This window comes from Nicotiana tabacum, chromosome 9 (genome assembly GCF_000715075.1).
Source record: "Nicotiana tabacum cultivar K326 chromosome 9, ASM71507v2, whole genome shotgun sequence".
NCBI lineage: Eukaryota > Viridiplantae > Streptophyta > Magnoliopsida > Solanales > Solanaceae > Nicotiana > Nicotiana tabacum.
In genome coordinates, this window is record NC_134088.1 from 4,523,802 (window position 1) to 4,586,265 (window position 62,464).

At 37.0% G+C, this 62,464-nt stretch overlaps 3 protein-coding genes across 3 annotated transcripts; all 3 read left to right on the forward strand.

The window, feature by feature from the left end:
- Positions 1-7,204: 7,204 nt before the first annotated feature.
- On the forward strand, positions 7,205-11,679 carry LOC142164155 (large ribosomal subunit protein bL35c-like). The gene is made up of 3 exons (XM_075221370.1): positions 7,205-7,553; positions 8,299-8,415; positions 11,319-11,679. Exons 1-3 carry the CDS (start codon positions 7,278-7,280, stop codon positions 11,391-11,393), a joined length of 468 nt encoding a protein of 155 aa, XP_075077471.1. The 5' UTR covers positions 7,205-7,277; the 3' UTR covers positions 11,394-11,679.
- A 14,515-nt stretch (positions 11,680-26,194) lies between these two features.
- On the forward strand, positions 26,195-32,538 carry LOC107811876 (uncharacterized). Its single transcript, XM_016636868.2, has 6 exons — positions 26,195-26,567; positions 28,459-28,740; positions 28,826-28,999; positions 29,335-29,441; positions 30,369-30,703; positions 31,673-32,538. The coding sequence occupies exons 1-6, from the start codon at positions 26,442-26,444 to the stop codon at positions 32,245-32,247; spliced, it is 1,599 nt and encodes a 532-aa protein (XP_016492354.1). The 5' UTR covers positions 26,195-26,441; the 3' UTR covers positions 32,248-32,538.
- A 3,842-nt stretch (positions 32,539-36,380) lies between these two features.
- Positions 36,381-36,920, forward strand: LOC142164354 (uncharacterized). Its single transcript, XM_075222334.1, has one exon. The coding sequence runs from the start codon at positions 36,381-36,383 to the stop codon at positions 36,918-36,920; it is 540 nt and encodes a 179-aa protein (XP_075078435.1).
- Positions 36,921-62,464: the final 25,544 nt, after the last annotated feature.

Below are 62,464 nucleotides of genomic sequence, written 5' to 3' on the forward strand. Positions count from 1 at the left end.
GTTTTCAATTTCAACTTGATGAATTACCATGCATACATGCAATTGCAGCTATCGAGAAGAGAAACATCAAGAAGTCTGACTTTTGTTCGTACTGGTACTTAAAGGAATCTTGGCTGAAAACATATGAAACACAAATACATCTTGTAGGACATACTGATTCTTGGATTGTACCAGAGAGTGTTAAGTCACAAATTGTTAAACCTCCAGATTTCAAAGTGCCACCAGGTAGAAGGCAAAAGAAAAGGCATATTCCTGCTACCGAGCCATCAAAAATAACATTCAAATGTGGTCGTTGCAGAAGAATTGGTCATAATAGAACAGCTTGTATATATTCTCCGACACTCCATCCATTTTCAAGAAAGCATAGAGAAGAGTAGAAATATACACTTATGTTTATCGACTCTTTTAAGTTTTTGCTATAGATTGTATTCATTATTATTCTAATTTGAGCGGATGCCTAGATTTTCAATATATATATCTTGTTACGTTCTTTTAATTTCTTTTGAGTTCAACAATTAAAAGTTATTAACAGGAGTCAGTAAGTTCAACTTGCAATTTTGAAAACTTAAGGACTGTTTGTCCTTAACATTGAATTTCAAGTTCAAAAGTTAAGGACATGAGGTCCTTAAGTTATAGTCTCATGTTAAAAACTTAAGGACTGTCTGTCCTTAACTTTGAATTTTAAGTTCAAACGTTAAGGACATGAGGTCCTTAAGTTATAGTCCCATGTTAAAAACGTAAGGACTGTCTGTCCTTAACTTTGAATTTCAAGTTCAAAAGTTAAGGAGATAAGGTCCTTAAGTTATAGTCCCATGTTAAAAACTTAAGGACTGTCTATCCTTAACTTTGAATTTCAAGTTCAAAAGTTAAGGACATGAGGTCCTTAAGTTATAGTCCCATGTTAAAAACTTGAGGACTGTTTGTCATTAACTACAGGAGTCCTTAAGTTTGAAATACAAGTTCAAAAGTAAAGGACATGATGTCCTTAAGTTATAGTCCCATGTTCAAAACTTAAGGACTGTCGGTCCTTAACTTTGAATTTCAAGTTCAAAAGTTAAGGATATTTGGTCCTTAACTTTGAATTTGAAGTTCACTTATACTTAGTCATGAACAAATACTAACAAACTCAATGGACAAATCAACAGTTGAGAGAAACAACGAAATAAATAACAAAATGCCTTGCCATAACTTTTGAAATTGTAATTTTGCATAGCTGTTACAAAAAATTACGCTATGCCAACAAAACAAAATATAAGTGCCTTTTCACAAATTTACAGAATATTTCAGAACTATCCTAAACTGGCATAATTCAGATGTCACCTTTACAGCAATTTTATACAAAATAACACCACAATTTCTTTACAACTCCTTTGGACAGAATGTTTCATTTTCACTCTCATAATCATCACCAACATTTTCTGGTGGAGTATCATAACCAGAATTTCTTTTCCATTCACCATGTGCCCAAAGATTTGCAGCAAGTTCTTTTCGAAAGTCTTTTATGTCTTCGGGTTGGAATTGCTGCACGTCCTTTCCAATCATCAGCAACTCAGCAAATTTGACCAGGAATGCACCACAATCAGTCCTAAGAGAAATGTAAGATATGTAATGAATTAAACAATAAATCTTAAGTACATATAAATAATATAACAAATAACAACACGTCTGATCCAGTTTGGTGTGGTGATCTTTGCCACTGTATATCAAATTTGTTGAAGACATTCCCAAAAGACTTGTGATTTTTGTCAAACTGTGAGAACTTTAGCAAATGGGGGATCATGTGTGCATACATTTGCATGTAGTTCATTCCTGCTTCATATGGCTCACTGTATATGGAATCGTATACATCAATCTTTTTCTGATTCAAGTCCAATACTCCCAACAGAAAGTGTGTCACAACTTTATCATCTTCTGAAGGAAGCCGACATGGAAAAAAGATTTTGTCAACCTCAGTCCATGCAATTCCACATCTACGGCTGTCCCCCCTCACATATGGTGTCAGAAATAACTGATTATCACCAGCACACCAAAACTCATCACTAGCATCTTCACTGAAATCTTTATACACAAGTGCCATATAATTATCAAAAAGAACATCAGTAGTTGTGCATCGAAAAGGATGATCGCGAGGGTGGTAGCATTCCTTCTTTCTTAGTTAATAGAGAGCAATGTCAATATGCTTCATAAAAAGGCAAAAAATAAAACAAATCAATAACAAATCAGTCATAAAATAATGAAAAAATGATAAATTAATAATAGAAAAAATAAATGCCTTGTGAATTATCTAACCTTATCATCAAGAACAAATTTGCTATTTGAAAGCTCAAGGAAAAACATTTTGCTATTGATTTTTTGATGATACAATTTGTATGGTTTTTTCCTCACACTATTATCATCAACATATAAATTAATTTGTCCCCTGAAAATTTTGAAAATGTCAAGTTAGAATTTAATCCTGAACTTAGCCTTTCATGCTGAAAAATTAATGACAGGCAGTCCTTAAATTTGAATTAGAAGTTCAAAAGCTAAGGACAATTGGTCCTTAACTTATAGATTCAAGTTTAAAACTTAAGGACTGTGAATTCAAAATTCATAAGCTAAGGACATGCAGTCCTTAAGTTTGAGTATTAAATTCAAAAGCTAAGGACACTTGGTCCTTAACTTATAGATTAAAGTTTAGAACTTAAGGACTTTCTGTCCTTAACTTTGAATTCCAGGTTCAAATTTTAAGAACAAGAAGTCCTTAAGTTTTAAACTTGAATCTATAAGTTAAAGACAGTTAGTCCTAAAATTAGTCTTACAATCACAGAAGTTAAGGATGTAGTGAAACACATTAAGAGACTTACTCTTTTTTGTGACCTCTCTTTTTCTCCTTGCCCAACCACACAATGAATTTCTTCACTAATTTTTCATCTTCTGTGGCATAATGAAAAATACACCTACGAGTATAGGTTGATTTTATCCAACCTGAACTCTTCGGAGTATTTTGATTGTCTGCCTTGGAACTTACTGCTTTTCCTTCCTTATCAAAAGGAGATTTCAACTGCCAGCTTAACTTCTTGTTCCTTTTACCTCGACCAAGTTCTTCTTCAACATTTCCTTCACCCTCCATAGTCAAAGTCGTATCAATGTCCATTTGTGTACTTGGAGGAGTAGGAGTAAGAAGAGAAAATGACGGACCATCATCACCAATACTGTCTCTCTTTCTTTTCCTTGTATATTGGTTAAGATTGTCATCATTGGTGTCCTCTTTATTTTCCTCTGCTGGCGACACTATATATATATATATATATATATATATACATATTCATATTAGTTTTCTGCAACAGGTCAAATGAAGAGACAAAATTTCAACTGTACATATAATAATTAGGGCACAATCAGTACATGTCTTCTCCGCAGTACCTTCTTATGTTTTTTCAAGAGACAACTCAGCTAAGATATTGCGTGCAACATTTTCTTTTTCTTGCAATTCCACATTTTCTTTATCTTGCAGTTGTTCACCATGATCTTTAGATGCTTGTTGACAAGATTCTGCAAAAATATTTACAAGAGCTAACATGTTAATAATCTTTAATTAAAACAAACATATATAAAATTAAAAAAGCACTGCCTAACCATTTGCAATATCCAAGATCATTCCAGCTACATCATCATCATCACATGTTGCATCTATAGATTTGGAACCAATCTCACTTCTGCCTATGTCTTGAGATTGTAGTCCAGTTTTCTCTTGATACTGCACTCCAGCTTCTTCGCTTGCTGCTTCAAAAGATACTGTAACATTTGCAATTAATACCCATTCTAATAATTTACTAAAATAAAGATACAATATATAATGAAAATTTTATCTAACCTTGACTGGCACAAGTTTGAACTCCAAATTTTTCTTTGTATGACAGCGGTGTAGAGATATCATACGTTCCTTCTAAGCATTTGCATACAATCTCGCTGACACTTGTCCCCAATGGACTTGTTAAATCCTCCTGTGATTGCAATCCACAAACTCTACAAATTTTCTCTGGCACTCCTTTCTCTTGTTGATTCTCCTGCTCTTGACAATCTCCTAAATCTTCAACTTCTGCATGCACATGCATAGTTTATATGTATTAATCTATTGAATATACATTTCAACGAAGAAAAAAATCAAAATCTATATCTAACCTTTCCCAATATCAGTAACATTTTCAGTTTCATCATCTAGATGTGCATCTCTAAATTCTCTTTCATACTGACCCTCTGCATGCACATCCATCATCACGTTCAACACCACCTGCATCTTGGTTGAATATGCCAGTAGGCTCAGTAGCACGACAATGATCATCAACTCCATATTTTCTAATTGGAACACTAGATTCTCTATCTGTGTTCATCTGATCAGCTTTCCCAAACATGTTCATCAAAGTATCAAGCTTTGATCCTAGAGTTTTCTTTAAATCCTGAGAAAGCAACTAAGTTACAAAGAGAAGGACATGTTTAAAACTTAAGGACAGACAGTCCTTAAGTTTGAACTCAAAGTTCAAAACTTAAGGACATGCAATCCTTAAGTTTGAACTCCAAGTTCAAAAGTTAAGGACAAGAAGTCCTTAACTTTGAATTCCAAGTTCAAAACTTAAGGACATGATGTCCTTAAGTTTCATTTCAAAGTTCAAAAGTTAAGGACACAAAATCCTAAAGTTGAACTAACTGAAATTACCTTGATTTCGTTCTCAATCGTTTATTCTGATACAGCAATTTTCTGATTAACTCTGGTAACTTCTGCTTGCAAATCCTTCTTAAAACTCTCTGATAATCTCTGAATCAAAAAACATAATATAAAAAAAGGTGTTCGTAAGCAAGAAATAATCAAATAAAAAACTAATACTATTCAAAGGCAGAAACACATACTCTAACAATTTCCTTAAGTACGCCTTCGTCAAATTGTGTGGAAGAAGACCTTGGGCCTCGATCTTGTGAAACTGGCTCCTCCACACAAAGAGGCTCTGTATCTTCTTCTTCCACGGGAATAAAGGGTGACACCTCAATCAACTTAAACACCTATTATATAAGAAAAACTAAACATAAGTATACATAACTAAAACAAATAAACAAAAAAAGAGATAGTAATTACATTAACTTACTTTTTCATTATGGAAATATTTTCTACAAAGAGCATCAAATTGTGGAGACTTCATTTCAGAATAACATAACATTCGAGGATAACCAGCTTCTTTGAAGTTCACAAATTGTTTCTCTTGGAAAATAGGAAGTACTTCCATAATCCAGACACAAAACGCAAAAGGAAAGCCAACTAAAGTGTAGCTATCAATATCTTTTTCTTTTTCTTTCTCCTTCTCAACATCATTCTTATTTGATTTCAAGCAACTCTTCAATGATTTTAATAGCGTCTCATAAGCAAGAGAGCCCCAGTTGAAGGAAGCGCAAAGTGGATCATCGTCAATAATTTTCATTATTTACTCCGATACATTCCTATTTTTCCTCTTGCCCATCAAAACCGACTCAACAAAATAGAGTGTTGCCAACTTCAAAGCATCATCATCACTGCCAGCAAATGATGAAGTTGTACCATGTGGGCGACTAGAAATAAAACTATGCAAATCAACTAACTCAATTTTGTCCTTTCCAGGGAAATAGACTCGTAAAAGCCTATTCTCTTTCTCATTTAAACCTTTCATGTCAAGCGACAAATAAGACTTCAAACCAGTAATAATATGGAATGCATCACGAGTAAACTTAATATCGCGGTCAAATACCTTGAAGGTCATCGAATCAGGTTCATTACTAACAATTTTAGAAAGCAATACACAGTGCATAAGTTTACCCGAGAACTTCACACTTTGTAATCTGAAGAAGTTGCCAAAAATACTTTCCCTCAATTTCTTCCATTGGCTATTCGACAGAAAACTTTAATTGTTTCCTTATATTGAAAATCTCCTTTCCAATATACCAGAAAATTACGCCAACCGTCAAAATCAAACAAATGATCGCCTTCCATTATAACACTAGAAAAGAAGGAAAAACAAACAAAGATTAGGACTTAACTTAAAATTTCAAGTTTAAAAGTTAAGCAAATACAATCCTTAACTTTAAATTTTAAGTGCAAACGTTAAAGAAATGCAGTCCTTAACTTATACTTTCAATTTCCAAAGTTAAGGACACTTAGTCCTTAACTTCAAGTTTCATGTGCAAAAGTTAAGGACAATAAGTCCTTAACTTTAAATTGTAAGTGCAAAAGTTAGGGAAATACAGTCCTTAACTTATACTTTCAACATCCAAAGTTAAGGACACTTAGTCCTTAACTTCAAGTTTCATGTGCAAAAGTTAAGGACAATCAGTCCTTAACTTTAAATTGTAAGTGCAAAGGTTAAGGAAATACAGTCCTTAACTTATACTTTCAACATCCAAAGTTAAGGACACTTAGTCCTTAACTTCAAGTTTCATGTGCAAAAGTTAAGGACAATCAGTCCTTAGCTTTGAATTCCAACTACAAAATTTAATGTCGTTTCTTCCTTACATTTAATGAACACAGTTAACTGAAAATTCATAATCACAGTAAGCTTATGAATTTCTACGACTATTTTTATGAAATATACCTACATAATCAAATATATTGAATCAACCACAAACACATTTCAAATTTCACACACTAAAAATTTATCAAAAACAGAATCACACAAAATATACTACACTGAATCAACATATAATGCTAATTTTTGAAATTTCACACATACTTCACACGGCATTGAACCAACTTACACATAAAGAAAAACGAAAATGCATAAAAAAAAAACATATTACCAGTCGCGATTGACAGAAGATGACGGAGAAGATGAAAGAGCAGAAGTTTATCTGAGATTGCAGTTTGCATGCGAGGAAGATGAAGAAGCGCAAAACACGGAACCCTGAACCGCTCTCGTCTGAACTCTGAACGAATGGAAATAAGGGTTTTCGTCGATTTTGGGATTATACAAGAAATAGAGAAAGGGTAATTGTGTCTTTTCCCCCTTAGTAGTGGCTATTTTTTATAAGCATTTTAAATAGTGGATAAAAATTAAATACACCCTTATTTAGCGGCTACTACACGCCATTTTTACCCATACACCAGCCAACTAACAGTGTCAAGTGTAATTTCACAAACAAGAGGGGTCGTTTTTATCATTTCCATAAGTTAAATTGAGGTCCATAAAATTTTAGAAAATAACCACAAAGGATAGAGAGAGAGCTTTTCAATCCTCACTTTATCCATATACCAATAGCTTCAGAAAAACAAAGCTCAAATGTCACTAACAATGGCTTCTTCATCTTCAACTTCACTATTCTCCACATTTCTCAACCTTTCCCCTCAAAAAGCTACTGGTTTTACTTGCCGTACATCAGTTAAAATTCCATCAATTACCCAGAAAACTTCCCTCAATCTCAGTTCTTCACATAACATTTCAGCTTTTGCCCCAATTGTCTTTAACAAAGTCTCATTTGCTGCAACACCCACTAATGGAAATCCACAGCCGTTGACTGTAGTGTGTGCTAAAGGGTACAAAATGAAGACCCACAAAGTAAAGTTTGCATTTTAATCACTTTTTTATGTTTTTTTTTTTTTTTTGTGTGTGTATGTTGTGGAAGTTTGGTGATGAATGTGAATTGGGTGTTTGAATTTGTGATAATCTTGGAAATTTTACGCTGCAACATCCACTAATGGAAGCTGACTGCTCTTAATTGTAGCGTGTGCCAAAGGGTACAAAATGAAGACTCACAAAGTAAAGTTTGCATTTTTCTCAATATTTTTTTTATGTTTGTGTGTTTGGTTTTTATATGTAGGAGGTTTTTTGTGGTAATTGTGATTTTGGGTGCTTGAATTTGTGATAAGCTCGAAATTTTCAGGCTTCAGCAAAGTAAAGTTTCTATTTTGCTCGCTATTTTGATATTTTGTGTCTGTTGAGTTTTGATGATGAATGTGAATTGGGTGTTTGATTTTGTGATAATCTTGGAATTTTCAGGCTTCAGCAAAGTCTGCTTCTATTTTGATGTTGTGTGTGTGTGTGTTTGATTTCCATATGTGCAGAGTTTATTTGTGGTAATTTATATTTTGGGTGTTTAAATTTGTGATAATCTTGGAAACTTCAGGCTTCAGCAAAGTAAAGTTTCTATTTGCTTATAATTTTGATGTATTTGCGTGTGTGTGTCTGTTGGGGGGTGGGGGGTTGGATGGGTGGGTGGGGTGGGGGGTTGATACATGTGGAGGTTTTCTGCGGTGAATGTGATTTTGGGTGTTTGAATTTGTGATAATCTTGGAAATTTCAGGCTTCAGCGAAGAGGTTTAAGGTATCAGGTACTGGGAAGATATTGAGGAGGAGAGCTGGGAAGCAGCATTTGCTTAGGAAGAAGAATGCTAAGAGGAGAAATAGACTCTCCAAAACGGTTTGACCTCTATCTCTGTGAAAATATAAATTCTGTTGTGAATGCTTGCTTAAACTAAAAAAGATCAAATCTTGGAGCAACATTAAAGTTGTCTCCGTGGGACCTATAGGTCACGGGTTTGAGCCGTGAAAACAACCACTAATGCTTGTATTAGAGTAGACTGTCTACATCACGCCCCTTGAGGTGCGTCCCTTCTCCGGGTCCTGCGTGAACGCGGGATGCTTTGTGCATCAAGCTGCCTTTTTTATTGAAGTGGTGATTAATGAATTTGGGAAGAGACTCCATATTTTGTATTGCATCGATAAGATAATGAAAAAGAGATGCTTAAGCATGTGAAACATTCCAAGGAAATATCTCAAAAAGATTTTTATGTGCAAATATCTACTGCTAGTTTTCAGTTCCAAGCAAGGAAAATAACTTATTTATTCATGTAGTTTTTGGTTAAGCATTGCTCAATATTGTATCAAAAGAATACTAATGCAAACCACGCTATAGCAAATGTTGTTATTCTACTAGACGGTAGTGAAGAGAGAATATTTTATTTATCTCCATAGCTGGTTCATTTGGATTAAAGGAACTGTGGTCTCTCTATGAATATTTACTGCGTAAGGTTTAACAACAACAACAACTACGCCTTAATCCAAACAAGTTGGGGTCGGTAGATATTCACTTCTTCCTTTAAGCTAAACTCAATATAATCATCGTACTTACCTCGTAAGGTATGCGGGTTGAAAATCCTTTGGAGCTATTCTTAATAATTCAACCTATCTTGTCGTGTATTAGATAAGCTACACCCCTCCCTATTCTTCTTCTCTCCCTGGCGGTGTAGTATGCCATACTTAAAAAGATGCCCTTCACTTACTTGTGTGAGCTCCCTGCCAGCTCATGCTCCTTATCAACAACCAGGAGGTTGATGCTCCATTGACGTCCATCAATAGAAGGAGAATGCTACTTCCCTAAATCAAGGGATGGCGTGCTTTCAATTCCATACAGCTACCTCCACGCTCTTCCACTGCCTGAATTACCAGCACAGTCTTGCTTGTTTTGTTCAACTCAAATCTCTATTATAGCGCTTTCTCAACTCTCTCTAAACTTATATAATGAATGTGATGAACATGTATTGGCTTTGATAACAGTAACTATACCCTCGAAAGCATGTAGACAGAAGGCCCTTTTTTCTGACTAGGGTTTAGGACTATGCCCTTGCTTTCCGATATTCATAAAAAGGCCTAGGTATTTTGGCTAGCCACCAGTTGACATGATTAGTTGACTATCCTTGTGTATACAATAAAGACAAGTGTCAGAATCCCAAGCGAGTTGGAGTTTGTTGTGGGAATCTTCACTATCCCTTATGCTTCTTTGAACCCGTTTCATCTATTTTTATGGATCTGCGAAATAAAAATGTCCATGACTACGAAGTTAGAATGTCACTTGCACAGTTTTTAGATAAGAGATATTTGAATAATTCTTAACAGTTCATAGATTCATTCCATGATTGCACAATATTTGGTCCAGTTCCTGTAGTGTGCTTGACATGTAAAGTACAAGTTTATTATTTATAACAGCCATGTTCTCCAAAACATGCCCTGTATGCTTTTCTATTCCAACACAATGGTCCAAGTATGCTTCTGCCATAGGTGTAATCTAGATGATATTTGTGCTAATAGCCGAGGATCTACCGAAACAACCTCTCTTCCTTCATAACGTAGGGGTAAGGTCTGTGTATACATTACCCTCCACAGACTCCACGTGTGGGATTGCACTGGATTTTTGTTGTTTGTTGTTGTAGGCTTGCACAAATACACAGAGGTACCGAAAGAGTTGGAGATTATGATTATAAACCATTATTGTATGCACTAGACCTTTTCTAGATGTCTTAGAGTCAGATGTAATTTCGAGAGTAAGATTTTCCAAGTGTTTGGTGACAGGTTCCGGTAATGCAACTTCCCTTCTTCTGCATGCCATCTTGCTCTATAATATTATCGATGCGAATGAATGACAGTACACTTGAGGATACATTAGTTGCAAATTCATATTTAGCGAAATTGTGAGAGCCACTTTTTGGCGTTGAGGAGATTGACTATATGCAATATGCAAATAGTCTCTGGTTCTGACCATCTTCCTCTCAACTTTTACGACCGTTCAAAGTGATTAAATCTGCTTTGAACCCTTAATAAGTCATCGTGTTGGTGATATTTTATTAATACGGCTTGCACATTTTCTTACCCTCCCTCCACTTTCTAGTACCTTCCCTATCCTCTTTAACCTTTTGAGTCTGGAATTTCCTCCATCGAAGATGTTTACTTTTGTTTAATATTATGACCTCTTTTCTTGTACCGCGAGAAATCTTGCTATAGATGCTTCTTGGCCACAAATTGAAACATGAAAAATACTCAGCATCTAAATCTAGCTCCCTTGAATCTTCTTATCACGTATCTTTTTGTTACATTTTTTCCTTTTTGGTGTGCATTTGCTTTTTCGTGATAGATTTTTCTTTGAGCAATAGTACTTTTTTCTAACACTTGGTTGAGTTCAGCAACTAGCCGATTGACCTCTTATATGTGTTCCGTGTTGCCTTTGTAACACTAATGGCATCACATACTCTTTGAGTAAGCAAGATCAACCATACATTTGATTTCTCTGGAAATTTGGAAGGCTATATTCTTAGTGCAGGATAAAATGAGCGCTGGTTTAAGAAATTTGGAAGGCTATATTCTTAGTGCAGGATAAAATGAGTGCTGGTTTAACGGTATCACATAAATAGAACGAACTTACGCCAAAAACGTAGAGAAGGAAACACGTCTATTTTCTGGCTCGTGAAACTCTCTAACTTCCGCTGTAAGATATGCAGTATGCTTTCCTCAAAGTTGGATGACTCATAATCTTGATGTTTGTGGATACAGGTACAAGTTGATCGCAGCGACTACAACAATGTAATTGGTGCATTGCCATATCTGAAGGTAAACCGAGCCAATTAAGGTCAAGATGCAGTTAGATACAGACTCTTCATCAAGTTGCAGAGCTCGACGGGGTTCTCTCTTTTTGTATAGAGGATGAAGAAAACACCATTTCTTGATTACCCCTTCCAACTTTAATCCATCTGAAATTCTTGTACTTATGATTTTTCATATCATTTTGACTTGTTAAGCACCAGTAAGTTCTGTTTCTTTTTCCCTTTGTAACTTTGTAGAAACTCTTCAGCATCAACTTTGTAAGTTTTTTGTGCAAGTGAGCTTCTATTTTCTTAACTTGCTTTGTTTGATAGACAATATGATTGTGCAAGATATATTACTATAAAGATAAAGGATTTTAGTTATATTTGGCCTCATCGCTTTGGTCTAATGTAAGAGCGTAGCACGTGATATGTGGGGTTAGGGATTTCTCAGTATTAAAAAAAGTTATATTCACTGAAAATGTAACTTTTACAGTATCAGTTTATTTTAACATGTGACAATAGTGGAGTTACTATTTTTACCAGGTTATTGATTAATAATTTTAAAGGTGTGATAAAAAAAATTTCGAGATTCGATGATGATTTAGTAATCGATGCATGTGAGCTCCTTTCTCACGACGAGAGAAGAGCAAAGACGTTTCTCAAATTCGATAAGAACATAGTTGGTGCACCTTGATTAAGCTTCATTTGGTAAAATAAGATTTGAACCAAATGTGATGTCCTTTATGAATTTACTAATCTCTTTCGAGATAAAGGTTCTTACAGAGGTGAAGGCACCCATCTCACAACCCTCTATTGTGTATGAAGTTTATGGTTTCCGTTGGTGTAAATCCAATCACAGATGATAAGAAATTCTCCATTGGTAACAAATGGTTATCCATTAAGCGGAGGAAATCTTATTTAAAAAGCATAAAACATAAAGCTCCATAAGAACCATAAATAGAAACACGTGAAATATTAGCAGAAATAGAGATTTTAGGCGCAATAAAATAAAAACATCAATAAAAACCAAAAACAAAACTTTTTTCTACGATCAAATAAAAAAATAAAGAATCGAATTCAAGAAGCAAAGGGGGAACGTGCAACGGTTGGATTCAGCACGCTCTTAGAATAGCTGTGGAAATCCGAACGCCTATCCCAACACGGAGAGCTTATCCACTACATCTACATAAGGAATAGTCTAGTCCAATATTTCTTGTCCTTAAAATATCATATATGCACCGCTGCTGATCCTTTCTAAATCCAGCTTCAACCGAGCATACGTCTGCCGCGGGAACAGGAAGAACGGAAATTTACTTTTATGTTGAAGTCTTGCTATCCTTACCTTCTAACCAATCGGCCAATCACGCTATCCTTACCTTTCAACCAACCCCTTCGATTCAGTTTCTGCAGCAGTATATAATCTCGGACCCGATGGATGCCTACAGAAAAATTTGTTTTCCAGCAGTGATGGCAAGAATCCGCGAAATAATGTTCTTTCTCCTTTTTGTGTTCTTTCTGAATGGAGCTACGCGAGGGAAAGCTCAGCTTTCTACTCTGCCGCAAAAGGGGGCCGCTTTCTTCCCCCCCAAAATGCCAGTTCCGCCATCAGGACGCAACTTCCACTCTTTTTGTCACTTTTTCCATTCTCGTTTACTTTACGAAGCGAGGGAGATCAAAAGGTATGCCAATTTTCTCGAGGAGAGGAATTACTAGCTCGCAGGCTTCAAAATGATAACCTCCTTCCTTGCCCTCGAACCTACTTATGACCAACCTTTCCTTCAGTAATCTTACAACGAACAGGAGTTTTTCCATTGTAAATTCGTACGGAGCAATCAACGAATTCCGGCGAAATAGAAGATCTACGTGACCAAATTTTCCTGTTAAAAAGAGGATCTCTCTTCTTCTTCATTCTCAAGAGGAATGCATCAACAAAACTTCCCTTCCATATAGATCGTCGTGGCATGAACTAATTTCTTCGCTTCGATTCCGCCCCTAAAGCTAGCTCCTACTCCTCCTCCTTCTCCTTTAGGATAGGATCCTCCTTGGTCCTTTTTACATAACACTCTCGGCCGCCCAAGAGGACTGGCTATCTTTCTCTTTATACGCAATATCTTGAAAGGCAAAGAAAAACATCTACCTTGGCAACGTCAGTCATTAAGAACTTTATTTTTTTTTTATATAATAGTAGATAGAAACAACGCTTGTAAGGAGTCCTATAAAAACCAAGAAATATAGGCCTGCCTGCCATCTACACCAGAATAAATAGAGTTTTCCGAAAAAACCTGCTAGTGGAGGAAGACCCCCTAGGGATAAGAGACATAGGGCTAGAGAGAGAGCCAAAAAAGGATCTTTTGTGTATAATCCTGCATAATCTCGAATGTTATCAGTTCCGGTACGTAGACCAAATAATACAATGCAAGCAAAAGCTCCTAGATTCATGGAGATATAGAACCCCTCACCCTTTTTTAAAAGGTTAAATTCATCAAGCACTGCATAAATGGTAATCTTCCTATTAATGATTGTGACAGCTTTTATAGGATATGTACTACCTTGGGGTCAGATGAGCTTTTGGGGAGCTACAGTAATTACAAGTGCTATGGTTCCCTTCCCGCAATGCGAATCTATATCTCTTTGCGGCTACAGCCTATTCTAATAGGACCCATATTCAATCTCTTAAGTGACTTCTGAACACTAGCTAGCTCTGGACCTACCTATATTAGCCATGAGCGATCACCAAGCGGCAAGCTCCCAGAGCTTTTTTCACTTGTTTCAGCACTATATTGTGCTCTAAAGGGATTCCGTGGCAGTGCCTGTGATACCTTTTTATTCATTCGTCACACATCTGGTAGTCGCCTCCGATGATTGGTTTGTCAACCACGCTTTCTCTCCCTCAAAACAATGCTCTGAACACGAAAGTGTGCAGTTCCGCCCCCTTCTCCCATGCTGAGTCACAGGCAGCGCCTCGGAAAGCACGGACGAGCCACATGCAGGGAAACTTGCACGTGTGGTTCTGGCCGGGGACCCCGGTATACTGTACTAATATGTGTAGGTTCCCGTAATTCGAGTGAGATTGTCATGGCGCAAAAGCAGATATGGTCCGGTATTCCCTTGTTCCCTGTATTGGTTATGTTCTTTATATCTCGCTTATTTGAAACAAAGTACAGAGGGCCGCTACTCCTTCAGAAACCGGGAATCCGCAAGGAAGGATAGGACACAGAATAAAGACCTAAAGTTGTTCGTCCCGCACTGAAAGCAATTAAGAAAATAAAAAGGAGCCCATTCATTGTTGCCGATATAGAGGCTGCTCTCCACGACGATGTTCATGTTCCTTGCGCAGTGGGGTTCCGTCAAGCCTGTACGAGTAGTGAAGAAGTATAGAGCAGCGCCTCTTAGTCTTTTATTTTAGCCTGCCTTGTGAAGATCTCTCGGGTGTCTACGGCAGATCCGATCAGTCTCGTGATGAAGAGAAGTCTTTTTGAGATAAAAATTTATGAATTTACATGTGGACTAATCCTTTTAAAGTCAAATACTGCTGCAACATTACTCAAATATGTTGTAACAGCTCTTGGGAATTGGCGGTCTCTAGCAAATAAATATACACAGACAATCCAACGAAATTCGTCTTTTTATTTTTGGTTTAATTCTTTTTGATTCGATTAATAAATTTAGTATGCAATATACATATGTTTCCAATATCTCTCTTCATTTTTTTTTGGTTTAACTGATCCGCGCATCGCGCGAGTAAGTATACTAGTTATTTTTAAAAGTGATATGATGTAAATATTTTTTTGCACCGTTAGTACATAAAACTAAAACTGGATACATAAATTGTCGTATAGTGAAACAAACTGTACGTCTGTAACATTTGTGGTATTACGTTTGCTTGGCATGTAATTTTATACATATCTCACTTAGCAACAAAGATTAATTTTTTTTATTTATAGATTTATGTTTGCATTCAGCCAGAAAAATAGTTAATTCAACACATGTCTAGAGATATAGCGTGTAATAAATAGAGGTTCAGCATTCTTTGATTAGTGAATAACTATAGATATCCCTAATGATATAGGATTACTCAAAATTTAATTTATAATGAGGTATCACTAAAACATATAAAATTTAGGAGGAAATGGTTCTCTTGACCAATTTATTATGCACCATCTTTTACTTTTTTTTAAAAAAATAATTGTGAATTAATAGTTTTTGCTTACACGTTTTATTATATTAAAAAATACACTAAATATTTCGTATTCACTACGGTTTTAGCAATAATACTTTTATCCACCCTTCTGAAATCTGAATTGCTCAGATTTAGGCTCCGTTTGTCCATAATTTTTTTTTTCCTTTTTTCAATTTCTTTTTTTAAAAATGTGTTTGTTCATGAAATTTTGAAAGTTTTTATTAAAATTTCAAAAATAAAGTTTTCAAAAACTACTTTTCCAAAATTTTCAGAATCTTTTTTTCCCCACTTAGAAAACTGCAACATTTTTTTCCCAAGTGAAATGCATGTCCAAATATAATTTCAAATTCCAAATATTATTTTTCAACTTAACTCTAAATATTACTTTTTTTTTTCAAAAATTACAATTTTTATGTCCAAGAACGCCTACTTATTTTTTATTTTTTTTATTTTTAATAGCAGTTGCTTCAACAATCATGACATGACCTACACTCTGAATGAAAATGACATAGACAATCATTTTTGGGGGTTAACATAATCTTTTTCTTAATTTTTAAACTTTTTGGTATGCTACGTCATATTCCATATTATCCAAATGCTTACGTTAAATAATGCTTTTTTGACAGTATGACTCCTATGTATTATTTAATTTTATTGACCCCCATATAATATTTTTTTTGAGAAAGAAAGGAGAATCTATTCATCCCATTAGTTGAAGGTGTGTGACTTTCAAATTGAAAAAAAAAAATTAAAAATAATAACAATAATACAGAAAGGATCACTAACTATGAACTTATCCAGAAAATTAAGTAAAGAAAAAAAGAATAAAAATTAGGAAAAAGTTACACATTTTTAATGATAATTGCTTATATACTAACCGAAATTACTTACTTTTATCTACAACACTTTAAGTAAGTCCATAAGCTAGAACACATACTTCGGGTTCGATCAAATCATGTAGCTTTAATCCAAACGTTATAATTGTTTTAAGAAATTTATTAAATATATATAAATTATTAATTTAGAACCTAATAACTTAAAGAGAAATTTTCATAAACCACTATTGCTTAATTAAAGCCTAATAATTATAGTTTGCCTAATTTTCATAATTAGCTACTATTTAATTGTTACTAACTTGTATCACTTGTATTCAAATGTGCAACGAATACATTCGTCTAACGAAACAACTAAGGCGAAATCTATAAATACAGAAAAATAAAATGTTCTTGTTGAGAGTCAAACTCAAGACGTCCACTAACTAAGCAGACGCTCTAATCAATTGAGCCACGAGAGATTGTTGCTCTCTTGTTTCAGTTCAAAATAATTAATCTCTTATTTTATTGATTTGCTATAATATTCAAATATACCTATGAATGGTAACTTTGCTGAAAGTATAGCTACGAATAATGAATACAGTGTAAATATTTGACGTGTCGCGTAATTTTCCCTAACTTAAACATACTAGAATCCAAAATCTATAAACTTCAAATTCTGTATATTTCGAGTAAAATCGATAAATTGCACGTGTCATTATATATTTCGAGAAAAAGTTCATTTGTTTATTTTTATTATAATTTAAAACCATTATATTTCATATTGAATTGCACGTGTCATTATATATTTCGAGAAAAAGTTCATTTGTTTATTTTTATTATAATTTAAAACCATTATATTTCATATTGAAGCATCATCAAGAGTCAATTTTTCCTTAAAATAAAGGTAAGATTGCTATAGAGTGTAGAGTGCAAATTTAGTCAATTTTAAATAATACACAAATTTGACGATTTTAAAGTTTTTTCTTTTTTAAATGAATAAAGTAGAAGAGAAAACCAAGTAAGAGAAGTAACTCCAGCATCGAATGACACGTGTCACCTCCCACCAACCATTACCCGTCTGATGTAAAGAATCTGGACCCCACTTCCTATATCCAACTTCTAAGCCTACCTGTCACGTGCATATTTAATTCTATAGCAAATTACAAGATTGCCCATTAATAATTTACAAAGCGGGTTTTAATTTATATCCTTCACATTGTTTTTAAATTTCTAAAACAAATTCTTTCATTTAATACAGTTCAAATTATTTGCCTATAATATCTTATACACCCTTTAAAAAAAGATCTTTAATGGGTTTATTCATAAGTATATTTTTCTATTAACTTTCATAGTTCCTAAAATATCTCACTTTATTAATATTTCACTAATGATATTGAGAAAAAAAAATACAAAAATAGCAATAAATAAAAAGTTTATAAATATTTAAGAACAAATTTAGAATGTCTAGGGCTATCCATGATAATTTATAATTATATGATAATACATTAATGCAAGTATACAAATTAATTAGTCATATTTAATAACAAATAGCCTATTTGACAAAGCTTCTGTTTGGCCAAGCTTTTAGCCGGAAAAAATTACTTTTGAGTAGAAGCAGAAGCTGATTTTGAGAAGTAGAAAAAGTAATTTCTTCCCAAAAGAACTTTTTTGAAAAGCACTTTCGAGAAAAGTATACTTAAAAGTATTTTTAAAAACTTAGCCAAATACTAATTATTGCTCAAAAGTACTTTTTAAATTAATTATATAAACACAAATTGCTTCTCATCAAAAGTATTTTTTTGAAAAACACTTTTCAAAATATACTGATTTTAGAAATTTGGTCAAACAAGCTGAAAGTATAAAAATGTATTTTATGTTACAATACTCAATTAAAAAATCAAAAGAAAATTACTATCAATCATGGATAAAATGCATAGTAGAATTGCCTAAAATACTTTTACATGAAGTGCAATAATTACGAAAATTTATAGTATGAAAATCAGAAAATAACTTACCAACAAAAAAATCAGAAAATATGACCTCGAGTTCCTGACCCTAAGCAAGCATCACCCAATAATCAAAGAATGGGTTAGAGAGAGAAACTCTCCCTTCTCACTACAATCCCAACCTCTTTTAGCATGACAACACACGAATCACTAAGAACATTAGAATACAATTCAGAAAACTTAGAGATCCAGCCAATAAATCATGACCTTCCTGAACTTCAACCAATGCATGTTGATGATTCACCTACCCACCAATACTTTCTTCCTATGCTGACAACAAAAACAACAACAACAATAACCCAGTATAATCCCACTTAGTGGGGTCTTGGGAGGGTAGTGTGTACGCAGACCTTACCCCTACCCTAGGGTAGAGAGACTGTTTCCAAATAAACCCCCGACATCCTTCCCTCCAAGAACTTCCCACCTTGCTCTTGGGGAGACTCGAACTCACAACCTCTCGGTTGGAAGTGGGGGTTGCTTACCATCCGATGATGAGCTCAGCCCCACTATCCACAATTCAATCCCTCTTACCAGCTCTGACAAAGAAAGAATATACTCTCCCTAGCAATTCTCCATTATAGTTAAAGTGTTTGGACGCAAGGTAGGTCACCTTATACTCAGGCAAAAACTTCAGGAACTATGGAAGCCATCGGTGCCTCTATCCCTAATTAACTTAGGTAATGAGTTCTTTCTGATCAAATATCAACAAGAACATAATATGAACAAAGCTCTTCATGAAGGCCCATGGTTCGTATTAAACCATTTCTTATCTGTCCGACAATGGGAACCCAAATTCCTAGCATCCAACACTAAACTCACCTTCACTGCTATAATGAGTAGACTCCCTGAATTACCCACGGAATTTTACGACTTATCTATCCTCCAAAGAGTGGGCAACAAAATAGGCAAACTACTTAAAGTAGACTTCCTCTACCTTAAGGGGACGATATGCACGTATTTGCATTGAAGTGCCACTTGAGAAGCCATTACTCTCACATGTATTCATAGCGATGCATAGACAACAAATCCTTTACGAAGGTCTGAACATGCTATGCATCACCTGCGGAAGACTGGGTCACTCCTCTAAGCAATGTCCATATTTCATCACACCACCACTCAATCCCTCAACTACAAATGAATCCTCCCCAAACAAGGAAACTACTAATCAACTTTCATCTAAATGGCAAACGGTCACCTTTCCACGCAGAAGTAATCCTAGAATTGGAGCTAACAGGCAACTACAACTACACGAGGTACTACCAACCAAAGGCCACCCATGATGAAAGAGGCAACATCTACACCAACGCCTACACACTCAATCTCAATTAATTCTACTAATCTAGGATCACCAATCATAACTCATAAACTAAATAATGATATTACAATGCTTAATACTTTTAATGCATTAACTTCCGACAACACACAAATGACCCAATATCAGAAACATTTTCACCACCCAAAGCCTAGCCACCCCAAGCCCATTCCCAGCCCACTAAGCTAGAAACCCATACACTGACAAACAAAGATACTATCTCCCACATGCAACATGTTTCTAGTATGAATAGTGACCTAATGGACACTACTCCCACCCCTCAAAGTGACACGTCCCCAACACCGTCCTCATCCACCAATCCACAAGTACCCCCTCCATGCAATAGCCCAAATTCACTAAGCCCAGAAACCTACCTGTTAGGCAATCATGACTCATCTTCTTCATTCACCAATCCCCAGCCCGCCATTCGATCCCTAGTAGCACCCATTGCTTTAGCTAACTTAACCCAATACTCAAGCCCACGTGACAAGCCCACCCCAATACACATAGAGTCCCACACAATTCTATCACCGCCCCAACCAACGACTCCTGTTTTAAACACCACTGATCCTCCATCATTACAACACAACTCCCACACGCATAATCCTAATCTAAACCCTTCAAATCATACTCATGCAGAGACATCACTCTCCATTATTTCCCCTGAGAACATACAACTATCGTCCATCTCTTCTCCCATTCAGACCACTCAACCATCATCATCTTACTCCTTCCACAATGGACCAACAGAGCGCACCTCCTTTACCATTGATGTACCCGGTGATTTACACCTCACAAACTCCCCACCCTTACAACCCTCCTCAATCATGGCTAGAACTAGGACTACACAACCATGCATTAACTTTCACGATGGTTGTGAACAACCAAAAAGTAATAATTCGCCTCCAAAACCCAGTAGACCTAGCCCAAATAGTCACAGAAGGCATGACATTAGCCATGAACCTTTATGGTCAATACCACTGGACCAGCCTATAGATGGCACACCTCCACAACTGGGGAATGTTGTTCATGGGACAGTACATGGGTCAAACATCCACCAACAACCACATGACAACAATGGCAAACCTTCCTTTTTACCCCATCTCAATCTCCGATCCCATGGATTCATGAAGCCCTCCCACTACCCCCTCCATCTCTTCCACTGTTCCCAATGAGCCCCTTCGAAAACCTCACCCCTCTCCCAAATCCATGAGTCCTCAGCCTCCAACACCAGAAGAACAAGATCTTCTTACTCCTTAAGAAATCACAGCAATCATAGAAGAGATGAAGGAGATCAGACCGGAGCCAGTGTCACTAGGGGGATGCCATATAACCGTCCTCAAGGAACAGTATGCAAAAAAATCATCCTCAACTGCCCAACGGAAGTGACAAAATGCTTGATCAAGCTACGCCCACCAACGAACCCAGCAACGGGGAAATTTGCAGCTATGATCACTCTGACACTGAGGACGACAATGCAGATGCAGAATCAGGAGGATCAACCACCCAACACAGTGGTGCCAATTCCCTAGCCACCCCCCACACTAACTCAATGAATTTTATTATATGGAATTGTAGGGGTGCCCAGTCCGATGAATTTCGTCAAAACTTTCGCTCCGTGCTTGATTATTATAAACCACCTCTTGTGGTACTGCTTGAAATGCATTTACAGGATTATGCATGACTAAGGGATGACTTAACCTTCTCTAACTTGGCCCAAGCACCTTCTGAGGGACAAGTAGAAGGAATATGTGTCATATGGAATGAACCAATCATCAACTTAACTGAAATTGCGGTTACAAACCAAGAAATTCACTGCATGGTTCAGGTATGCCAAAATGAACTCCCCTTTATGTTATCAGCTATTTATGCTAGCCCTAGATTACAATGCAGGCAAATTCTATGGCAAAACCTAAAACACGTAGTGATACTTATAAGGGACCTTGACTAGTGGGGGGTGATTTTAATGATATTATTTCGTCAAATGAAAAATTTGGCAGCTGCTCGATAAATAATAATAGAGCAGATTCACTAATTGCTTGTTTTAATTATTGTAATTTACTTGATTTGGGTTTTCGAGGCAGCAAGTACACATGGACAAATAAACGTAGAAGGGGTAAATTAATATTGGAACATTTGGATCGAGTTGTCGCAAATTATGAATGGCTTAAATTATACCCGGAAGCCCAAGTACACCACTTACCACGCACACACTCTGATCATTGCCCTCTTCTAATAAAATTACACACACAGCCACCACCAAGAACTCTTCCCTTTAGAATGGAATCAATGTGACTTACATACCCTTAGTTTCCCTCACTAGTCCAACAAGTGTGACAGTTAGACACAACATACTTAGAAGCTGTTCCAAAATTCCAATTACAAGCGTAACAATGGAATAAAAACACTTTTGGTAACATCTTTAATCAGAAAAAAAATTCTTAGAGCCCGTCTACTAGGAATACAAAGCTCCGCCAACTACCCTACAAGTTCCTTCCTCCAAGGATTGGAACAAGAACTCATCCTCCAATTTAATCAAGTATTACGCTTGGAAGAAGAATTTTGGAAGCTAAAATCACGTGTTAACTGGTTAAACAACGGAGACGCTAACACTAGATTTTTTCACTTAACTACCTTAAAAAGAAGGATACGCAATCATATCACAGCACTCAAGGACACTAATGGCAACTGGATAAATGACGAACATCAATTAAAATCAATGATTACCAATTTCTATAATGACCTTTACCAAACAAGTCATCTTTACTCACAAAAAACACACGAATCATCCAATTTTAATACTTTAAGTAATACATCTATTGACGCTCTAATACAACCTCTCACGGATATAGAGACCATGCAGGCAGTCTTTTCCTTCAACCCCCACAAATCTCCAGGACCAGATGGTCTTCACCCTCTATTTTTCTAACACTTTTGGCCAACATTAAAATATTCAGTCATACCCTTTTGCAAAAATATTTTCTCCTCAGGCATCATTCCACTTGAGTTAAATAAAACTCACATCTGCTTAATTCCTAAAATGCATAGTCCCTCAAATCCCTCTCATTTTAGGCCTATAAGCTTATGTAACACCATTTATAAAGTCATCACCAAGATTTTGGTCAATTGCATAAAGCTTTACCTTGACCACCTAATACATCCATCACAATCTGCTTTCCTTAAAAATCGTCGGTCATCGGACAACGCTAGCATAGTATAAGAAATGCTCCACCATTTTAGAACTTCTAAAGCAAAATGCTCAAACATGATTCTTAAAATTGATCTCGAAAAGGCTTTTGATCGCTTAGAATGGGATTTCATAAGAAGAACCCTAATTTACTTTAAATTCCCCCACCAAATTATTTCTCTTATAATGTCATGCGTCTCAACCACCACCACTTCAATACTTTTTAACGGCACCCCCACCCCTTTCTTCTTACCTACTAGAGGTATTAGCTAAGGAGATCCATTATTACCATACTTGTTCATCCTCACAATGGAACTACTTTCAAGAAGTATAAACATAGCGGTTGATCACAATCATTGGCTTCCCATCACCCTAAACAAAAAAGCACCGCCGATCTCTCATCTATTCTTTGCGGATGACATCATTCTGGCATCCAAAATAACGACTAATAGTTGTCACACCATCATTGATCATCTTAACCACTTTACGACTCTCTCCGGCCATCGCATAAACTTCGCAAAATCAAAGATATTCTTCTCTAAAAATTGCTCACAACACACTAAGTCATTCATTCTAGGTTCCTTTAACATGGTTGAAGGAACACACTTCGGCAAATACTTAGGTTTTCCCATCTTCACCTCCAAACCATCCAAAAATGATTTTCAGTACATTATTGATAGCTTTAAATATAGGTTAGCGGGTTGGAAAACAAATCATCTAACACTAGCGGGGCGTGCAACGCTTATAAAATCTACCCTTAACTCCATCCCCAATCATCTCATGCAACTTATTAAAATACCCAACTATATAATACAAAGAATGGAACAATACCAAAAAAACTTTCTTTGGGTTTCAAATGCACAAAGAAAACGCATGCATATGGTTAAATGGGAAGTTATCACGACTCTTAAATCTCAAGGTAGACTAGGTATACAAAAACTAAAGGCCAAAAACCTAGCACTTCTTGCAAGCACAGCTTGGCGCCTTTTTCAGAACCAACAATCCCACTGGGCATCAATCCTCCTTTCTAAATATGGGCATAGCCAAGCCAACAACCCCAGAAATTCAACTCTTTGGAAACACTTAATGCTTGGTTGGAATGTTTGCCAACAAGGGTCAGTATGGCAAGTCACTCGTGGCACTAAGATTAATTTTTGGCAAGATATTTGACTAGCACCTAATACTAAAATACGTTCTCTCATCAATGGTCCCTTAACAACCCAAGCACAAACCCTAATGATGGATCGAGCCCTCGAACTAATCCACAACTCACCACAACATACACCCATCACCCTGTTCATCCGATTGCCACCATCTACCCTCCAACAAATCATGCAATTTTACTTACCCTCATACTCTACCAACCCTGATCGACTCATCTGAGGGTCCACATTCACAAGCACTTTCTCGGTCAATTCTTGCTACAAATTGTTAACAAAAAATAACGACGCACCCAACAATCAAGGTTGGATATGGAAACTCCACACTCTCCCAAAAATAAAAAGTTTTCTGTGGCTATTAAGCCATGCAAGATTACCCACACAACATTACCTCCATCGATTAGGAATCCTCCCTACACCCCTATGCACTATTTGTCAGCAAGTTCCTGAGACTATTCCCCATATTTTTTTCTCCTGTGCCAATGCTCAACAATGCTGGTCCAAATTTCAACTCACGTCTTTCATAAATAAAATCAACTACAATAACACTCCGCCTCACTTTTGGCTACAGAAGCTGCTTAAAAAAAACACCTTAAGCAGCCACCAACAAATACCCAACACTATTCTTATTCCTTTTATACTTTGGCACCTATGGAAAACATGAAACTACAACTGCTATGAAATAGGCTCCAAACAACCACAGTCGCCTGATATTCTTAACCATGCAGCAGAATTCTTTTACCTCACTAACTCCTTCACAGTTAGAAGGCCAAAAACACATACTCTAAACAAATGGAAGCCACCCCCACCAAACTCTTATAAACTTAATACAGATGGGGCTGTAAAGCCTTCAAACCCAAAAACAGGCTTTGGGGGGGAGGTATCAGAGATGACAAGGGCAATTGGGTACTGGACTTTTGTGGGCAACCTTGATATCTCAACTCCTCCCGACGACCAACTAGTGACAAAAATCGAAGCTTTAGCACTGCTACATGGGCTCCAACTTGCACTTCATCATAATCTCAAACCTATGGAAATAAATATGGATGCCACACAGGTAATTGAAAATCTCAAACCCAACGCTACAACATACTAACCTATACTTAATGATTGCAGGTACCTGATTCACCAGTTGGGTAGTCCTTCTCCACAACATGTTTATAGGGAGCAGAACATTGTTGCGGACCAGTTAGCACATTTTGGCATGGAGATCACTAGATCCAACATCACTTTTTTGGGACAACCACCACCTTTCGCTATGGAAAACCTACAACTTGATCAGCAGAGCCTTCAATACAGTTCAACTACTAGTAGTAGTAGACAACTAATGCCTTATGTGACATCTTTTTGTAATGCCTCTGACATAGCTTCATCTAGCAGCCATTTGTGTAATCGTAACTTACTAAACCTAGATGATGATGATTAATGCGTTGCCAGCAGGGGCGTACGCAGGATTTTTTGCAAGCGGTGTCATTACTTAAGAAACAAATCGCTAAAACTACATAAAAAAAATTGAGAAGAGTAACACCAATGAATCTGGTCACTCAGAAGTTGTATATTGTATAAAAATTAGAGTAATTCTTTTTTTAAAATTATAGTAATAAATCCTTTTAATTTATACTAAACTAATTGCATGTTATATTTGTTTATTTATTTATCACTTTAGTTAATGTTTTTAGCTTAGAGGATAGAGAGTTCAATCCTTACATAATCTAATTTTAAACTAAAATGCTTTAAAAATGTGCAAAAACTTTGAGTGTGTTTCGATCCCCCGGTCTTTAGGTGCAAAAAGGGGCGCTGCCCATCAGACCAGGCGAACTAGTTTATCAAATAGCGTTATTTAATTAGCATAGTTCTTTTGCTACACTGTGTGTATATATATATTTAGTAAAAATTTTCGACGAAGCGGTGTCGGATGACACCGCTCCAACTAGCATGCATCCGCCCCTGGTTGCCAGGATAGTTAGTAATCGTAGTATGTATACGTGTAACTCTGCAACTCCATGCAGCTCCCTGTAATGTTTTATTAATTAGTAATAGTCTTTTAAAACCAAAAAAAAGAGTTTCTGACCCGAATATATTGCGGATCCAACTCGGGGGACAAAATAGTCAAATCAAGTTTCTGCCAATTATTGGACTTAGCTTTCTTGCTTATTTTCGCTTTCTCCACCACTTTATATATACAAATAATTTTTTTTAAAAACAAAATATTCCCCATTTTCAATCCCCGCAATAAGAAAAGGAGAATCCCAAATTTTCTCTCTATATTCCTAGGGTTTTTGGATTCTTCACTTCCAATTCAAATTCAAATCCAAAAAACCTAGGCGTTAAATTTCATTTTTTTTTGCCCAAATTTAACACTATCCTCTGAATCTCAATTTTGATTTAATCGATTCTACAATTTTATTTTATTTCTGGTTTTGGGATTTTAATGGTACAGTTGATGAAGTCGTTAGGAATGGCAAACTTAACGGTGAAAATGGAAGTAGAGGATTCTCTTGAAGATGAATATGGCCCCCTCACTAAACGGCCCAAGTCTTCTTTGCAAGTTAATCAGGTTTTTTTTTCTCTTTAAATGTTTCGTTAATTTATTTGGATCAGAAGTATTTGTAATTATCAACGGTATTTATAGTTATCAAAAGTAGTTGTAGTTACTCCTCGGTTCGATTTTATGTGATAGTGCTTGACTAAGAAAAATAGACTTTTGAAACTTAATGAAATATTTCATTTAAGGATAAAATGGTAAGCTTAAAGTTGAATTGTTTATTTTTTTCCTTTTAGAAAAGTATGTTTCCTGGTTTATCTGGAGGGAACCTATTTGTAGTTACAAAATAGGATTACTCTGTTCCGTGTTTGATTGGGCGCGTAGTTTAAGAAAGAAAGGAAGGCTTTTCAAACTTGTGGTCTTAAAACAAGATATAGATTGTGTGACTATAATGTCTCATTAGGAGAAATGAGAAGTTTAAAATTAAATTTTTTCTAAATATAGAAATGTGTCATTCTTTTTAGGACAGATTTGAAGAGAAAGTGTGCCACATAAGATGGGACAAAGGAAGTTTTTTTCTGATGTTTATTTGTGTTTGATGTTGTGCATTATGGCTTTTGAACTGAAAGTGCCTCTTCCTTTTCTGGTAGAAGAAAGCGATTTTAGAAGAGGAATTGCTTTTTGTAAAGTAAAAAAACTGAGAAAACATATTGGATGTTTTGGGTTGATTTGTTTAGAGTGCTGAGGAGTTAGTGGTAATTTGGTTGAACTTTAACTATTTAATGAATGCAAAATCCGTTGGTTTTGAGTAGGATATAGCGCGTTAATGTTAGTATGACCTTTTTTACATCCTTATAGCAATGGATTCTTGTATGAAATAATGAACAGGGTAATATTTGCAATTTTTGGGTGGCTGTATATTGCTTAGGTATATGCATTGACTCCCACCAGACTGACAAATAAGAAAAAGAAAATGAACTGGGTAATTATTTAGTTATAATTTCTGTCCTTTTCTTGGTGCGGAGGGATAAGAGATAATTTGGATCCTACTAATTGAGAAAATCAAATCTAGGAACTATTGATCCTTGGGACTTTAACTATTTTTCTTTGTCGCTTGAGCTAGTCTAACTGGTGAGGTGAGTTTGACATGGTAAGTGATATTAAAAGATGAGTCAACTAGGGAGCTTTATGTTGACGAATTTATTATTTTCTTAAGCTTTCTTCAGTGTGCCATCGGCCAGAGTATCAACTAGCCTGAATCATAGGTTATTTGAAGTGAGTGCAAATGCGCTGCCGTAGAAAATATGATCAAATGGAGATTAAGAGATTAGATCAAGTGAAAAGAGAGCCAACTTCAGTACAGGAAAATATCCATCATTGAAGAAGGGTGTTGAGTTTTTATGACTGGAACACGTAAAACTATGGAGTCTCTGATTAAGAAGAATAATAACTGATCTTTATATTTTAGATGAGGAATTTGGAACTTTACTGTCAAATACGGCTGATCAGTCTTTTTGGCATGGGAAAAGTGGGTAGAGGTTTGACTGTTATCCATTGTGTCAAGTAATTGTTAATGAAAGAAGAAAAGACGCCAAAGGGGTACCAACATTTCTGGAATACTGGAACTGGTAACACTAGACAGATGATTAATGTATTGTTAAGATACATAATTCCTTGCTTTTAGGATGGTGAAAGCGCATATTGGTAAGCATACTCCACTCTATCATGATGACGAGCATTTGAATCAAGAATAAGGCCTTAGCTCATTTTATGGTACAGGCAGCAAATTTTAGCTGTACAGGGCTAAAGAAGTCCTTTTCTTCTTGCAAAGTCACTTCCCAAGTTTTCAGATATTTTACATTTGTCCCTGATATTATTCTGAGCTTGTTTGTTATTTGCATTTGACCTGTGACTAAGGGACCCAACTTTCAGCTACTTAACTGCCCTCCTGCTTTCTTTACAGTGGAATGCTGGAAATAATGAATTTCCAGTTCCTCCTCCAGAATATAATCCGCTTGATGAGCCAAGTCCTTTAGGTCTGAGGTTGAGAAAGAGTCCATCTCTCTTAGATTTAATCCAGATGAGGCTGTCACAGAACAATGCTTCATCTGTTGCGCCCACACCAGCTGAAAACTCTACTGCTGTAAGCAAAAAGGGAACACGGGGTGCGGCCACTTCAGGAGCAACTGACAAGCTGAAGGCATCAAATTTTTCCGGTTCACTTCTAAGGATAGGGTCTTGGGAAGTAATTACCATGAACCTTTTGTCTGTCGTGATATGATTATCTGTGAATAATTTGCTTTTGGCTAACTTTTTCTATTTTGTTTTAGTATGCATCTAGATATGAAGGTGATTTGGTGGCGAAGTGTTACTTTGCTAAGCATAAACTTGTTTGGGAAATTCTTGAAGGTGGGCTGAAAAGTAAAATTGAGATTCAGTGGTCGGATATCATGGGATTGAAGGCGAACTGTCCAGAGAATGGTCCGGGCAGTTTGACTCTTGTGGTAAGCATTTAGTCTCCATACTAATTGCTTCAGAGCCTAATTATAAGCATTATTTATTAGCAGCACCAAAGTAAAGGGTCACTCTACCATATTGCATACTTATTTTCCTACGGAAGAACTTTATAATGCAGCACCAAAGTAAAGGGTCACTCTACCATATTGCATACTTATTTTTCCTACAAAAGAACTTTCTAGGCCAAAAATACTTCATCCTGTGAACGGAACATTTCTAATGCTTGAAAGAATAATTATACTGGCACTCTAACCCTTCATTTAGTACGTCAGGAGTTGTAGTATTTTCTTCAATTTTTAGTTTATGGTTTTCTGTGATTCAGCTGGCTCGACAGCCTCTCTTCTTCAGGGAGACAAATCCACAACCCAGAAAGCATACACTATGGCAAGCAACTTCAGATTTTACTGATGGACAGGCTAGCTTGCATAGGTAAATAATTTTTACTTCCTGTTAGGAAATGACTGCTTGAGAATTTATACTTAGTTCGCTATGATGTTTTGTGTTATCACCCCCCGTAACATATGTTTTTTAGTCACTAGAGTTTGTTTTATTCACATGCTGGATCATGTTTATTATACCTGCCTTCTAGATTACTTTAATCATGTTAGACTATTTCCATGCGGCTGTAAATACTCCTTAGCCCTCCTTTATGTGAGTTTTGTGATCGAACCTTCTGGCTTATTTATCCAATAAAAATAAGAACCTTCTAGGTTATCAGCTTCAGCAAGGGGACTGTCTGTTAGGTGAGATTGGAATGCCTAAATGGGTTAATATCGTGGGGATGGTATGTGGTGATGAGGGGATTATGCATGGGATTTGATAAATTGGACTCTTTTATGTGTTTGTTTCCCGGAATTAGATCCAAGATTGCTCTTCTTCAATAATTAGATCAACGATTGTTATTCAGAACAATATTCTTTCTTTGACAATTATACCCTTGTTGTTGTATTGATAATAATGAAAACTAATAAAATTAGGTGGGAGGGTTGTGCTAGGAAGTAGGCATGGTAGGTCGGAGTGGAGTGCTGGGGTGGTATCATAGTGTGTGTGCCTGCGAGAAGGGCTAATATGGTAGTTTCTGTATAATCTGCAGAATAATGTTATCACTAGGGTTATCGTGATACCTGCTAGTCCTTCCAGAATGGGATTGAAAATCCTCCTGTTAGGCCAATACGTCGAAAAGCCAGCTAAGCAATGGGGTTGAGATCCCCCCACCTTAAAGATGCACCAAGCATTGAAAAACTGAATCACCTTTTTTTTTTTTTGAGAAGGAACTGAATCACCTTATTTATACCATAGTTGAGTAGTTTAACTTCTAATGCTATTGGAGATAACTTTTTTGTGTGATCTGTATAGGCAACATTTTCTACAGTGTCCACCTGGTGTCTTGAATAAGCATTATGAAAAATTGATCCAGTGTGACGTCCGACTTAACTTTCTGAGCGAACAGCCTGAAAAGGCGTTGGAATCTCCATATTTTGATACAAAAGCTACTATGCTTGAAAATCCTGACGAGTTTAACGCCCATGTCTTCGATCCAGTTGGGTCTGACACGGGATCCCCACTATCAAGCTTCCAAGATGCAGCATCACCTGCTGCAGTACAGTCATCTTCCTTGACTTTTGAACAACCTGATCTCCTTGGTGCAGCCCGTGAACGTTTGTCTAAGGATAGCCCTTCTCCAAGCTCAGGTAAATAGTTCTTCCCTCCTGTTCTTATATTCCAGGTGCAAACATCAACTGTTTGTTCGTAAGCTATGACCTCAATATTATGAGACGTCAACCATGGAAAATGTATCTAGTAGATTCAGATTCATTTTCATTAGTGAAAATGTGTTGCTTTTGGCAAAATCATTCTGGTATACATGTTTTATACTTGCTAGTTTACATGCATACATGCAATAATTAGTTGTGCTATTGGACTTTGGTAACTCCTTTCCTCCACCCCTGTGGTGTTTGATTCCATCTTCTCTTTATTTATTTATTTTTTATTTCTTGGGGCAAGGAGTTCTGATCTGATGCCATGTCTACATTTTCATCTTCAGCCTCACTTTTTAACTTGTCTTACTATTTGGTTTTCTTAATGGAGTACTTGTGTTATCTTCTTTTTCCCTGTTGATATCCTTGTCAATTTTCTGCTCCTGAGATGAGTGATGGGGAAGATGATTGTTTTGTCCTTATACAAGGATATTATCTTTCTGATGGACCACTTGTTTTTGAGGTCTATGGTCGCTGTGATCTTCAAGTTCATGATACAATTATGTTGAAAATCTCTTTTTCATGCCTACAATTTGTAGTTTCTGGGTCAGGATTGATCAAAAATTGCGTAAGTTTGACTAAACAGAGGTACCTAGATAAAAAAGCTAACAATTCATGGTCCTTTTCGAATGTGTTGTGAAGTTGGTGCTTCCCTATAGTCTTGGTCTGGATTATCCAAAGTTGCATATGCGTCGCTAGACTGGTTTAGATAATGAAACGAAGCAAGATAGTTAGTGTCCCATTTTTATGCATTTTCGATTTGTTGAAGCTGTTGAAGTTCGGATACTAGATTTTTTGACACTGGGTTAGTATTTACATATAACATGCAATAGTAACCGACTTCTGTATGTTAAAAGTTGTTATGCCAAAGTTGTCACTAGTGATTATTCTTCTGATGTACAGTGATGGATACACCTGCTATTGAAGGGAATGCAAACAGCATAGGCTATGATCCTGAGGGGATGAGAAACTTTGAGCAGTTGAAGGTGCCAGGACTTCGTCCATCAATGTCTATGACTGACCTTGTCAGCCACATTGAAAACTGCATATCAGAACAGATTAGTTCCGGAAACTTGCCTTCTGATCAGGCGTTAGAATGCAAGGGCATACTGGAGGACATAGCACATGTGTGGCTGAGTGACACTCAATGTGCAACATCGGACGAGAAATCTCTCCTGAAGAAGGTCAATTCTCTATGCTGCCTCTTGCAGGATCCTAGTGCGTCTCACGAGTCCCATTTTAATGGAGAAAATCATCTGCAAAAACCTATTCAATCTAATGATGCTTGTAGCTCTTCTGCATGTGAGAGCAAGGGAAATGGCGAAGAGGACGCCAAGGATTTTGCTGGTGGTAAGCTGACACCAAGTATTCCAAGGAGAGACTCCTTTGGCGACTTGCTCCTTCATCTTCCTCGTATTGCATCCCTCCCAAAATTCCTGTTTGACATTGCTGAAGATGATGAAAACCAAACTAGATAGTGATTCTTTTCTTGAAAGATGTATTTAAATGTGAGGTTATAGTAGTCCAAGGAAATCATTGGGTTGCCTGTTTGTAAGCACCCCTTTGGGGTTCAGAGGACGTTCTACATGGAGAAAGACTGGGATTTGGAAATTCTTTTGATGTAGAATTCTAGTGAAATTTCCTCTTCAGAGTTGTGTTATAGCTGTAAGATTTAAAGTTTTCACCTTTGCTGAAGAGCATACATTGATTATATTGTTGTACATGGGTTAGGTCAATTAGTATAAATTGTTGTCATACTTTTTAGTTCAGGGTTTGTTGTTATATCGCTTATTTCTATTGTTTATTTTCTTCAAGGGTCTATCGAAAATAGCATCTCTACGTTTTTAGGGTAGGAGTAAGGTCTGTCTATACATTACTCTTCCGAGATTTCACTTGTAGAATTTTACTGAGTTCAATGTTGTTGCATTTTAGTTCAGGGATTAGTTCCCATTTGAATGATAATTTCGACCTAACGAACGTAGTGATTATTCATATCTACTCGTTTTTTGGCATTTTTGGGCCATAGAATAAGAATTCAACACGATTTTTATTTTTCCGAGTGCTAATATCCACACCATCTTCATCAACTCGTAGCTCTAAATCGCCTCAAATTTTATGAGCCCGTTAAAAATGTCCTAATGAACACTTATTGATTCGCCAGGACCGTTTCTCATTTTTTGGCATTTTAGGTCTATAAAACAGGAATTGACGACGCTTTCCAATTTTTCGTGTGCTAATGTCCACGCCATCTCATGAATTTGAGCGACGCGTTCCGAAACGCCAAAAATTTTGTGGGCCCATCAAAAACAATCTAATAAACAATAGTCATTGTTCCTTGTTTTAGGCATTTTAGAGCCATAAAATAGGAATTCAGGACGCTCTCCTAAAATTTTGCGGGCCCACAAAAAACGATCTAATGAACAATAGTCATCAGTTTACCATGATTGTTCCTTGTTATTTGGCATTTTAGGGTAATAAAATAGGAATTTAGGACGATTCCCAGATTTTCGCCCACACCATCTCCATGAATTCAAGCGATTGGCTCCAAATCTCCTAAAATTATGGGTCCATTAAAAACGACTTAATGAACAATCGTCATCGCTTCGCCATCGCCGTTCATCATTTTTTGACATTTTAGGGCCATAAAACATGAATTCAAATTTTTGTGTGCTATAGTTCACACAATCTACACAAATTCAGGGATCAGTCTCGAATTTTCTAAAATTTTATGGGTCCATAAAAAAGACCTAATGAACAACAGTCATCGTTTTGCATGATTGTTCCTTATTTTTTGACATTTTAGGGCCAAAAAAAGAAATTCATGACGATTCCCAGATTTTTGTGTGATATAGTCCACGCCAACTGCATGAATTTGGGCGACCGACTCCGAATCTCCTAAATTTTGCGGGCCCATAAACAATGACCTAATAAATAATAGGGAAAAAGGCCAATATTACCCCTGTACTTTTCAAAATCATCCACGTTCGTCCCCCGTTACACTTTAGGTTCAATCTCCAACTTACCGTTAATAAAGTCTATACAATTACCCCTAACCCTAATGCCCGTCCAAGTGGCAGCTGACCCCATTTCTTTTTTCCAACTCAGCTGCCAACTAAGCTGCCAATTGGGACTTCCACTCACTTATTAGATCCAAACCCAAACCTACTCCCAAATCTTACTGACCAGTAACCCGTAACCGAAAACCCATCAAATAAATAGATTAAACCCGTCTGAAAATCAAAACCTTATTCACTTATTTGCTCGAATCTTCTGGTACTTCAAAGAAAAAAAGAGAATCAACACCGGTCAGGATCCTTGCTTCCAGTGGCGATTTCAAGCAAGGTAAGAAAATTTTCTCCCAAAATTGATTTTTTTGTTAGTTTAATCTCTTATCTTGAGTTATCCCAAAAAAAATTCCGAAGAAAGTTTTCCGAACCCCTTTCAGATTTGTTCTTTGTTGGTTAGGTTTCCATAAACCCTTTTCTTTTTCGATTATTTGAAGTTGATAGGTGTTTGTAGTTGTCATAGGGTTTCTAATTTTTTCTGATTTTGTATTTATTGAAGTTATGGTTTACTGAATAATTCTTTGTTGGTTATGGTTTTCACTTCTCCTATATTTGACGATAATTTCAAGCTGGGTAGTGTGTGCTTTGCTTTTGTATTCACTTGCATGTAGTTTTACAGTAATAAACCCTTTCTTTACTCTTTTTGTTTGCATGTGCCTCATCTGGTATTGGAAGCCTTTTGGTGGTTTAGGGTTTCGATTATAATATTTTGTGGTCCCAATTTTTTTTTTTTTTTTGTAGAAAAGAAGTGAATCAGAATTTTAATATTGAAGGGTGAGGCTGGCACACTTTATTCCATATAATACTTTAATGTATGGTCCCCATATCCATGGCTGCTTAATGTTGACTTGCATTATTGAATTTGTGGCTGATTCTATTTTATTATCTTTATGCCTTTATTTTAACTGTCCTTATTCTTTTTCCCCATCCTAATTTTCTCAGTACTAATTTATTCTGCAGTTTACTATCAATGGTCCTACTAGATTTAGTCTTTCATTATGGTGGAGAGTGGGTCAAGAAGCCACTCATAGCATACTCAAGAAAATTCTGGCACATTAAGAAAGGTTTTGAATCTGACTTGCTTTCCTACAATGATTTAGTGGATGAATATATTTCTAACTTGGGGTATATAGGAGTCCAACAATTAGTAGTTAATGGTCCTTCTGGTTCAATTTATGAAATAGAAGGTGATTATGGCATTAGGACTTTACTGGACCTTGTGAATGAACAGTTTAATGTTATTAATATATTTGCTGTAGAGGATTGTGAGCCAAGTATTAATGTACCTAATATAATCCATCACAATGAGAATGATGAACCTGATGAACTTGAAGCTGCCACGGATTGTGATGAAACTGATAGTTGTGATGACAATGAAAATGTTGTTTCTTCTAACTATGACTGTGATACACTAGAGAAACTTTTTAAACAAAAGAAGAGAGACGCTAATCATAAATTAAATGAATATAAAGAGTTGGATAGGTCAATGACATTCAAAGACATTGCTGAATCTAGGAAAGTTATAAATATGTATGCACTTGCAAATGGTTATGGGTCAGAGCAAGTTAAAAGTGACCCAACTAGGCTTAGGTACATTTGTGAAGCTGGATGCCCTTTTGTATGCCACATATCTAGGAATACTTCAGGGCGTGGGGCTGAATTCAGGAATTTACATTCTGAGCACACTTGTGAACCTGCATATGAGAATCATAGAGTTAATTCCAAGACCATTGCTGAATACTTCAAGAGAGGGTTACAAGAAAATCCAACCATTAAGGTTAAAGAGATAAAGGCAAGCTTGAAGGCTACATTTAATGTAAATGTTAGTGAGTCAAAGTGTAAGAGGGCAAAAAGATTGATTTTGGAGAATTTGGAAGGTAGTTTTACTGATGCATATAATAAGTTGGTTGCATATGTTAATGAATTGAAGTGTAGTAATCCTGAAAGTGATGTAGTAGTTAACTTATCAAAGGATGCTCTTGCTGAAGGCAAGAAAAGATTCCTAAGGATGTACATATGTTTTCATGCAATAAAGATGAGGTTTAAGAGTGGGTTGAGGCCCTTTATAGGGTTGGATGAAACTTTTTTGAAAGGGAAAGTTAAGGATCAACTCTTGATGGTAGTTAGTCTAGACTCGTCAAACCACTTTTATCCATTAGCTTGGGCTATTGTGGATAAAGAAACAAAAGTCACATGGAAGTGGTTTTTAACTCTTCTCCAAATGTCTTTGGACCTTAAGATGGGTGAAGGAATCACTTTCATCTCAGATATGCAAAAGGTATGAAAACGTTACTTCACTATTTCCCTTTATTATTTTATTATTTTTCCAATATGTACATATAGATTCTCATACTTCTTCTTTCCTATATATGTAGGGGCTAATTGACTCAATCTCAGGAGTGCTTCCTGAGGCACACCACAGATTTTGTGTTAGACACATAGAAGCAAACTGGTGCAAGAGATGGGGATCTGGGGAATACGAAAAATATCTGTGGTGGGCAGCTTGGAGTACCTATGAGGAGGACTTCTAAGATCAGTTGAAGAGTATGAGCCAAGTGGATGATGATGGTAAAGCTGATGTTGAAGATTTGTTAAGGTATCCACCTACCTGCTGGAGTAGGGCCTTCTTTGATACTACATGCAAGAAGTCGTCAGTTGATAATAACTTGACTGAGTCCTTCAATTCATGGATACTGCAAGCTAGACAGAAGCCAATTATAAAGATGTTAGAGGAGATAAGAATCAAGGTTATGAATATGTTGAATGATAATGAAGCTGAAGTTATGGGGTGGGGAGGTGAGTATAGTCCTAAGACTCTAAACTTGTATAATCAATTTATGAGGATTGTACAAAAGTGTCATCTGAATGGCAGTGCTGACCAAGGTTATGAGGTGACAGAAGGTAGTGACAGGCATATTGTCAATTTGGGGGCAAAAAAATGCACTTGCAGAACATGTGACCTTTGTGGAATCCCACATCCTCATGCAATCTGTGCCCTCTTGTACAAGAAGCAAGATCCTTTGAGTGAGATTCACTGGTTTCTTTCAAAAGAGACATATCTCCAGACTTATTCTCATAAGTTATAATCTGTGAGAGGAGAAAAGTTCTGGAAGATAGAGCCCTCCCAGAAGATGGACCCACCTGAATTTGTAAGGCAAGCTGGCATACCAAAAGTAAAAAGAACAAAAGAGACAAATGAGTCAACCAATAGGCAAGGACAATGGTCTCAATCCAAAAAAGGAAAGTCATGACATGTAATAACTGTGGAGAAACTGGACATAATGCTAAATGTTGTGCCAAGGTAATCTTGTTTGTTGAATATAAGTATGCCTTGTTCTGTTTTTTCTGCCTTGTTCTAACATATTATTGTGTTCTATTTGATAATAGCACTCTAAAAGAGAACAACCAATGAGTGGCAATTCAAGGAGAAAGCAGAACAAAGAGCAAAGAACTTTGGTTGATGAACCTGTTACTGAACAACCTACATTACCAGTAGCTGTAGATATCCCAACTGAAGAGGACTTTCATTTATCAGCACCCCATCCAAGTCAAAACAGTCAGTCCAACAACTTTGTGTTTATGCCAACCCCTACTGTTCAACGGCAACTTCCAACTAGCAATTATCCAGATTTTGAGATCCCTAACTTTGAACCTAAGCCTGACATAACTGTAAGGCCAAAGAGCATCTCAGAAGCAAGGACAAGACTCCAGCTGAGGCAGCAAAATATACCAATTGCAACCAGGCAAATTGGATTTGTTGGTGATTCAAGTGGTGCAAGTCAGCCTTCAAAGCTTACTTTCTCAGCAAAAGGCCTAACATGGCTGGGAACATCTGCCATCACTGGAAATCAGTTAAACAAGCAAAGGTTGAAGAAGTTGAATGCAAGAAAGGGTAGTAGTAAGGAGCAAAAATGATGAGACTTTGCTTCAAGTATTGAACATTTGTAAATTTTTGGATGTGTTGTAATTACTGCCATGTCAATAAACTTTATATTTTGGTTGTGGTTGTTTAATTGTGACAGTTGGATGCCATGATATAGCTAGGTGTTAGACATCTTTTTGGGGTTATAATATGGTATCCAACTGTCTTATAAACTCACTTTATGAATGTTGATAGTTGGTGAATGTAGGTGAATGCTATTAATGTTATGAATGTTGACTGTTGGAGTTCCATTTTCAATGACGGAATTCTGGTTATGTAGTTAGCAATTTTACATCTAGATAATAGGGTATTTAGTTTTCCAGTTTTCCATTTTTCCATTTTGTAAGTGTTTCAATTTTAAAGCTTTGTATCCAGTTATTTGCAGCTTGCTGCTGTAGTTTGTTTTATTTTGTTTTTAAATTTTGCACTTGGGTGTAGTTATTTAGAAAGCAAACAAAGAACATGTTTAGGAACAACCAAACATATCTTATAAAAAAAACAAACATGTTTAGGAAATGGAGTATACAATAAAGGAGAAAAACCCTTTCACAACAAATACTACTACAACATCATAATCAAAGAACATACAAATACTAGTACAACATGGCTACACATATAAAACTCAACATCAACAACTTTGAATTTGCAAAATAGTCACTTCATCATCGAGGCCACAAAATAACCAATAAACAATCCCCAAGAAATCATAAGCAACATCCTTGTCTTTGCAAGTTTATCTTCCAACTTGACAACTTTATCCACTTCATATTGGTGTATAGCCTTCATGGCAATTACTTCTTCATTCAATTTGTCCCTTTGCATCTTAATCTCCTCAATCGATGATGTTACATCTTTAATATTAGTCTAATCACTTCGCAAAAAGATTTCATCTTCCCATTCCCAAAACCCACATGAATTAGCCTGTCAAATATAAATCAAAAAGAAGATTTAATTTTCAAAGTTGAAATAAATTATTAACCAAAAAAGAAGAAGAGAACTGAAAAATATGGTAATCTTGGGCCTCGAACATTTGTAGAATTTTCTTCCAGGGTTATATGGAGTAGACAAAGTGAAGTGTTTGGCTATAATGCCACAACGACACCTAATCTGTAATGAACAGCTAGCTTGCAACATTTAACAACCAAAGTAACGACGACAATGAAATAAAGAGGATTTTTTGGGAAGATTTCAGTCGGATGGAAGGTTTTAGCAATGGAGTTTATTTTGGGGGAGAAGAAGACGCTGGGTATGTGTCAAATTTATTTGACTGAAATTGGGTTATGGGGGACTAAATGGCCATTGGGTTTGGGTCTAATAAGTGAGTGGAAGTCCCAATTGGCATCTTAGTTGGCAGCTGAGTTGGAAAAAAGAGATGGGGTCAGCTGCTACTTGGACGGGTAATTGTATAAACTTTATTAACAGTAAGGTGGAGATTGAACCTAAAGTGTAACAGGGGACGAACGTGGATGATTTTCAAAAGTACAGGGGTAATAATGGCCTTTTTCCCTAAATAATAATTATTGCTTTGCCATGATTGCTCCTCATTTTTTGACGTTTTAGGGCCATAAAATAGGAATTCAGGACGATTCCCAGATTTTCGTTTGCTATAGTCTACGTCATCTGCATGAATTCAGATTACCGACTCCGAATCTCCTAAAAATTTGTGATCATACAAAAACGACCTAATGAATAGTAGTCATTGTTTCGCCATGACAATTTCTCGTTTTTTGGCATTTTAGGGCCATAAAACATGACTTCAGGACGATTCCCAGATTTTCGTGCGCAATAGTCCACGCCATCTTCTTGAATTCGAGCGACCAACCCCGAATCTCCTAAATTTTGTGGGCCTATAAAAAATGGCCTATTGAACAATAATCATAGCCTCGGTTTTTTGGTATTTTAGGGCCATAAAACATGAATTCAAGACGATTCCCAAAGTTTCGTCAACGCCATATGCATGAATTCAGGCGACAGGCTCCGAATCTCCTATAATTTTGGGGCCCATAAAAAATAACCTAATGAACAATAGTCATCTCTTCGCTATGATCATTCCTCATTTTTTAGTGTTTTAGGGCCTTAAAACAGGAATTCAAGATTATTCCTAGATTTTCGTGTGCATAGTCCACGCCATCTACATGAATGCGTGCAACCGACCCCGAATCTCCTAAATTTTGCGGGCCATAAAAATGACCTAATGAGCAATAGTTGTCGATTTGCAATGACAATTACTCGTTTTTTGCAATTTATGGCAATAAAACCCCAATTCAGGATGATTCATAGATTTTCGTGTGCTATAGGTATCATTTGCATGAATTCGGGCAACCGACTCCGAATCTTCTAAAGTATTGCAGTCCGATAAAAAATGACATAATGAATATAGTTATCGCTTCGCCATGACCATTCCTCATTTTGGGTCTTTTAAGGCCATAAAATATATAGGAATTCAGGACGACTCCCTGATTTTCGTGTGCTATAATCCAAGCCCTCTGCATTAATTCGGGCGACCGAATCCGAATATCCTAAAATATTGCGGGCCCATAAAAACCTACCTAGTGAATAATAGTCATCCCTTCGTAATGATCATTCCTACTTTTTGATATTTTAGGGCCATAAAACAGGAATTTAGGATGATTCTCAAATTTTCGTAGGCTATAGCCCATGCCATCTGCCTAAATTCGGTAGACCGGCCTCGAATCTCCTAAAATTTTGCAGGCCCATAACAAATGACCTAATGAATAAGGCATCTCTTCGCTATGAGCGTTCCTCATTTTTTGGCATTTTGGGGCCATAAAATAGAAATTTTGGACGATTCCTCGATTTTTCGCGTGCTATAATCCATGCCATCTGCATGAATTCGGATGACTGACTCCGAATCTTCTAAAATTTTGCGGAACCATAAAAAAATTACCTAATGAACAACAGTCATTGCTTCACCATGATCGTTCCTCATTTTTTTGGCATTTTAGTACCATAAAACAAAAATTTAGGATGACACCCAGATTTGCATGTGCTATAGTCCACGCCATCCGCATGAATACGGGCGTCCGACTTCAAATCTCCTAATATTTGAGGGCCCATAAAAAATTACCTAATAAAAAATAGCCATCGTTTTGCCATGACCGTTCCTCGTCTTTTGGAGTTTTAGGACCATAAAATAGGAATTTAGGATGATTCCCTGATTTTCATATGCTATAGTCCAACACCATCGGCATTAATTTGGACGACCGACTCCGAATCTCCTAAAGTTTTTCTGGCCCATAAATATGACCTAATGAATAGTAGTTATCGCTTCACCATGATCATCCTCATTTTTTCGCATTTTAGTGCCTTAAAATATGAATTCAAGACGATTCTCAAATTTTCGTATGCTATAGTCCACGCCATATACATGAATTACTGTGACTGGCTCTGGATCTCCTAAAATTTTTGGCCCATAAAAAATGTCCTAATGAACAATAGTTATCACTTCTCCATGTCTGGTTCTCGTTTTTGGCATTTTATGGTCATAAATTAGGAATTCAAGACGGTTCCAAGATTTCGTGTGCTATAGTCCACGATATCTACATGAATTCAGGTGAGTGGCTTTGAATCTCCTAAAATTTTGCGGGCCCATAAAAAATGACCTGACGAACATAGCTTCGCCATGATTGTTTCTCATTTTTTGTCGTTTTAGGGCCATAAAATAGGAATTCATGACGATTCTATGATTTTCGTGTGCCATAGTCTATGTCATCTACGAGAATTCGGGCGACCAATCCCAAATTTCCGAAAATTTTACAGGCCCATAAAAAATGACCTAACGAACAATAGTCATCGCTTCGCCATGACTGTTCCTTATTTTTTTAGCACAATAAACAGGAATTAAGGAGGATGCTCATATTTTCGTGTTTTATTGTCCACGTTATCTACATGAATTCGGGAGACCGACTTAGAATGTCATAAAATTTTACAGGTCCATCAAAAATGGCCTAAAATATTTTTTGGTGATCTGGGCAATAAAACAGGAATTCAGGATGATTCCAGATTTTTGTGTGCTTACAGTCTACGCCAGCTACATGAAATGGGGCCACCGACTTCGAATCTCTTATAATTTTGCGAGCCCATAAAAAAGGATCTAATGAATAATAGTCATCGCTTCGCCATGACCGTTCCTCGATTTTTGGCTTTTTAGGCCCATAAAATAGGAATTCAGGTCGATTCTCAGATTTTTCATGTGCGATAGTCCACGCCAAATGCATGAATTCGGGCCACCGGCTCCGAATCACCTACAACTTTGTGGGCCCATAAAAAACAACCTGATGAATAATAAGTCATTTCTTCGCCAATCATCGTTCCTCATTTTTAGGTGTTTTAGAGCCATAAAATAAGAATTCAAGATATTCCTAGATTTTTGTGTGTTATAGTCCACACCATCGACATGAATTCGAGCTATCAGCTCCGAATCTCCTAAAATTTTGCTAGCCCATAAAAAATAACCTAATGAACAATATTCATCGCTTCGCTATGATCGTTCCTCATTGTTTGGCATTTTAGGGCCATAAATTCAGGCGTCCGGCCCCGAATCTCCTAAAATTTTGTGGATCTTCAAAATGATTAAATGAATAATAATCATCACTTCGCCATAACCATTCCTCATATTTTTGGCATTTAGGGCCATAAAACAGGAATTGAGGACGATTCCAAGGTTTTCATATGCTATAGTCTAGGCCATTTACATAAATTTGTGCGACTAGCCCAGAATCTCCTAAAATTTTGTGGCCCAATAAAAAAAATGACCTAATAAATAATAGTTATTGCTTCGCCGTAGCCATTCTTAGTTATTTGGAGTTTGAGGGCCATAAAACATGAATTTAGAAAATCTATCAGATTTTCGTGTGTTATCGTCCATGACATTTGCATGAATTCGGGCAACTGGCTCTGAATCTCCTAAATTTTTGCGTACCCATAAAAAAAGACCTAATGAACAATATTCATCGTTTAACTATGAACGTTCCTCTTTTTTGGCATTTTAGGACCATAAAAAGGGAATTTAAGATGATTCCCAAATTTTTGTGTGCTATATTCCACGACATCTGTATGAATTCGGGCGATCGATCCCGAATCTTCTAAAATTTTGCGAACCCATAAAAAATTACCTAATGAATAATAGTTATCGCTTCTCCATGACTTTTCCTCATCTATTGGCATTTTAGGACCATAAAACAGGCAGATTTTCACGTGTTATAGTCCATGCCATCTGCATAAATTCAAGTGACAGGCTCCGTCCCAAAATTATGAGGGAACATAAAAAACAACCTAATGAACTATAATCATCACTTCTCCATGATCTTTTCATGTTTCTTGGGCATTTTAGGGCCATAAAACAGACATTCAGGATGATTCCAAACTTTTCGTGTTTTATAGTCCATGACAATCTACATTAATTCGGGCGGCCGAATCAAAATCTCTTAAAATTTTATGGGCCAATAAAAATGATCTAATGATTAATAATAATCGCTTCACCATGATCGTTCCTCATTTTTGGCATTTTAGGGCCATAAAACAGGAATTCATGACAATTCATAGATTTACGTATCCACGCCATCTACATGAATTCGGGCGACCAACTCCATATCTCCTAAAATTTTGTAGGCCAATAAAAATGATTAAATGAACAATAGTCATCGCTTCGCCATGACTATTCCTAATTTTTGGCTATTTAGCGCAATAAAACATGTATTCAAGACAACTTTCAGATTTCCGTGTGCTACAGTCCATACCATCTGCATGAATTCGTGCGACCCGCTCCTATTCTCCGATAATATTGCAGACCCATAAAGAGAGACCAAATAAACAAAAGGTATTGATTCGCCATGTTCGTTCCTCATTTTTGACGTTTTAGGGTCATAAAACAGGAATTCAGGACGATTCCCTGATTTTCATGTGCTATAGTCCACGCCATCTACATGAATTCGGGCGACCGGCCTCGAATCTCCTACAATTTTGAGGTCCTATAAAAAATTATCTAATAAATAATTGTCACCGCTTCTCCATGATCGTTCATTGTTTTTTTGGCATTTTAAGACTATAAAATAGGGATTCAAGACGATTCCATAATTTTTGTGTGCTATAGTCCACGCCATCCGCATGAATTTGGGAGACCGGCTTCGAATCTCCTAAAATTTTGCGGGTCCATAAAAAATGACCTATAAACAATAATAATCGCTTCGTCATAACCGTACCTCATTTTTTGGCATTTTAGGGCCTTAAAATAGGAATTTAAGACGATTCTTAGATCTTTGTGTGCTATAGTCCATGCTATCAGCATGAATTCGGATGACCGACTCTGAATCTCCTAAAATTTTGCGGGCCCATAAAAGTAACCTAATGAACAATAGTTATCGCTTCACCATGACCGTCCTCATTTTTTGGCATTTTAGGGCCTTAAAATAGGAATTTAAGACGATTCCTAGATTTTTGTATGCTTTAGTCCACGCCATATGCATGAACTACTGTGACTGGCTCTGAATCTCCGAAAATTTTGGGCAAAAAATAAATGACCTATTTAACAATAGTCATCATTTCGCCATGAATGTTCCTCGTTTTTGGCGTTTTAGGGTCATAAATTAGGAATTCAGGACGATTCCTAGATTTTCGCATTCTATAATCTACACCGTCTACATGAATTTAGGCGACCGACCTCGAATCTCCTAAGTTTTTTTGGGCCTTTAAAAAATTAACTAGTGAATAATACTCATCAGTTCACCATGACCGTTCATCGTATTTTGGCATTGTAGGGCCATAAAATAGGAATTCGGGATGATTCCCAGATTTTCGCGTGCTATAATGCACGCCATCTGTATGAATTCGAGCGACTGGCCCAAATCTCCCAAAATTTTGCGGGCCCATAAAAAATAACCTAATGAACAGTACTCATCGCTTCTCCATGACCATTCCTCGATTTTTGGAATTTTAAGGCCATAAAAAAGAAATTCTGGACGGTTCCCAGATTTTGGTGTTCTATAATCCACAATATCTACATGAATTCGGGTTACCGGCTCCGAATCTCCTAACATTTTGTGGGCCCATAGAAAATGACCTGATGAACATAGCTTCGCCATGATAGTTCCTCATTTTATGGCGTTTTACGGCCATAAAATAGGAATTCAAGACGATTCTATGATTTTCGTATGTCGTAGTTTATGTCATCTGCGAGAATTCAGGAGACCGGCCCCGAATTTCCGAAACTTTTGCAGACCCATAAAAAATGACCTAAATTCATTGCTTTGCCATGACTATTCCTTATTTTTTAGCGCCATAAACGGGAATTAAGGACGATGCTCATATTTTCGTGTTCTATTATCCACGTTATCTGCATGAATTCATGCGACCGACTCGGAATGTCATAAAATTTTGCAGGCCCATCAAAAATGACCTAAAATGATTATTGGTGTTCTGGGGCAATAAAACAAGAATTCAGGACCATTCCAAGATTTTTGTGTGCTTATAGTCCACACCAATTACATGAAATCGGGACACCGACTTCGAATCTTCTATAATTTTGCGAGCCCATAAAAAACGATCTAATGAACAATAGTCATCTCTTCTCCATGACCGTTCCTCGATTTTTGGCTTTTTAGGTCCATAAAATAGAAATTCAGGTCGATTCTTAGATTTTTCGTGTGCTATAGGTATGAATTCGTGCGACCAGCTCCGAATATCTTATATTTTCTAACCAATCAAAAATGAGCTAATGAATAATTGTCAACGCTTCATCATGAACATTCCTTGTTTTTGGAATTTTAGGGGCATAAAACAGGAATTCAGGATGATTCCCATATTTCGTGTGTTATAATCCACACCATCTGCATGAATTCAGGCCACCGTCTCCGAATCACCTATAATTTTGTGGGTCCATAAAAAATGACCTGATGAATAATAGTCATTGCTTAATACGAATTCAAGAACATTCCTAGATTTTCGTATGCTATAGTCCATGCCATCTACATGAATTCGAGCTACCAGCTCCGAATCTATTAAATTTTGTTGGCCCATAAAAAATTACCTAATGAACATAGTCATCGCTTCGCTATGATCGTTCCTCATTGTTTGACATTTTAGGGCCAAAAATTCAGACGACTGACCCCGAATCTCCTATAATTTTGTGGATCTTCAAAAACGATCAAATGAATAATAGTCATCGCTTCGCATAATCGTTCCTCATGTTTTGCCATTTAGGGCCATAAAACAGGAATTGAGAATGATTCCAAGATTTTTGTGTGCTATAGTCTAGGCCATCTACATAAATTTGTGCGACTAGCCCCGAATCTTCGTGGCTCAATAAGAAACGACCTAATGAATAATAGTTATTGCTTCGCCTTGACCGTTCCTCGTTATTTAGAGTTTTAGGTCCATAGGAATTCAGAAAAACTACCAGATTTTTATGTGCTATAGTCCACGACATTTGCATGAATTCAGGCAACTGGTTCTGAATCTCCTAAATTTTTGCGTGCCTATAAAAAAAGACCTAATGAACAATATTCATCGCTTAGCCATGATTGTTCCTCTTTTGGCATTTTAGGACCATAAAAAAGGAATTTAAGACGATTTCAAATTTTTCGCATGCTATAGTCCACGACATCTGCATGATCGGGCGACCAACCCCGAATTTCCTAAAATTTTGCGAGCCCATAAAAACCTACCTAATGAATAATAGTCATTGCTTCTCCATGACTTTTCCTCATCATTTTGAATTTTAGGACCATAAAACTGTTAGATTTTTGCGTGTTATAGTCCATATCATCTGCATAAATTCGGGTCACATGCTCCAAATCTCCTAAAATTTTGCAAGAACATAAAAAATAACCTAATGAACTATAATCAACGCCTCTCCATAATCGTTCCATATTTTTTGGAATTTTAGGGCCATAAAATAGAAATTTAGGACGATTTCAAACTTTTCATGTTTTATAGTCCATGCCAATCTGCATTAATTCGGGCGACCGACTCAAAATCTCTTAAAATTTTACGGTCCCATAAAATGATATAATGATAAATAGTCATTGTTTCGCCATGATCGTTATTCATTTTTAAAATTTTAGGGCTATAAAATAGGAATTCATGATGATTTATAGATTTACGTATGCTAGTCCACGCCATCTACATGAATTCGGGCGACCGACTCCATATCTCCTAAAATTTTGCAGGCCAATAAATATGACCAAATGAACAATAGTTGCCGCTTCGCCTTGACTATTCCTAATTTGTTTTGGCCTTTTAGGGCAATAAAACAGGTATTCAAGACGATTCTGAGATTTTCGTGTGCTACAAGCCATGCCATCTGCATGAATTCGTGCGATCCTCTCCTATTATCCGATAATATTGCAGACCCATAAAAATGACCTAATAAACAAAAGATATCGACTCGCTATGTCCGTTCCTCATTTTTTGACGTTTTAGGGACATAAAATGGGAATTCAGGACAATTCCTAGATTTTTGTGTGCTATCTATCTGCATGAATTCGGGCGACCAACCCCGAATCTCCTAAAATTTTGAGGTCCTATAAAAAACGATCTAATAAATAATTTTCATCGCTTCTCCATGACCGTTCATCATTTTTTGGCATTTAAGACTATAAAATAGGGATTCAAGATGATTCCATAATTTTCGTGTGCTATAGTCCACGTCATCCGCATGATTCGGGAGACTAGCTTCGAATCTCCTAAAATTTTGCGGGTCCATAAAAAATGACCTAATAAACAATAGCAATCATTTCTCCATGACCTTTCCTCATTTTTTGGCATTTTAGGGCCTTAAAGTAGGAATTCAAGACGATTCTCAGATTTTTATGTGCTATAGTCCGTGTCATCGGCTTGAATTCTGACGACCGATTCTGAATCTACTAAAATTTTATGGGCCCATAAAAATGACCTAATAAACAATAGTTATCGCTTCACCATGATCGTCCTTAATTTTTGGCATTTTAGTGCCTTAAAATAGGAATTCAAGATGATTCCTAAATTTCGTGTATTATAGTCTATGCCATCTACATGAATTCGGGCCATCGACTTCGAGTTACCTATAATTTTATGGGCCCATAAAAAACGACCTGATGAATAATAGTCATTGCTTTGCCCATCAATGTTCCTCATTTTTGAACATTTTAGGGCCATAAAATAAGAATTGAAAAATATTCCCAGATTTTCTTATGCTACAGTTCACGCCATTTGCATGAATTCGGGCGACCAAATCTGAATCTCCTAAAATTTTGCTGGATAAAAATAACCTAATGAACAATAGTCATCGCTTCGCTATGATTGTTCCTTATTTTTGGCATTTTAGGGCCATAAATTCAGACGATCAGCCCCAAATCTCCTAAATTTTTGCGGATCAAAAAAAACGACCAAATGAATAATAGTCATTGCTTCGCCATAATCTTTCCTCATTTTTTGGCAATTAGGGCCATAAAACGGGAATTGACGACGATTCCAAGATTTTTGTGTGCTATATAGTCTAGGCCATCTATATGAATTCGTGCGACTAGCCCTGAATCTCCTAAAATTTTGTGGCCCCATCAAAAATAATGAATAATAGTTACAACTTCTCCATGACCATTTCTTGTAATTTGGCATTTTAGGACCATAAAACATGAATTCAAAAAAACTTCTAGATTTTCGTGTGCTATAGTCCACGATATCTGTATGAATTCAGGCGACTGGCTTTGGATCTCCTAAATTTGTGCGTGCCAATAAAAAAAGACCTAATGAACAATATTCATCGCTTAGCCATGACCGTACCTCTTTTTGGCATTTTAGGAGGATCAAACAGTAATTTAAGACGATTCCGAAATTTTCATGTGCTATAGTCTACGACATCTGAATGAATTCGGGTGACCGACCCCGTATCTCCTAAAATTTTGCGAGCCTATAAAAAAATACCTAATTAATAATAACTATCTCTTCTTCATGACTTTTCCTTATCTTTTGGCATTTTAGGGCCATAAAACAGACAGATTTTTGCGTGCGATAGTTTATGCCATCTGCATAAATTGGGGTGACAGGCTCTGAATCTCCTAAAATTTTGCGGGAACATTAAAAAAATCTAATGAACTATAGTCATCACTTCTCCATGATCGTTCCACCTTTTTTGGCATTTTATGGCCATAAAACAGAAATTTACGACGATTCCAAACTTTTCGTGTGTTATAGTCCACGCCAATCTACATTAATTCGGGTGACCGGCTCAAAATCTCTTAAAATTTTGTGGGCCAATAAAAATGATCTATTGATCAATAGTCATTACTTCGCCATGATCGTTCCTCATTTATGGAATTTTAGGGCTATAAAACAGGAATTCAGGACGATTCATAGATTTACGTATGCTATAGTATACGCCATTTGCATGAATTCGGGCGACCGACTTCATATCTCCTAAAATTTTGCAGGCCTATAAAAGTGACCAAATGAACAATATTCTTCACTTCGATGTGACTATTCCTCATTTTTTGGCTTTATAGGGCAATAAAACAAGTATTCAAGACGATTCCCAAATTTTCGTGTGCTACATTCCATGCCATCTGCATGAATTTGTGTGACCCGCTCCTATTCTCTGATAATATTGCAGACCCATAAAAAATTACCTAATAAACAAAAGTAACCAAATTGCCATGTCTGTTCCTCATTTTTTGACATTTTAGGGTCATAAAACAGAAATTTAGGACGATTCCCACATTTTCGTGTGCTATAGTTCACGCCATCTGCATGAATTCAGGCGACTGGCCTCGAATCTCCTAAAATTTTGATGTCCCATAAAAACGATCTAATAAATAATTGTCATCACTTTGCCAACATCGTTCATCGTTTTTTGGCAGTTTAAGACTATAAAATAGGAATTCAGGACGATTCCATAATTTCCGTGTGCTATAGTTCATGCCATCTGCATGAATTCCAGCAGCCGACCTCAAATCGCCTAAAATTTTGAAGGCCCATAAAAATGACATAGTGAACATTAATCATCGCTTTGCCATGACCGTTCCTTATTTTTTGGCCTTTTAGGGTCATAAATCAGGAATTCAGGACGATTCCTAGATTTTCGTAAGCATAATCTACACCGTCTGCATGAATTCAGGCGACCGACCCCGAAACTCCTAAAATTTTTTGGGCCTATAAAAAATGATCTAATGAACAATACTGATTGGTTCGCTATGACCGTTCATCGTATTTTGGCGTTGTAGGGCCATAAAATAGGAATTCAGGATGATTCCCAAATTTTCGTGTGCTAACCATTTGTATGAATTTGGCACGACCGGTCTGAATCTCCTAAAAAATTTTGAGCCCATAAAAAAGAACCTAATGAGCAGTACCCATTACTTCGCCATGACAGTTCCTCGATTTTTGGCATTTTAGGGCCATAAAACAGGAATTTAGGACGGTTCTCAGATTTTGGGAATTCGGGTGACTGGCTCCGAATCTCAAACAATTATACGGGCCAATAAAAAATGACCTGGTGAAATAGCTTCGCCATGATCGTTCCTCATTTTTTGGCATTTTAGGGTCACAAAACAAGAATTCAAGACTATTCTATGATTTTCGTGTGCCATAGTCTATGTCATCTGCGAGAATTCGAGCGACCGGCCCCGAATTTTTGAAAATTTTGCAGACCCGTAAAAATGACCTAACGAACAATAGGTATCGCTTCGCTATGGTTGTTCCTTATTTTTTAGCGTTTTAGGGCAGTAAATGGGAATTAAGGACGATTCTCACGTTTTCATGTTCTATAGTCCACGTTATCTGCATGAATTCAGATGACCGGCTCGGAGTGTTATAAGCAGGCCCATAAAAAATGACCCAAAATGATTTTTGGTGTTCTGGGACAATAAAACAAGAATTTAGGACGATTTCTAGATTTTCGTGTGCTTATAGTCCACGCCAACTATATGAAATCAGGACACCGACTTCGAATCTCCTATAATTGTTTGAGCCTATAAAAAATGATCTAATGAACAATAGTCATCACTTTGTCATGACCGTTCCTTAATTTTTGTCGTTTTAGGGACATAAAATAAGAATTAATATCGATTCTCAGATTTTTCGTGTGCTATAGTCCACGCTGTATTGGAAAAAAAACTGAATTTATATTAAAAATTATGTGGCATGACACGTGGATTAGTTGAATGGTCAAAGAACAGCAATTGACTAAGAGGCACGGTGAAAACAGCCACGGGAAGAAGAATTTAAATAAGCACGAGACGACGTATAGATACGAGTCTCGTACCAATTTAAATTATTTACAGCCAACGGATTAGAAGGCATTGAAAGCAAGGATCAGATGACAGAAAGGAGTCCAAATTCATTATTAAATGTCTTATACGTTATAAAGTTGGTATTTAATAGGAATGATTGTATAACGGCTTATTTAATGTCATTTATTGCTCATGATTATATCATTAAAGTTGAGGCTTTATTCCTTTACCTAGAATGATCTATAAAAGGAAGAAGTATCATCATTTGTAAGGACACGAAATACTATTGAGAATTCATTGAAATACTTATCTATTTACCTTCTACCATTGTTCTCAAAAGTATTTTATTTTTTGTCTCCTGATTATCAGTAACCCGAATTTCTCTTTTAGCTTTGACCAAGGACTCAGATTTTTAGTTAAACAAATTGGTTCCGTTACCGGGAATCTGATAATCTTTCCTTTTAAGCTATATCTTATCTATTATCGTCACCATGTCAAACAATAACGCCGACAACAACAGTAACAACACATTGGGAAACCATGAGAATCAAATACATCAAAATCAAGATATCGTGGTTCCCTCTCCTTTAAATTCACCACGTCAATCTCGTGAAGGCACTCCTGTTACTGAATCCCGTGCTGATCAACAAGAGCAATCTGAACATTTTGAAGGAGCTACAACTGAAGCTTTGCAAAAGCTAATCGATGCACAAGTCGGCAAAGCTCTTTAGGCACTTGTTAGTCGATTGCCTGCTGCGCCACCTACACCGACTCCTAATAATAATACATTGGAGAACCCCCGTTCTGGTCTTGATAATTCTGGAAACGGAGCAACCCCCAGTGAACCACAAGAAGGGGGACCAGGTAATTTAAATAATTCATATTTGCAAAATTTAGTACTAACCTTGCCGAAACAGCTGAAGGAACAAAATGAGCGAATAGAACAAATCCCTGGAGTTCCACCTGTAATAAAAGGAGTAGACATGGACAAATACTCACAACAGCCATGGAAGCCTAGTGCTGCTCCCCTTCCAATTCCGAAAAATTCAAAATGCCTGACATCCCAAAATATGATGGTACTACAGACCCACGTGACCACGTGACTGCATTTACAATCGGCGTGAAAGGCAACGACTTGACCAAACAAGAAATTGAATCAGTATTGGTCAAGAAATTTGGAGAAACACTCACCAAGGGTGCATTAACCTGGTATTCTCTTTTATCTGAAAATTCTATTAATTCTTTTGCTGAGCTTGCAGATTCTTTTATTAAAGCACATTCGGGAGCACAAAAAGTTGAGAAAAGGATGGAAGATATTTTCAAAATCAAACAAGGGGATTCGGAGTTGCTTAGAAACTTCGTTGATAGATTCCAACGTGAAAGAATGACTCTACCTCGTGTGCCAGACAATTGGGCTGCTATAGCTTTTGCAAGTAATTTAAATGACAAAAGTTCTGAAGCCACGAGACGACTCAAAGAAAGTCTTAGAGAATTTCCTGCAACTACATGGAATGATGTTTACAACAGGTATAGTACGAAGCTGCGAATCGAAGAAGATACCGTACCTAAGCTCCATCATGAAGAAAGGGGCGGTACCCGAAGGTCAGATTCCGAAAAAAGATCAGGTAAAAACAGGTACGATCCATATATGGGACCCGCAGGAAAGGACCCACGGTCGAAGCAAGATAACCAGCAATACGATCAAAAGTCAAGGAACCGGGATTCTGGCTCTTCTTCAAAGTTCAGGAATGATCGGAATAGACAAGAATCACGTGATGATGACAGGAGTTTAAAGGCACGATTCGGTGGATATAATTTTAACGTCTCTACCTCCGAGCTCGTAGTTGTTTTAAGAAACATGGGAAATAAGGTACGGTGGCCGAAAGAAATGAGGTCAAATCCAAGTAGACGCAATCCGGATCATTGGTGCGAATTTCACAACGATCACGGGCACAAAACTTCAGAATGCAGATTCCTGCAAAGTGAAGTAGATCATTTATTGAAGCAAGGATACCTCACTGAGTTATTTAGTGAGAAAGGAAAACAAGCTTATATGAAAAACAGACAAGAACCACCACAACCTCCTTCACCCAAGAGGACAGTGAATGTCATAAGCGGGGGAGAAGATATTCCATGGCATAACTTACACAGCTTCCAACAAGGTTTCTAAGGTAACGATTACACACGAGAAACGGGTGCGGCAGGTCCTTGACAATGAAAGCATTTCGTTCGATGACGCAGATAACGAAGGAGTGACAACTCCACATAATGATGCACTGGTAATATCTTTACTTGTATATGATACTAATGTAAAGCGAGTTTTGATTGATCCAGGAAGTTCTGTAAATATTATATTACTAAGGGTACTGCGGGAAATGCAAGCTGAAGACAAAATGTTACCCAAGGCGCACACCTTGTCAGGCTTCGACAATTCAAGTGTAGTAACAAAAGGTGAGGTAATACTAACAACTTTTGCTATGGGTGTTGTGAAGGAAACTAAATTTCAGGTAGTTGATATGGAAATGGCCTACAATATGATCATGGGAAGGCCATGGATACACGATATGGATGTTGTCCCATCAACCCTGCATCAGGTTATCAAATTCCCATCACCATGGGGAATTTGTCAAATTCGTGGGGATCAGCAGATGGCCAGAAATGTCAACGCTGTAACAAGTACGAGCGCCGTAAATAAAGCAAAATAGCAATTACAGGAAACAGTTGAAAGTAAAAAAGATCAAACTTCAACTGAACAAGAGAAAACAGATTTGGACTCAAGGCCTGACACAATTCAAGAACCTGAAGAGAATGAAAGCATCAAAACGACGATTGAAGAGCTTGATGCAGTGATGTTATTTGATCAACAGCCTGAATGAAAAGTTTATATCGGGGCTAATTTAAACACGAACATGCGAGGTATGATAATCGAATTTTTAAAAGCTAACTTAGATTGCTTTGCTTGGTCCCACGCTGATATGACAGGGATACCACCAAATGTGATGACTCACAAACTCAACGAGGACCCTTCTTTCACACCAATAAAGAAAAAGAAACGGAAACAAGGTGCTTTCAAGAACCAGGTGATTTAGGATGAAGTCCAAAAATTATTAAAAATCGGATCAATCCGTGAGGTAAAATATCCAACTTGGTTAGCTAATACGGTGGTTGTACCCAAGAAAAATGGTAAGTGGCGTGTTTGTGTAGATTATACTGATTTAAATAAAGCCTGTCCAAAATATTCCTTTCCCTTACCACATATAGATCAACTAATTGATGCGACCGCAGGTCATGAACTTTTAAGTTTTTTAGATGCATACTCAGGATATAATCAAATCAAAATGGATCCTGGTGATGAAGAAAAAACTTCTTTCATCACAGACAGGGGGACTTATTGTTATAAAGTAATGCCCTTTGGTCTCAAAAATGCTGGGGCAACCTATCAAAGGTTGGTCACCAAAATGTTCCAAGAACATTTAGGGAAAACAATGGAGGTATATATAGACGATATGCTCGTCAAAACCCAGCAATCTCGTGATCATATTTCTCATCTATCTATTACTTTTGAAATTTTGCGAAAATTTAATATGAAACTCAACCCAGAAAAATGTGCATTTGGAGTTGCATCAGGTAAGTTTTTGGGTTTTCTTACTTCTAACCGTGGTATTGAAGTGAATCCTTCTCAGATCAAAGCAATAGAAGAAATCCCGGATATCCTTACTAATAAAAAGGAAGTACAAAGATTAACGGGAAGAATTGCAGCTTTGGGGAGATTTATTTCCAAATCCTCAGAAAGGTGTTTTAAGTTTTTCTCTGCACTTAAAAAGCAAGATCATTTTGAATGGAATGAAGATTGTCAGCAAGCCCTTAGAAATTTGAAAACTTATTTGTCAAAACCATCGTTGTTGGCAAAACCAAAGGTAGGAGAAAAACTTCTCATTTATCTGGCCGTATCTGAAGTCGCGGTAAGTGCTGTTTTAGTCCGCGAGGACCAAGGTAAACAATCTCCTATTTATTACGTAAGTAAGTCCTTATTGGAAGCTGAGACACGATACCCACAGTTAGAAAAATTAGCATTAGCTTTGGTATTGGCATCTAGAAAGTTAAGACCTTATTTTCAATGTCATCCCATTGTTGTAGTTACTGCTTTTCCGCTTCGAAATATTTTGCATAAACATGAACTTTCAGGAAGATTAGCAAAATGGGCTATAGAACTAAGTGAATATGAAGTTATTTATCAACCCAGGACCGCTAAAAAGTCTCAAGTACTAGCTGATTTCGTGGCTGATTTTAGCCAGGGGATGCATTTAGAAGCAGAAAAAGAATTATTAGTTTTTAATGGTGCGAACCCGGGGACTTGGGTTTTATACACTGACGGTTCATCTAATGTAAAAGGGGCAGGCTTAGGAATAGTCCTCGTACCACCTGCGGGTGAGACCATTAGACAGGCTATAAAATGTCATTCTATAACTAACAATGAAGCAGAATATGAAGCTGTAATTGCAGGTTTAGAATTGGCACGAGAACTCGGCATAACACAGATTATAATCAAGAGTGATTCTCAACTCGTGGTTAATCAGATGCTGGGGACTTACACAGCCAGAGAGTCACGAATGAAAGAATACCTCGCAAAGGTACGGGAGTTAATAAAGCAATTCCAAACTTGGAAAGTAGTGCAAGTCCCAAGAGATGAGAATGCAGAGGCAGATGCTTTAGCAAACCTTGCATCCGCAGTAGACGTGGCAAACAATACGGATGCTTCAGTCATACATCTATTTCATTCCATTCTTGAACCTGACAAAAACGAGGTAAATTTTAATCATCTAACATGGGATTGGAGAAATGAAATTGTTGCCTTTTTACAGCACGGAACCGTGCCTAATGACAAAGGAAAGGCTTACGCGCTTCGCAAAAAAGCTGCACGATATTGTTTATATCAAGGTAATCTTTATCGAAAGATGTTCGGCGGACCACTAGCAAGGTGTCTCGGCCCTTCTCAAACCGAATATGTCATGAGAGAAGTACATGAAGGACATTGTGGGAATCACGCAGGAGGACGGTCACTGGTAAGAACGTTAATTCGCACAGGATATTATTGGCCTAAGATGGAAGAAGAGGCAACCAGTTTCGTGTCCAAATGTGATAAATGTCAAAGGTACGACAATAATATGCACAGACCAGCTGAGTTACTACATCCTGTTTTAGCCCCTTGGCCCTTTATGAAATGGGGAATGGATATCGTAGGTCCACTTCCACAAGCAAAAGGTCAGGTAAAATTTCTACTCGTACTTACAGATTATTTCACTAAATGGGTAGAAGCAGGGGCATTTAAACAGGTACGAGAAAAAGAAGTTAAAGACTTCATATGGCGAAATATAATATGCCGCTTTGGAGTACCAAAGGAGATCGTATGTGACAATGGACCACAATTCATTGGAGCACAAGTTATAGAATTTCTTCAAAGTTGGCAGATCAAAAGAATAACATCTACGCCATATCATCCAGTGGGGAATGGACAAGCGGAATCAACTAACAAAGTTATTATCAATAACTTGAAAAAGAGGTTACAAGATTCAAAAGGTAATTGGCCTGAGGTGTTACCCGGAGTACTATGGGCTTATTGTACAACGACCAAAACAGGCACTGGAGAAACACCATTTTCGATGGTTTATGGTACGGAAGTCTTAATACCAGTTGAAATAGGTGATCCAAGCACACGGTACGATCAGGCAACGGAGGAATCCAATAATGAAGAGATGCGGGTTAGCCTAGATTTACTTGAAGGAAGAAGAGAAGATGCTTTGATAAGGATGGCAGCACAAAAGCAAGTAATAGAACGATATTACAACAGGAAAGCATGCCTCAGATATTTCAAAATTGGGGACTTCGTGCTTAAAAAGGTGTTCCAATCTACAAAAGCTGTTAACTCAGGAAAGCTAAGTCCAACATGGGAAGGACCATACAAAGTTCGTGGCATTGCGGGAAAAGGAGCATACCAGTTGGAAACAATGGATGGTAAAGTTTTACCCTCACATTGGAATGTTGTCCACTTAAAAAGATATTGCTTTTAAGAAAGTACCTACGGTCAGGTATCATCATGTAAAAATTCTTCTCTTGGTTTATTAATATTTTACTAACGATTTTAGATGCTAGGCTAAATATCCTAACTCTTGCCAAATGATGAGTCACAACCTGCAAGGCAAAATGGAGTATGCTTAAATTCCTAGCCCAGGGTTACAATTAATCTGATGGAAATACACACGAGTTAGGCAGTCTTCATCTATAATCACACCGTCGAGTCCCGTATATCTTTCTGTTTCAGGAAAAGGGCCAAAGTAAAAGAAATAAACAAGTGCTCGAGGCTTCATACTTCACCGCTCAAACACTTGGGGGACTACATATTATACACAGATAGGTGCAAAGAAACAGATACGAGTATCGAATAAAAATCGGCCACAAAGAAGCAAGTGTTGAGAAGAAGTTACCAAGTCTTCAGCATTCATGAGAACAACAGAGTCATCTCTCAAACTCATAAACAAAGTCACCTCTCAAACCCTTCTTAACATATAAAGATAGGGTCATGACTATGTACTGAAACAGGTTATAAAAAAAACCTTGTTTAGTTTATGTTATTTACAAATCTGTTACAAGAAAAACAGTTACGAGAAAAGTTGTAGATGTATTGTAATACATGTAACAGTCAAACACTTGTTAAAAGTTTATGAATGAAAACTTGCCAAAGTTGTTTCATACAAAACGTGTGTTTTCCTATTACTTTCATCGTATTTTAACACCATTATGAAGTTGAGACGTCTTCTTCATTAAGTGTCGATAAAATAAAAGGGCCCTCTTTTATAAGCCTCATGTCAATAAGTCATGGGAAGAATCATAAAGCATTTTCAAAGGATAAAAATGCTAAACTATTCTATAAGTCCTAAATAAATAAAGAAAAGGCAAGAGTAGAACACATTGAAGTACTAATAAAACTTCTTGATATAATTAAAAAGACTAAGTAGAAACTTAGTCAATAAAAGTTTATACAAGTGCCCCATTATGATAACTGGGGACTTTCACCAAAAAATCCTTTAAAAAAACTAAGGGATAAAACCATCATTCAATTGAGGGGGTTGTCACGGAAGCTTCAACTTCCACAGACTGGGTTGTAGAAGTTTCACCCTCTGAAGCTGGAATAGCAACATTTTCAGGAACTTCAAGGGCAGGAGAAGGAGTATCAGTAGACTGTTGGCTTTTCTCGATGGTATCTATGACTTTGGCCAGTTCAGACTGCAAGTCAAAACCCTCTTGAGCAGCTTCCGTCAAAGCATCACGACGAGAATTCAGAAAAGCCCAAATCACTTCTATGTTAAAATTTTCCTCTAGAAGTCCATATTCCTTTTCCCACATAGCAAGATCATTTTTTAAAATTTGATTTTCAGCTAAATGGGAATCAAGGGAAGCTTCAAGAGAAGCATGAGAACACTTCAAGGCTTGAATCTCGTCAGAAGAAGTCTGTAAGTCAGCCTGAGCTTGAGTCAAGCTTTGCACTAATTCTCCTGCATATTCTTCCTTTTTAGCCAAAAGTGCCTTCAGCTCTCTAACTTCTTCACTAGCTCTGGATAATTGTTCTGACAAAGAGCATTCCAAAAGCTCTTTGTCTCTTTTCAATTGGCTTGAAGAGGCTTTGACTGTTGCCAGTTCAGAAGTTAAACCACGGTTTTGCTGCTCTAGGAGGTTTTTATCTTCTTGCAACTCTTCTATAGTCCCTTGAGCATTTTCGAACTGTTCCTTCCAGTTGGTTGCTTCAAGTTGGGCTCCTCTAGCTATTTCCTCAGCCTCGTGGACAGACTTTTCAGACTCACGAGCTTTTCTTTCCAGTAAGGAAATTCTTCTCATTAATTCTGTGCTAATAAGGTTAGCCTACAGAGGTAAGTCATGAAAATGAGAAATTGAAGATAATTTAAAAAAAAAAACTTGTTGGTAGAAATACCTTCAAAGTAGAATGAACTACGTCGTTCATCAAAATTAAGCAGCTATGGCTCTCCATCTTCTTCTTCTCGATATCTCCAATTAGAGGTTCGAGCCAAATATTGGCTCTGCCGGTCTTCCTCAGGAGGCTATGATTGGCAGGAACCTCCAAAGTAACACTTCTCATTGTCATATTTCCGCTGCTAGGACCTGTCTCTGTATGATGAACAGAGGGAAGAGGAGCAGCGGAGGGAATGGAAGGAATGGAGGGAAAAGATGTAGAAACCAACACCGGAGCAGAAGCAGGTGCGGTTGAAGCAGCCAAGGGAACAAATATAGGAGCAGTAGAAATTGGCAAACAAACAGAAGTTGTTAAAGCTGGTAAAGAAACACTTACGGCAGGCAGAGGAATGGAGGAAATAGGAACAAATGAGGAAAGAGGAGCTTCATCAAAAACAGGTCTGAGCTCGCCACTCCCGAAACCACTGTCAAAAAGGTGCTGAATTGGCTCATTATTATCTCTTGGTTCGGCATCCTCATCAGATTGAATCAAAACAGGCTCGGTGGTGGAGGTACGAGCAGGAGTGTTTTCAATTTCATTATCAATGATTATTCGTCTCCTGGCCCTTGGCCTGGTAATTAGGGAGGTACCCTCCTCTTCTTCAGAACTTTCCTTTGTAGCTTTTCTTTTAGGCAGCAAGGCTCGAGCCTTATCTAAATCTAGAGCAGCATTCGCAGACATGCGAATGGCCATAGCTACTTCAGCTGTCATTCCTCTAATGCCAAATCCTGATTAAAGAATGGATATACATGATTAAAGTTGAGGAAAAAGTGCTTAACATGTAAAATAAAAAAATTTTAAAAAAAGGGGGGGATACCATGTGTTTTGACTTTCCAGCCATGTAAAGAAGAAATTGATTTCCAAGTTCTCTGCTCCCTAGTAGCAATCTTCAAAAGTGAGTCTACCCAACCACTAAAGTTGGGAATAGGTTCCACATCTCCCATGGTTGCTACAAAAAAACAAGAAGGGACGAGGTTAAAAACAACATTCTTTTGAAATTCTCAAAAGTAGGTACGGTAAACAAGAGGAAACTTACGTTCAAAATTCCACTTCTCAGGAAAGGGAATATTTGTTTCGCCAATCAAATCCACTGTACGGACAGCAACGTAACGGATATACCATCCACGATCTTTGTCATCCTCAGGGTTTACCAAAACTTTTTTGCTCCTTGCAGTTAAGGTGAAAACCCCATGGCGTATTAAGTTGGGATGGTATAGATGAATGAGATGAGAAAAGGTGAAATTGACATTGGCCTTGGATGATAAATATCTCAAACAAGCCACTGTTCTCCACACCAATGGACCAATTTGGGCCAAACAAATGGTAAAGAAACGACAAAAATCGAGAATAACTGGGTCAATCGGAGGATTAAAACCTAAAGTGAAGGGGTAAGTGTAAACAGAATAATACCCATTTCTAAAAGAGAAAATTCTTTGATTTGGGGAAGGAATTGACATTCGGAGACTATCCTTCCAATTACAATCTCTTCTTATGGTGGGGATTGTAAGCTCGGTTACTAATGTTGGGTAAGTATCGGCTTTTTCTAAATTTTTAATTTGTTTTTGAAGAGACGTTTTGTCACTTTCAAAAGACAAATCGCTAGGAACTATATCATCAACTGAGGGTTCTTGAGAAGTATCAAGAATTTCCCTACTTTTAGAAGAAGGGGCTTTTGGGATAAAACTCCTTGAAGAAGAACCAGAGGAACCGCCTCGTGTAGATTCTAACCCTGTTCGAGGCCTACTTCCTCCGCCTCTTCTGTGTCTAACAGGGGCGTTGGGGAACTGATCTAGAATTGGAACTTTTTTATGGTTAGGGTTTGAAGAAGACATTGTTAAGAAGAAAGTATGTGCTGAAGATTTGTGAAGAAGACAAAGGAAGACAAAGTTATGTGTAAAATGGGAACCGTCAACTTTTTAAGCCTATAATAAAGGCAGCTATCACTTCGTAAATAGTGAGAATGAAGAAGTCTCGAAGAAGGGTATGAATAGCGGAATCAAGTATAAAATGACACATGGACAGAACATTAAATGGAAAAGACTGCTGAGACGTTAGTACTGTCATGAGCATTAATTGTGGCAAAAGTTCTTTTTACATGAAGATCCACTTCCCAATTATTTAATTGATAAAAAAAATGGAAAGTGGGGGGACTATCTGTATTGGAAAAAAAACTGAATTTATATTAAAAATGATGTGGCATGACACGTGGATTAGTTGAATGGTCAAAGAACAGCAATTGACTAAGAGGCATGGTGAAAACAGCCACGGGAAGAAGAATTTAAATAAGCACGAGACGACGTATAGATACGAGTCTCGTACCAATTTAAATTATTTATAGCCAACGGATTAGAAGGCATTGAAAGCAAGGATCAGATGACAGAAAGGAGTCCAAATTCATTATTAAATGTCTGATACGTTATAAAGTTGGTATTTAATAGGAATAATTGTATAACGGCTTATTTAATGTCATTTATTGCTCATGATTATATCATTAAAGCTGAGGCTTTATTCCTTTACCTAGAATGATCTATAAAAGGAAGAAGTATCATCATTTGTAAGGACACGGAATACTATTGAGAATTCATTGAAATACTTATCTATTTACCTTCTACCATTGTTCTCAAAAGTATTTTATTTTTTGTCTCCTGATTATCAGTAACCCGAATTTCTCTTTTAGCTTTGACCAAGGACTCAGATTTTTGGTTAAACACTTTTTCATTCTCTAAGTTATTTCTTCTTTTGTCTATTTGCAGGTATTTTACCTTGAATGAATAATTGTCATCACTTCGCCATGACTATTCTTCGTTTTTGGCATTTTAAGGCCATAAAACAGGAATTCAGGATGATTCCCAGATTTCGTGTGTTATAGTCCATGCCATCTGCATGAATTAGGGCAACTGACTCCGAATCACCTATAATTTTGTGGGCCCATCAAAAATGACTTGAAGAATAATAGTCATTGCTTCGCCCATCATCGTTCCTCATTTTTGGGCATTTTAGGGCCATAAAATAAGAATTCAAGAATATTCCTAGATTTTCGTGTCTATAGTCCATGTCATCTGCAAGAATTCGGACGATTAGCTCCGGATCTCCTAAAATTTTGCTGGACCATAAAAATAACCTAATGAACAATAGTCCTCGTTTCGCTATGATCGTTCCATATTTTTTGGCATTTTAGGGCCATAAATTCAGGCAACCGGCCCCGAATCTCCTAAAATTTTGCGGATCTTCAAAAATGACTAAATGAATAATAGTCATCACTTCGCTATAACCGTCCCTCATTTTTGGGCATTTAGGGCCATAAAACAGGAATTGAGGACGATTCCAAGATTTTCGTGCGCTATAGTCTAAGCCATCTAGATGAATTTGTGTAATTAGCACCGAATCTCCTAAAATTTTGTGGCCACATAAAAAACGACCTAATGAACAATAGTTATCTCTTCGCCATGATTGTTCCTCATTATT

Bases quoted from the DNA above. Each gene is read 5' to 3' on its own strand.
- LOC142164155 (XM_075221370.1), top strand. From the start codon at position 7,278: ATGTCACTAACAATGGCTTCTTCATCTTCAACTTCACTATTCTCCACA. The intron at 7,554-8,298 runs GTAAAGTTTGCA...TGGAAATTTCAG, and splicing joins ACAAAATGAAGACCCACAAA to GCTTCAGCGAAGAGGTTTAA. The intron at 8,416-11,318 runs GTTTGACCTCTA...TTGTGGATACAG, and splicing joins GAAATAGACTCTCCAAAACG to GTACAAGTTGATCGCAGCGA.
- LOC107811876 (XM_016636868.2), top strand. From the start codon at position 26,442: ATGGTACAGTTGATGAAGTCGTTAGGAATGGCAAACTTAACGGTGAAA. The intron at 28,741-28,825 runs GTAATTACCATG...ATTTTGTTTTAG, and splicing joins TAAGGATAGGGTCTTGGGAA to TATGCATCTAGATATGAAGG. The intron at 29,000-29,334 runs GTAAGCATTTAG...TCTGTGATTCAG, and splicing joins CGGGCAGTTTGACTCTTGTG to CTGGCTCGACAGCCTCTCTT.
- LOC142164354 (XM_075222334.1), top strand. From the start codon at position 36,381: ATGAGCCAAGTGGATGATGATGGTAAAGCTGATGTTGAAGATTTGTTA.